General features: G+C 43.1%; 2 protein-coding genes across 3 annotated transcripts; both read right to left on the bottom strand.

The window, feature by feature from the left end:
* Positions 1-28900: 28900 nt before the first annotated feature.
* LOC129329215 (uncharacterized) lies at positions 28901-36361 on the bottom strand. Of its 2 annotated transcripts, none has more exons than XM_054978671.1 (4): positions 36218-36361; positions 33514-33735; positions 31780-31819; positions 28901-29333 (listed from the first exon to the last, which is right to left on the bottom strand). In XM_054978671.1, the coding sequence occupies exons 1-4, from the start codon at positions 36324-36326 to the stop codon at positions 29222-29224; spliced, it is 483 nt and encodes a 160-aa protein (XP_054834646.1). In that variant the 5' UTR covers positions 36327-36361; the 3' UTR covers positions 28901-29221. The 2 variants fall into 2 exon arrangements, with proteins under 2 accessions (XP_054834646.1, XP_054834647.1); XM_054978672.1 differs by lacking the exon at positions 28901-29333 and adding an exon at positions 30671-30819.
* Positions 36362-38589: 2228 nt separating this feature from the next.
* On the bottom strand, positions 38590-46550 carry MUC22 (mucin 22). Its single transcript, XM_054978214.1, has 4 exons — positions 46495-46550; positions 43064-43963; positions 40518-40609; positions 38590-39320 (listed from the first exon to the last, which is right to left on the bottom strand). Exons 2-4 carry the CDS (start codon positions 43719-43721, stop codon positions 39237-39239), a joined length of 834 nt encoding a protein of 277 aa, XP_054834189.1. The 5' UTR covers positions 43722-43963; positions 46495-46550; the 3' UTR covers positions 38590-39236.
* Between the last annotated feature and the right edge of the window lie 25539 nt (positions 46551-72089).

Genomic DNA, 72089 nt, shown 5'->3' on the forward strand with positions numbered 1-72089 from the left:
TTTGGAGAAGAGGAGGTTGAGGGGGGACATGATTGCTCTCTTTAAATATTTGAAAGACTGTCATTAGGAGGAGGGCAAGGAGCTGTTCCAGTTGGCAGCAGAGGGTAGGACCCGAAGCAATGGGCTTAAATTACATGCACAAAGGTACCGGCTGGATATTAGGAAAATCTTTTTCACGGTCAGACTACTCTGTGTCCATCTACAAGAGGCATTCAGAATGTTTCTAATCAGAACTCTTTAATGGCCTTGTTCATTTTCTCTTTTCCCCTCTGTCCGTCAGTAAAGCTAATAGGGTGTATTATAACAGAAAGGTACAGGAAGGTGTTTTTATACAGGGGATAGAACTGTATATAGTATGTATTATATGTTTGTCTGTTCCTGCTCTCACTACATTGGTTTCTACTTATGTAATGCCTTTTCCTGAATTGTTTAACATATCTCTAACATTTTATGTTTTATTTCAGATTGCTGTCATCCTATTACACTGCTTATTTGATGTCTCATCCTATTAATTGCATCAAATTACAATGTTCATTGTGTTAACCACCATGAGACTCAGAGAGAATGGTGGATGATAGAGAAAATAAAAAATAATAAATAATGTGATGTGGTATAAGAGCACTCGGACATTTCCCGTACTAGTATGTCATTGTTGCTCATTTCTATGTTGGCCATCCATTTATAGCAAAATCCCTGATCTCCTGATAATGGTTGAGATGGGCACAAAATTCTGCACACATACATACCTATTTTATATATCGTATGTAGTCTATATTTCAGAAGATGTTCCAGTAGAACCTTCCAAATTTCTCTTCCCAGTCTGAAAAGGCAATTTTTCACTACCTAAAAAGAAAATAGCAGCTGTGCACTAAAGATAATTCTCTTCTTACCTCTTGTAAGTAGGACTTACTTGTAAGTCTGAGACACAGGATGACAAAGGCTCCAATTAGCCAAGCCTGAATCACAGGTGGCCCTTGAGTCCTGAGGAAGACACTGTGTCCCATTGGAAGTCCTTTTAGTTTAATCATCTCTCAGGGATGGCAGGTGGTTTCTACCTTCTAGTCAATAGCTAGCAGCTCAATTTATAACAGAAAAAGTTGTTTAAATAGAAAGTTCAGGCTTCCAGACTGCAATAAATAAGGTCAGGTGGGACCTTACGGGCTCCGCTAGTCACCTGAACCTGTTGTGATTGGAAGCTGCAGGAACCCAAAGGGGAGGTGTTTCTGAGCACGAAAGATCTGGCCAGAGATCTATGTTGGTGGTGGAAAGTGCCATACAGTCGCAACCTACTTATAGCAACCCCATAGGGTTTTTGACAAGAGAGATAAACCAAGTGGTTTGCGATGTATTGTCGAAGGCTTTCACGGCCGGAGAACGATGGTTGTTGTGGGTTTTCCGGGCTGTATTGCCGTGGTCTTGGCATTGTAGTTCCTGACGTTTCCTGACGTTCCTGAGAGATCTCTGTCTTTTGGTGCTACACCTCTGAAGATGCCAGCCACAGCTGCTGGCGAAACGTCAGGAACTACAATGCCAAGACCACGGCAATACAGCCCGGAAAACCCACAACAAGTGGTTTGCAATTGCCTGCCTCTGTGTGGCAATCCAGAACTTCCTTGGTGGTCTCCCATCCAAGTACTAACCAGGAAGAACCCTGCTCAATGTCTGAGATATGATGATAATGAGATCAGGGTCTCCTGGCCCTGAATAAAAAGGAATTTTTTAAATATAAATTTTTGTGTATATTGCAGAAGGTTCAATGTTGCTATATGGTTTTACTGATAGATGGAACATTCCATGATTAACTACCAGAAAGCTAAATGTACTGTATCTGAAAAAAAAGGATTCAGATAATAAAGGTACTCATAGACTTAAACTAGCAGAGCATGTGGATTTAATGATATATTTACAATCTATACTAACAAGCAATTTCCCCATTTTTTCTTATCCCCTAACAGTTTAACATCTTTCTTTGAGTAATAAAAACTTCTACCCGGTATTGAAATAGGAACATTGTGAAACAAAAGTTAAATTTTTGTAAGATATTCATTTACTGATCATAGAAACGAGATAATCAGAGAGAGTAATTTTCCACATCACTACATTAAATTGTTTTTAAAGAAATCATAATGTTCTTTTGCTAAATTGTCTACAAATACCTGGATGACCATTCTGTCCGTTCCCCCTAAGAGTTTCTTAGCTCACATTGTTCTTTTTAAAGTTTAATGCCAGCAGTTGAGCTGTGTTCCCTGGGAAATCTGCTGGCCCCACCTGGAGGTTTGCAGGTGGCAAAGGTACCACCTCCTGCCCCAGGCATCATTAAGGCACGCTACGTGGCTGAGTCTGAGATACCCCAAAATAGGGACTCAGTACTGAATCTGCTGACATCACAAACCTTTCTTACAGCAGATACTTTAAATAAAATTTATGAAAACATAGATCATCTCTCCACACAAATCTCGTACAACAATCCAGTGAAAAATTGTGGGAAAGCACATAATATTATGATATATTCTTCCTCTGTCCCTGACCCTTGCAGTTAACTGGAACTGCTCATAAAAGAACATTTAGCATCTCTTCCACAAGAGGCCAAAAAAGTGCTGAACCACAAAGGGCAAGGGAAACCCAAAGTTGTACTCTCCAACCCCCTTAAAGGGAAATGATCTGGGTGATACTGACAAAAGTCTCGTCAATTCTTTTGAGGCCCCCGGGAAGAACAAACTGCTATTGTTAAGAGATTTGAACAACATGAGAATGCTTGATTAAAACTCAACAAAGGAATGTAACTAAACAATGACAAAAATAACAATAAGAGTGCAGATTTTGCCACAATACCAAAACTCCCAACCTATGAGGAAAACAGAAGAAAGAGAAACTCCCCCCTTTCACAAAGCCATGGGTGGGATTATTCCCTTCCTTGTAAAGAAACTCTCGTGATATTTCATGATCTGATTCTTCAGTTCCAATCCCTCTTGAACCCAAAATTCAAATATGCTCTGTAAAACTGAATGGCCATTTCCACACGGCTTACTTTGTTCCGGAAAACAGCGAAGTCTCACGTGAAATCTCGCGAGAAAACACAGTTATCGCGCAAGAAGATGCTGTTATTGCGCTAGAAGATGCGATAACAGCGTCTTCTTGCACAATTTCATGCGAGATTTCGCTGTTTTCCAGAACAAGGTAAGCCCTGTGGAAATAGCCAACGTTGCCTTCTCAGCCGGCCAAACTTAAAATGCCACTCAGAACCAATGACTATACCCCTGTAGTAATATAAAAATATGAAGCTGGAATGTAGTGGGCTGGAAGACCAAACGTTCCTTTCCAGAAGTTACTCCTTTAATGCCAGCACTTAATTCTTTCCTGATTAAATTTATTTTAAGGTTATTTTAATTAAGGTGGAGGTTATCCATCTGTAAAATTGTGGCATGGATGTGGCAGCTGAGGCTAGAGGAGACCTTTCTGTCTTGTCTTTGTGTGCATGCTTTGCAGACTTGTGCTTCCATCTTATGCGTGATGATGTCATTTCACAGTGATCCTATTGGGGCCCCAAACGGGCCTGATTCAGATTGTTTGGTTCCCAAATTAGCCTGCTGTCCCGAGAGTGGCATTGTCTCGCTGCCCCGGAAACACCCAGGAAGCCTGTTCCCCTGTCTTTCCCGGGGAAGCTGGGATCCTTAAATGGAAATGGAGTGTGATCCAAGCCTTTTCTTTAATATAGTAGATAGATAGTATGCAATATTTGGTAACAATCACAAAGCTTTTATATTTTTTAAACAAAATTTATAACTCCCCATTCTGCTGTCGTAAGAACTACCTAGGCCACTAACAAGTAAAATGCATTCATAATACAATCATATTTTAAAATAAACAATAACAACCACAGATCAAACCAGAGTGAAAAACATAGACAGACATCAAACTATAATTAAAACATTTAAACAATTAAAACTTTGGGCACAAAGGAGGGATCACTGAGGGAAAGTCAAATGAAACAGAAAAAGTCTTTACCTCCTGGTGAAAGATGGCAACAGAAGGGGACTGATGAATTTACCTGGGAAGAGAATTCCAGATTGAGAATATTGTCTCTCGGGTTGCCACCTGCATAATCTCAGGAAGCAGGGGCACTCAATGTAATGCATTTTGAAATGACTGCAGAGGTTGGGTACATTCCTAGACGAATAGGTGGCCTTTCAGGTATGTTGGTCCCATGTCAAACTTTGAAGGTCAATATCAACATGTTGTATTGTGCCCAGAAACAAAGTGGGAGGCAGTGTAGATGGGTCAAGTCTGGAATGAAATGGTCCCTACAACCCATTCCAATCAAGCGTTCTGCAGCAATCGAAGATTCCAAATACTTTTCAAGGAGAGTCGCACATAGAGCACATTGCAGCAATCTACAGTAATTTAGATGAAACCAGGGCATGCACCACAGTTTCTGACAAGGAAAGGCCACAGCTGGGTAGTCAGACAAAGTTGGTAAAAGGCTTAGCTACAGCTGCCACCTGCTTATGCAGCAGTAGGCCTTCAGATATTTTATCAACTTTTCTGTGAAACTGTAGTTAAGGTGGGTTACAATAATAATAAAAACGGAGTATCACCTGCAAATGAGTAACATCAACAGCTGCCTGTGGATGTGCATTCTCTTTTGTGATCACCACCTTGTAGAACAGCTTGCCTGAGAATGTCAGAAAGGACCCCCTACTTCTGGCATGTTGCAAACTATGTGGCAAGACTGTGTATAGTATCTATTATCTGTTTGCTGTATGTATTATCTTTCTCTCAATACATGGTTATCTTCTTGGGCAATTCCACCTTGTGGCATTGTCAATGTATCATGTTTAATGGTTATGCTAAGTTTTCAGATTTTTGTAATCCTATTCCTACTACTTTGCTTATCAGATGTCTGTTTATACTGACTGCACTGATTTACATTGTGTAATCTACTCTGAGTCTCAATGAGAACAGAGGAATATAAGTAACACAAATAAGTAAACAAACAACTCACAAACAATCCATAGTCATAACATTGTCAGAAAGGTTGTTCTGTAGAATAGGAGCAGCCACTAAAAATGCTCTGTATGTTGTATTGCTGGGCCTGATAAAAGAGAATAAGCAACAACAACAACATTTGATTTATATACTGCCCTTCAGGACTACTTAATGCCCACTCAGAGCGGTTTACAAAGTATGCCATTATTATCCCCACAACAAAACACCCTGTGAGGTGGGTGGGGCTGAGAGAGCTCCAGAGAACTGTGACTAGCCCAAGGTCACCCAGCTGGCTTCAAATAGAAGAGTGGGGAATCAAACCCGGCTCTCCAGATTAGAGTCCCGCGCTCTTAACCACTACACCAAACTGGCTCTCAACATGTGTTCCAAGAAGCAGAACTGATAATTGGGTTGATACTGGGAGAGGTATGTGGGCCACAGACCATGAAGGACTTTAAAAGTAACAACTAGTACCATAAATTGATTTTGAGGGCAAACCACAAGAGTTCTCAGAAGAAGCCTCTCCACTAACAAAACTCACAAATGACGAGAGATCAGTGATGATGAAGGAAGGCTCATTTTCTTCTTTGGCACTGAGGCAACCCCTTAGTGCCAAAGTCTGTGTTTTTTGTGCATCCACTCATGAAAAAAACAGGTGGGTAAGTCTAGCATCTTTTAAACAGAGCAAGGTGAGGTAAAACCTGTGCCCTCTCCTCCCATCTTGGAAGCATATTTCAACACTAAAATTCAGGCATGCTGGAAGGAAAATCATGACCTAAATGAAGAGGAGATAAGAGTGGAATCAGGGTTTAGTTCCCCTCAACCATGTGCTTATTTTTTGTTTTAAAAAAAATATTTCTATTCCCCACTGGACAATGACATCCTACCTTCCTGTGTCTGTTCTGTAGTGGATGCAGTGTATAGGTTTATTGCTCATAAAATACTCTGTGAAAGGAATCTGAGCATTTTTTCCCATGTGAACCAAGTGTTGTTCTGGTCAGGCCTGATTCAGATGTAGGTGCACATTTAAGAAACCCTGAGTGTTTAGTTATCTTTCCTGTATCAAAACATTTAACTCCTGGCAAGAGGTACACCACAGGTAACGTTCTAGGATTGTTCCTGGGTATTGTACACAAATATTACGATTATGGCGTCTCAGTTTCCATTTTAAGCCTTTATTATTGCAAAATAATTATTCAACATTCTTAAGATCAACACAATCAACAAAAATATCATACCATCCATTATAATTACATAGATCATTAAAGGACAGCAATTACACAAATCCAAAAAAGTATCTTACTCAAACATACGAAAGCCACAGGCAAGGAGCCCCTTCTAAGAGATTTCAAAACCATCTCCTTACAATAGGTACTCACATTCTTGGCAAATTAATTATCTTAAGACTTCATATACCAATCAAGGTTATCCATATTTGAAACATTTTCTTAAAACCGATAACAATACTTAATTCATTCTTGCTACTTCTTAACAAAGTCTTTGTAAAATTAGTGATTACAAGGTTCTCGTACATCTAAATATCTCTTAGCTCAATTCATCTATCCTTGAATAATATTGCCAGCTTCCAGGGCTTTTTTTCTGGGAAAAGAGGTGGTGCAACTCAGTGGATTGCCCTCAGAAAAAAATGGTCACATGGCTGGTGGCCCCGCCCCCTGATCTCCAGACAGAGGGGAGTTTAGATTGCCCTCCGTGCCGCTCAGCTTATACTTTGGTAAATTTTGTTGTTCTCTAAAGCACCATTGAACCTAAATATTGTATGTATATAGAAAAATTGCATAGCTGAGGGGTTGCTTTGAAGGAGGACTGTTTGAAAGCCATCTCCCCTCTTGTTTAGATATCACGGGAAGTGGGGGGGGTGGATTCCACTGTCACCCATACTTATGCAGACTGTTGTATCCTCTTCTAAATACCCCTTGATTTAATTTATTTAATATTGGTATTAAATCTGGACCTAGATGAGAGCCTGGTGCTTCAGGCCATGAAGGTCATTAAAAATGCTCCAGTCTGCATTTTACTCCTGCCTTGCATAGTTTCTGTGCTGGGTTGAAAACTGAAGGTGAAGGAAAGTGTGAGAGTCCTCACAGTATCCTTTCTTGCTGACTTTTGGCCTTAACGTCTTAACATAGAAAGCAGCTTATTTCTACATATCATTGCCTTCAGCCCCCAATAAAAATCCCTTCAGATCAATCAACCAACTTTCCAAACACTCAAGAATTCCATGCTGGAAGACTGCTGGATTTCCTGTGGCTTGGTCAATCAAAGAATAGGTGCCTGAGAGATTCCTTACAAGAAACACAATGCATATTCTAGATAAGAACAGTTAGCGGGAGGAAGTCAGACTGGTCTGTGTAGAACATTCATTACATTTAATAGGGAAATGAACATAAATAGGAATCTAGCAATCTTCCAGATCTTTATGGTAAAAGTAATGCAAGGGTGGAATGTCAGTTGACCCTACAATTTCTCCTGCTGCTGCTATGCTTGTAGACTTAGTCCCCCTAGACAAATGCATGCACAACAGTGTTCAAATGTTACTTTAAAAAAATTAAATGGCAAATGCTTTCCCCTAAGCACGTAGAAGAGGTTGACTCGATTGCTGATCCAACTGGTGTTTACTCGTCATTATCGGATGAATATGGGAAGATGGGTTTCTACTTCTGTTCAACTACACTCTTACAGGAGGGAGGTTGTTGGCACAGTAGTCCGCATTAGAACAGCAGGAGATTTCATAATATTTTGCATCAGCAAAAAGCACGCTCAAGTTACATCTTAAGAGGTCATACGTATCACGATAGCAAGTCAGTTGACGTTTCACATCAGTCTTATCTAGGATTGGGAAGGCAGAATCTTTGTGTTACTGTGAACATAAGTCCATGAAAGAGCCCCACCCCCACCCTCACGACAAATGGAGCATCTGTTGCAGGGGTCTTTGTCACCAAGTACTGGGCTACTGAGTGTTAAGGGAGAAAATGAAGGGCACTGGTGTGGGGGCTAAACTCACTTTCTCACTGCAGGCTACACTCTGTCTCTACTTGCTACACAATCCCATTCTGGGTTCTGCATCTTGGAGGCAGCTGGCTGTACAGGAACGGGAAATGCCGATACAGCTGTAAAACTCTCGGCTGAGGGGCTGAAGATAGAGGAGCCCTCCTCCCCTTTGCACTTGGCCACACTGAGCATGGCCTGCACAGTGGAAGAGAATAAAAATGCACCTGCACACACAGCCAGGAAGTTCTCCTTACCCATTCCAGTGATTTTCCGGGCCATGCAGCCTTTATTGTTGCCACTGACTTCGCATGTCTTTTTACATTTCTCCCCTGGCTTCTGGAGATAACAGTCAGAGCATATTATGGCATCGACTGCAAAAGACAGACATTTTGGTTCCAATGAATCCCCGCAAACATAGTCTCAGGCCAAATGATTGTGCTGTTCAGTGTACCAGAACAAGGCACTGTTGGGTTCGATAAGGACATACTCATCAGGCCTCATTTCTCTGAGATTGATACTGAGGTTTTTAGGACAGACCGAACTCTGCCTGGAAAGCAGCAAAATCAGTTCCTTAAATATTGAGTACAGGGAGCAAATTTAGCCCCCAAACCCATTGTGTCTCCACAGTGTAACCCTTTTCTTTCTTTCACAATTGAATATCTTTCATTCATTCTTAGGAGGAAACGGGGCTGGGGAGCTGTACTTGTGGATAAAGTTGCAATGTGAGTAAAACCTTCCAGTGTCCACTGACATGGACAACGGTATCCAACAACTACTGAGATGATCTGTTTGGAGGCTGCCTGTTTGTTGCCTGAATGGAGTACCAGTGGGTTGGGGAAGGAATACTTAGTGGTCCTAGATAACTGAGAATGACTTCTTTTAAAAGGCCGGAGCAGGGCCAGAAAATCAAGGAAGAAGGCAAACGTTTCAACTGTTACTGTGACCTTGCAGTAGCATAGTGGTTTAGTGGTTGAGCTGCAAATCAGAATTTTGCTGGTTTGAAATATCCCACTACTGCCATGGGCTCTACAGGTGGCCTTGGGTAAGCCATTCATCTCAGCCCAGACTTCCCAGGTGTGTTGTAGGGAGTACAACAACACAGACTTTGTTCAACACTCTGAGCAGTATGTAAGTTCAGTTTTTATTATTCAAGCGTACGATATAATACTGAGCCTCCTTTTTCAAGCTATTGGGTTCTGTCCCCAGACTTGGCAAAAACTGCTGGGCTTTGCTGTTTATAATCATTACTGTTTAATGGCACTACTTATTTCCTGGGATTTTTTGCCATTGATCAGTAAAGGTAATAGGACTGCATTATAACAGAATCATACAGGAAGGTGTTTTTATAAACGGCATAGAACTGTGTATAGTATGTACTGTATGATTGCTATTTGTCTGTTCCTGCTGTCACTGCATTGTTTTCTACTTATGTAAAATCTTTTCCTGCATTGCTAAACATGTAATCTCTAACATTTTATGCTTTATCTCAGATTGGTGTTGTCCTACTCCTATTACATGGTTAATTTGATGTCTTACCCTACTAATTGCATCAAAATACAACATACATTGGGTTATCTGACATGAGACTCAATGAGAAAGGTGGAATACAGGGAAAATAAAAAATAAAATAAATAATGTGATTTGCTATCAGAGCATTTCAACTTTTTCTGTACTAGTATATCATTGTTGCTCATTTCTATGTTAGCCATCCATTTATAGCAAAATCCCTGATCTGACAATGATTAAGGTGGGCAGAAAATTATGCACATATCCATACCTATTTTATGTATTGTACATAGTCTGTATTTCAGAAGATGTTCCAGTAGAACCATCCAAATCTCTCTTCCAAGTTTGAAAAGGCAATTTTTCACTTCCTAAGAAGAATACAGCAACTGTACACTAGAGACAATTCTCTTCTTACCTTTTGTAAGTGGGACTTACTTGTAAGTCTGAGGCACAGTATGACAAAGGCTCCAAGTAGCCAAGCCTGAATCACAGGTGGCCCTTGAGTCCTGAGGAAGACACTGTGCCCCATCAGGAGTCCTTTTGGTTTAATCGTCTCTCAGGGATGGCAGATGGTTTCCAAGATGGAAGCTTAGTAGTCTCAGACTAGTCTACCTTCTTGTCAACAGCTAGCAGTTCGAATTACAACAGAGCAAGTTGTTTAAATGGAAAGTTCTGGACTCCAGCAGTTATATAAGGTCAGGTGGGTGGGACCTTATGGGCTCCGCAAGTCACTTGAACCTGTTGTGATTGGAAGCTGCAGTTAGCCAAAGGGGAGGTGTTTCTGAGCACCAAAAATCTGGCCAGAGATTCCCTCTGCAGTGAAGTTCTCTGGTAACAAAGACCTCTTGCATAAGTTGTTTTTGCCATTCTAATTTTCTCAGTGCCATGATTCCTGCTTCCTGGCATGGTGTGCTTATGTTTAAGAAACCAACACATCACTTATGACTGGACGAGAATAAAGCCTGTGAGCATAAACCATGAAATCCGAACTTGCTGATTGAATATTGCCACTTCAAATGAATTATGAAAATGCCCTATAACCTCACCGGCTGGTGATCCCTGCTTATATATTGCTCCCAAAAGAATACAGAATAGAGCTCACCAAAAGAAGCGCTGAGTGTATACACTGTGAACACTGATAGACTAACCATGGCCAAATCCACACGTCTCAAGTTTTCCGCTCCCCCCCCCCGCCCATTATTGGCTTCTCAGAGGGCTGTTTACATACTCTTACCTCAATCCCGCCATTCTCTCACGTCTTTCGCGTTGCGGCTCAGTCGAATTTGTCATGCGTTCAAATGCTTCTCTTGCGCGGTTCTCACCGTGGATGTGGACAAATAGAAGCTTTTCACAAGGAGACCGCCCCCTTCAAACCACCCCACTTCCATGTTTGCAGCCTTTCTGGAACACCATCCCTCTTTGCCATGCAATTATCAAGCTTTTCCACTCTCTCCGCAGCATGCCTGCCTGCCCGACCTCCCCCCCCTTTTTTAAAGGGGACTTTCCCAGCATTGTTGCACAATCCTGGCCATAAATCTTAATTGGGGTGCTCCAAAATCCCCGCGGAGGCATCAAGGGGTGGCGTCATTTCCATTTCCGTGTCATTTTTAGGATGCCGAACAGTCGGAAATATCAGTGGCTGTTAAAATTAATTTTTTTAAAACTGTTGAGATTACCGTTATAGCGGAAATCCGTCATTCTAACATTACATTCAAGCGTCAAATAATTAGTTTGCCCGTTTGGAGAGTTTGGATCACCCCCACCTTAAATATCAGTTCAAATTAGTCCGCCAGAATAATGGTCCAATGGATTTCAAAGAAGAAGGCATAGAATAACATTAACCAATCACAGGCATCATAGGGGTGTGGCCTCGCCATAGCAATTTAGCAAAAAAACGCTATAGCGGAAATGTGATGAAAAAATGAAAAAAAATGAACGTGATGTCGTCATCGGCGACATCGGATCTAAACTCACCCCGTATTGCTTGATTCTACCAGGGATGTGGACAAAGTATGGTGCGAGGCAATGGCAGTAAGAGAAGGGATGTGAACACAGACTGGGACATTGTGGGATAGAATCCAGCGCGATTAATGCACACGAAAAGCGGAAGGTAGGGAAGTGTGGATTCGGCCCATCATATTACCTTCAACTCTTTGAATAAACCCACCACTTCACAAACCCTATTCTATACTAAACTGCATCAGGATCTGGTTAGATAAAAGCACATTACAATCCAGACAAATCATGCCCTTTCTTTAATATTGTAACTGTTTTCACACTGCTTACCAGCCACAGAACATTGCACCAAGCTCCCAGAATGACAGCATTTTCCTGGCATGATTTCGTGCGAGAACTACTATTCTCGCGTGAAATTACACCAGGAAGATGATGTCGTTCTGGGAGCTTGGCCAGTAAGCAGTGTGAAAACGGCCAATATTTGGCAGCACTTGCAAAACTTCAGATCTGCCTTTCTCCAAATCCCAAATGAAGGTGGGTTATAAAGATAAGTAACATACATTTAACTGCCCATAAAAAGTAACAAACATATGAAAATAAAAATGGAAAGCCCTCATTCAGATTTGTAGTACTTGTAGAATCTCAACAAAATAGAATCCTTCCCAGCTACATCAGGAAACATAGCATAGATGCAGCCACGGAAAATGTCTAGCAGTAGCAGTGACCATCCTAACTCTGCTACAAGTGGGAATAAACAACAGGCATTGATCAAAGGAACAGAACTGCCACATGGGTTGATACTGAGAGAGGCAGACCTGCAGGTATCTGGGTCACCAGTCATGAAGAGCTCTAATGGTAACAAACAACCAGTATCATGAACTGAACTTGGAAACAAGATCAACAACCAGTACAGAGATCCCAAAATAGGCGTAATATATGCCAAGCTGCTGGCCCATGCTAATAAAGGGAGAGTTGTGTTTTGCAACTCTCCCTTTATTTGCAATTTAAAGTTCCAAATTGTCTATAAGGGCAGCCCTATGTAGAATGTTTATAGGTGTCTTGCTGTCACTGTAATTTCTCAAGACTACAGGCAAGGCAGTGAGGTACAGAGAAAGTCAGCCAACATGTGCTTGGAATGGACTTCTGCTGAGAGAAACGTCAACTGATTTCCCTGCTAAACAGATTCATCCAGATTGTTTTTTCCTCCTTCTGTGTAATTTTTGCCAATCATCACAAAATGACAGCGACTTTGAGATGGCTTTTGGATTCTACAGAAGCATGGGTGTTGTTTGCATGACTAGGGCTGGATCCATGGTTGCCGGCGCCCAGGGCAACCAAAGTCTGGCCACTCGTGCACGTGACGTCATCACACAGGGCGGTGCGTGCCACCCTGTGGAGCTGGTGGCAGCAGCGCGAGTGGCTGGGAGGCCGCCCGCGCCATTCGCCTGCCCCACAGGACAGGGGACAGCCGCCCCCTGTCCTGCAGGGCAGGCAAATGGCGCGGGCGGCCTCCCAGCCACCCATGCTGCCTTTCACCTGCCCTGCTGGACAGGGGGCGCTCTAACTGTCAGGAAGTTCTTCCTTTTTTTTTTTTTTTAAATAAATTTTTTTATTGGATTAGACATATAGAATTTATTACAATCATTCCCTTAAATTTTCCAATTCTAACCCCCTCCCTTTCCCCCCCTTTTGTTGACTTCCAACAGTTTTCCAACCCCTTGTCTATTCTCCCTCTACTCATTTCAAACTTATTGTACTTATTATAATATACTTTCAAACTCTTCTAAGCTTATCTATAGTAACATAGTGCTATCTCTATTTTCTTCCCAAATGGGTAAAAATATGACAATCTTAACTTATCTTTTTCAATAATAATAATAATAATCATTTTGGTATTCTGTACTCTATCTTACTCTTTCTAAGTACTTCAAAATGGGGCCAACAATTTGTCCCTCTTTATGCATAACTTCAAATACTTCTATAAACATTGCATACATTTATTATAAATCAATCAATTTGACTTATACTCTATATGATACTCTTTACTTTCTTTTACATGTCTTGTCCTTTTTGATTAACTAATTTCTCCATTATAAAACTATCCAACAAACAATTCATGTACACATTCAGCAAAAGTCTATCAATTAGACCTATATTATGTATGCTAATGTATATTTATTCTCCATTGTACAGTTATCTGCTGACATTAAAAAAAAATTAATTAAATTCTATCCTTATAATCCTTATGATAGTAACACTATTGATACCCAACTATTCATACTAATCAAATAAAATAATTGCTTAGAAATTTTTCACTTTACTCTCTCCCCCCGGTATAGTCACTCCCCTCTACTTTTGTTATATTTCAGTAATTATCAAACTGCCACAGTCCTCCCACCTCCCATTTTTTCACCAAGTATTGTTTCAGCCTCTCCCAGTCCGTGTTAAACTGTCCCGGGTCAAGGTCTCTCAATTTTCTTGTCATTTTATCCATCTCCGCCATGTACAGCAATTTGTAAATCCAGTCCTCAATAGTTGGCACTTCTTGTACTTTCCATTTCTGCGCATATAAGAGTCTAGCTGCTGCTGTCATGTAGAATAACAATGTCCTGTGTTGTGCTGGAATATCTTCCATTCCCAAGTTCAGTAGCAGGAGTTCTGGGTTCTTATTAACTTGAAATTGTAAAATCTCACTCATTACTCTTATTATTTCCCCCCAGTACTGCCTAGCTACCTCACAAGTCCACCACATGTGATACAGAGATCCCTCATGCTTTTTACATTTCCAGCATTTATTAGATGTATTCAAGTTCCCTAGCGCAATTTTCTTTGGTGTCAGATACCAACGATAAATCATTTTGTAAAGATTCTCTTTGATACTGGTGCATGTCGTAATCTTCAATGTATTTTTCCACAAATATTCCCACGCCTCCATTGTTATTTCTTTATTAAAATTTATAGCCCACTTCACCATTTGCACTTTAACTACTTCATCTTCCATATACCATTTTAACAGTACTTTGTATATCTTAGAGATTTCCTTTTTTTCTTCTTGTAGAATTGCTTTCTCTAAATCTGAGTTCTCCATTCTTATCCCTCCCTTCACACAGTCCGAGTAATAAAGATCTCTAACTTGTCTATATTGAAACCAGTCATAATTTGGAGACAACTCTTGTTGCGTCCTTATTCTTATTTTAGAAAGTTCTATTCGCGTTATCTCCTTGTACGTTAAGCACTGTTGTTCATTATCAACCGTTCTCGGATCTATTACTTCATATGGAACCACCCAGGAGGGGATTCCTTCTTGCAGGTAGTCTTTGTACTTCTTCCAAGTTGAGAAGAGGCTTCTCCGAATGTAATGGTGCAAAAACATAGAATCTGCTTTTACTTTATCGTACCATAAGTATGCATGCCATCCAAATAATTTTTTATATCCCTCTAATGCCAGCAGTTTGCGATTTTTCAGCTTCATCCAATCTTTCAACCATACCAAACAAATTGCATCGTAATAAAGTCTCAGATTGGGCAATTGCATTCCACCTCTTTCCTTTGCATCCTGTAATACTTTCATTTTCACTCGAGGCTTCCTGCCTGCCCACACAAACTCCGATATTTTCCTCTGCCATTTGTCAAACTGCTTAGAGTCCCTAATGATTGGTATTGCCTGTAACAGAAACATCACTCTTGGCAACACATTCATCTTAACTACTGCAATTCTTCCCAACCATGACAAGTTCAATCTATTCCATTTAATCAAATCCTGCTCTATTTGAGTCCATAATTTCTCATAATTATTCTTGAATAGATCTATATTTTTTGCAGTCAGTTCAACTCCCAGATATTTCACCTTATTTATTACTTCACAGTCTATTAGTTCCATCAATTGCTGCTGTTTTAACTTGGTCATATTTTTGCATAATATCTTTGATTTCTTTTTGTTTACATAAAAACCTGCCAAGTCTCCAAATTCTTTAATTTTTTCTATTACCTTAGGCATGTTTTCAATTGGATCTTCCACAATTAACATTATATCATCTGCAAATGCTCTGACCTTGTAGGAAAAGTCTTTTATCTTTATTCCACGGATTGCATTGTCTTCTCGAATCTGTATCATTAAAATTTCCAAAACCAAAATAAACAACAGTGGAGACAACGGGCAACCTTGTCTAGTACCTTTGCCAATAATCAGTTTTTTAGTCAACTCGTCATTCACCACAATTGCTGCACTCTGGTCTCTGTAAATTTCTTTCACTGCTCTTATGAATCTTTCTCCCATTTGTAGCTGTTCCATAGTGGCAAACATAAAGTCCCAGTTCAAATTGTCAAATGCTTTTTCAGCATCTACAAAGAAGAAACCAACCTCCTTATCACAACGCCTATCGTAGTATTCAATAGCATTTATAACTGTCCTTAGATTGTCTCTAATTTGTCTGTTTGGTAAAAAACCTGCTTGTTCTTCCCCAATAACTTCGGATAGCCATCCCTTTAGTCTCTCTGCCAAGACCTTCGCAAAGATCTTGTAGTCATTGTTAAGTAAGGAGATAGGTCTATAGTTTTTAACATTAGTCAAGTCCTGTCCTTTAGGGATCAATGATATATTAGCTTCACTCCAGGTATCTGGAATTCTTTGATCTCTCAGAACACCATTGATCACTTCTTTTAATAGTGATGCCAGCTCATTGACCATTACCTTGTAAAATTTAGCTGTAAGTCCGTCAGGTCCCGGGCCGGCGCCTTCCCCAAATTTGTTGACTGTATTGCTTTCCTTATCTCTTCCTCTGTTACTTCACTGTTCAATTTAGCTCTCCAATCGTCAGAGATTACTGGAAGCTTTATTTTCCCCAAATATGTCGCTATTGAATCTTTATTCACTTCTTTTTTGTCATACAATTTAGCATAAAATTTATAGAAAGCTCTACTTATAGCAGTCTGTTCCAGATGCACTTTATTGTCCTCACATATTTTATTAATTGTCTTTTTCTCCTTTCTCTTCTTCAATTGCCATGCCAAGTATTTCCCAGGTTTATTTGCACCTTCAAACGACTTTTGATTCATTCTTTTAAGATTCCATTCCAATTCTTTATTATTCATTGCCGTCAACTGCTCTTGAAGGATTTTAATATCTTGATAGATTTTCTTTTTCCCTGGTCTTTTCTTTAATTGTATTTCTTTTGCAGGAAGTTCTTCCTAATGTTTACCCGAAAACTCTTTTGATTTAATTTCAACCTGTAGGTTCTGGTCTGACCTTCTGGGGAAACAGAAAGCAACTCTGCACCATCCTCGATATGACAGCCTTTCAAGTACTTGAAGATGGTTATCATATCACCTCTCAATCATCTCTTCTCCAGTCTAAACATACCAAGCTCAATGTTTCCTGATAGGACTTGGTATCCAGACTCCTCACCATTTTTGTTGCCCTCCTCTGGACCCGTTCCAGCTTGTCTATATCTTTCTTAAATTGTCATGCCCCAAACTGAACACAGAGCTGAGAAGAGCGATATCATCCCTTCTTGTGATCTGGACACTATGCTTCTGTTGATGCAGCCCAAAATTGCATTTGCCTTTTTAGCTACCACATCACACTGCTGACTCATATTAAGGTGTGGTCTACTAAGACCTCTAGATCCATTTTGCACATACTACTGTCAAGACAAGTCTCCCTCATCCTATAATTATGCATTTGATTTTTCTTACCTAAATGCAGAACTTTACATTTTCTCTGTTGAAATTCATTTTTTTTAGCCCAGTTTTCCAGCCTGTCAAGAGTCTCTCTACACAAGACATCTTACAAGGGGACACTCAAGTGACTTACTTTCTGTGTGGTCTTATATTCAGATGTACTCTGTCTCCCTAGCAGTGCATGTGAATCCACAGTGGGAGAACAAGTGTAAGGTCTTTCACTTGAGCATCCCTGTGTAAGATGTCTTGTATAGCGAGACAGTGGTGTCAGTGTTTCGTTTCCCTCTCCATGTGTTTAGTTTTGGTAAAAACCAACCAACCAACCAACCCTTTCCATCATCCATGGGACAGTGATGGTATACTTTTCGGCATCTGCTCTGAAGAGGATGGTTTGAATTTCCTGTTAAACCAGCCCACTTTCTCTCTTTGCCTGCAATTTTACATGGAGGAAACTCAGTTTAAGAGTTATGGTAAAGGAAGATCTCATCTCGATTGAATGGTGTGGTGTGGGGGGAGTGACAACCAGAATTGTGTTCATGTCACTGGAAAGGACACAATATATTGGTGGTGGAAAGTGCCATCTAGTCACCACCACATCTAGCGACCCCATAGGTTTTTGGCAAGAGGCAAAAAAGTGGTTTGTAGTTGCCTGTGTGGCAACCCTGAACTTCCTTGGTGGTCTCCCATCCAAGAACTAACCAGGACGAATCCTGTTCAGTTTCCATGATGTGATGAGACTGGGGTCTCTTGGGCCTGAATAAAAACGATTTTTTAAACATTAAGTTGTGCATATATTGTGGAAGGTTCAGAGTTGCTGTATAGTTTTATTGATGGATGAAACATTCCCTGATTAACTACCAGAAACATAAATCTACGGAATATAAAAATAAATGATTCAAATAATAAATGTACTAATGTACTTAAGCTAGTAGAACACATGGATTTAATGATATATTTACAGCCCATACTAACAAGCAATTTCCCTATTTTTTATTATCCTCAAACAGTCTAACGTCTTTGTTCGAGTAAGAAAACCTTCCACCCGGTATTGAAATAGGAACACTGTGAAACAAAAGTTTAATTTTTGTTAGATATTTATTGATACTGTAAAAGGGATAACCAGAGAGATTAATTTTCCACAGCACTTGATTAAAATTGTTTTTCAAGAACTCATGTTGTTCTTTTGTTAAATTGTCTGCAAATATCTGGTTGGTCATTCCGTACATTCATCCTCAGAGTTTCATATCTCACGTTGTTCTTTTCAAAGTTCAATGCTAGCACATGAGCCATTTTCTCCAGGAAATCTCCAGGCCCACCTGGAGGTTGGCAACCATACCTTTGAGTCTGGATTGCGCATCTAACTCTTTTGATAGTGAAGAAATTGAGTTTGATAACAAAGGACGCTCGTAGCTGTGCTCTGCTCAGTGGCTGCCAATTTTAACTTCTAGAGGCTTTAAATCTTTCTTTTCTCCCCCCTTTCTCTCTCCCTACTTTCTGCTGAGTTTCCTTAACTTTATGTTCTGTAGCTCTTAGCATTTCTATGTAGGTATGAGGACTTAGCTTCTTCATTAGCTGTCTGTTTTAAAATCTGTATTTTGCTTTGCCTTATTTTGCTTTATTTTTAGTCTTGTTTTGTTTTTAATTTGTTTTTAGTTTTACCTCTACCATGCACTGATTTTAAACTTGTTTTAAGGTAAGGACAGGTGTGGAAGCCTATTTGTTTCCCAGTAGGAGGGGCAGTAATTTTAAAAGCATTGATTTTAATAACATATTTTAAGAATTAAATACTTAATCAGATATCACATGTAAAGCTGTATAGGGGTTGTGGAACTATTGCACATAGCAGATGTCAACATAACCAAGACAATAATAATAATAATAATATTCGATTTATATAACGCTCTTCAGGCCAACTTAAAACCCACTCAGAGCGGTTTACAAAGTATGTTGTTTGTATCCCCACAACAATCACCCCGTGAGGTGGGTGGGGCTGAGAGAGCTCCAGAGAGCTGTGACTGACCCAAGGTCACCCAGCTGGCTTCAAAGGGAGGAATAGGGGGAATCAAACTTGGTTTTCCAGATTAGAGGCCTGTTGCCCTTAACCACTACACCAAACTGGCCCAACTGACAAGGGCTTACCAGTAGTTAGATACAGCAACAGGGATTTGAGACACGTAAGCTCTAAAAGCCAATTAGGTAGAATTCTCTTATACTACAATTTTTGTACAATCTAAAGACTCCTGTCCCTCCCCATCAAAGAAGAGCCTATTTCTCACCTGTAAGCATAATTGCTTGCTCCTCCCTCTCCTAGGCAAAGCTGGGCAGAAGACCCTCTTAGACTCTATCACAATTCTAAAAATAGTTTTGAGCCTTTACAAGTTACCCCAAAACGGGGATTCAATACTGAATGTGCTGGCATCACAAACCTTTCTTATTGTAGACATTTTTAAAAGATTTATGAAAATATAGATCATCTCTCCACCCAAATCTCAAACAACAATACAGTGAAAATTTGGGGGAAAGCACATAATATATGAAAGATCCTCTATCCCTGACCCTTGCAGAGTTGTGCTGGGCATCCATCATTTTAGAGGAAGAACAATTAACTGGAGTAATAAATGGCTCATAAAGGAGCATTATTAGAAGGCTCAGCAATTTTAAAAAGTGATGATTTTAATAATGTAGTTTTAAAATTAAGTACTTAATCAGATATTCCATAACATAACCAAGACAAGGGCTTACCCGTGGCTGGATAGAGCAACTGGGATTTGAGACACGTAAGCTCTAAAAGCCAGTTAGGTAGAACTCACTTTATACCACAATTTTTGTATGATCTAGTAAAGACTCCCTTCCCTCCGCATCAAAGAAGAGCTTAATATGAACCATAAGTGTAATTGCCCCTTTGAGGAGCTTACATCTCCCTCTCCTAAGCAAAGCAGGGCAGAAGTGATAACCGAAAGTGTATTTCACCTTGTACATTGGAAACAAACCGCCAATCATTGCAGAGACCTCTGAAGAAGCCTCCCCACTAGCAAAACTCATACACAACTGTGACAGACCAGTGATGATGAAGGACGGATCATTTTCTTCTATGAGGAGAACCCATATCTTTCAATATCTGAAATCTGATCACATGTTTAAAGAAAAAAGAAGGAAAAGAAGGTCCTTGTGTGCCCAGTGTGTAAAAAACAGGTGGGTGAGTCTATTTTTTTTAAATGGAGCATCTGGATGAGGTGAGGTAAAATCTGTGCCCTCTCCGCCCATGTTGGAATCATTTCAATACTAAAATCCTGGCAAGCCAAAATGAAATGATGTCATACCTCCCTGTGTCTGTTCTGTAGCGGATGTAGTGTATAGGTTTATTGACCATAAAAATATTGAGTGGAAGGGATCTGAGCATTTTATTCTGTGTAAACTGAGTGTTGTTCTGGATGACTCTGGTCACACCTGATTCAGATATAGGCGTGCACTTAAGAAACCCTGAGCGTCTAGTTAGATTTCCTATATCAAATCATTTAACTCCTGGCAAGAGCTAGGTATACCACAGATAACATTCTAGGTTTGTTACCAGGTGTTGTACACAAATAATACAATTCTGGAGTCTCTGCTACCATTTTAGACCTTTATTATTACAAAATAATTATTCAGCATTCTTAAGGTCATTACAATCAACAAAAAAATCATACCATCCATTATAACTACATAGATCATTAAGGACAGCAATTACATGAATCCAAAATGGTATCTTACCCAAAGATACGAAGGTCATAGGCAAGGAGCCCCTTCTAAGAGGAAACTCTCCATCAGTTTAACAGGACATATTTATAGGGTTTCAATACAATCTCCTTACAATAGGTGTTTGTCATGCTTCAGAGGGACTCACATTCTTGGTGAATTTATTATCTTATGACTTCATACCTGGTACCCCTAGACAAATGCATGCACGACAATTTTCAAAAGTTACTTTGAAAAAAATTAAACAGCAAATGCTTTCTCCTAAGCACGTAGAAAAGGTTGACTCAATTTCAGATCCAACTGGTATTTAGACTTGTCATTATCTGATAAATATGGGAAGATAAGTTTGTACTTCTGTTCAACTACGCTGTCAAAGAAGGTTGTTGGCACAGTAGTCCTCATTAGAACAGCAGCAGAATTCATAACGACTTCCGTCAGCTGGAAGCCAGGTCTTGTTACATTTATACAAGTCACCAACATAATAGCAAGTCAGTTGATTTTTCAACACAGTCCCATCTAGGATTGGAAAGAAAAGGCAGAATCTTTGTGTTACTTTGTACATAAATCCGTGAAAGAGCCTCCCTCACGATGAATGGAGTATCTGTTATAGGGGTCTTTGCCAGCAAGTGTCACGGAAGAAAATGAAGGGTACTGGGGTGGGGGCTAAACTCATTTTCTTACTGGACAACCACAGAGTCTGCAGCCTACACACTGTCGCTGCCTGCTACCCACTCCCATTCTATGTCCTGCAACTTGGAGGAAGCTGGCTGTACAGGACGGAGTAGGAAATGCTGCAACAGCCATAACATTCTTTCCTGAAGGGCTGAAGTTAGAGGAGCCCTCCTCCCCTTTTCACCGCGACACCTGAGCATGGCCTCTACAGTGGAAGAGTATAAAAATACACATGCAAACACAGCCAGGAAATTCTCCTTACCTGCTGCAGTGATTTTCCGGGCCATGCAGCCTGTATCCTTGCCAGTGACTTTGCATGTCTCTTTACATTCCTCCCCTTGCATCTGGAGATGACAGTTGGAGCATACTATGGCATCTACTGCAAAAGGCAGACATTTTTATTCCAATGAATCCCTGCAAACATAGCCACTAGCCAAATGATTGTGCTGCTCAGTGTACCAGAAGTCACTGTTGGGTTCAATAAGGACATACTCATCAGGCCTCATTTCCCTGAGATCTGTGCTGAACTCTTTAGGACAAACTGAACTCTGCCTGGAAAGCAGCAAAACCAGTTCCTTGAATACCAGGTACAGGGAGCACGTTTAACCCCCAAAACCAGTGTGTCTCCACAGTGTAACCCTTTTCTTTCTCTCACAATTGAATATCTGCCATTCATTCTTAGGAGGAAACGGGGATGGGGAGCTGTACTTGTGGATAAAGTTGCAAAGTGAGTAAAACCTTCCAGTGTCCCCCCTGACATGGACAATGGCAGGGCTTTTTTTCTGGGAAAAGAGGTGGTGGAACTCAGTGATGGAACTCAGGACTGCACAATGATGTCACTTTGGGTCAGCTGGAACAAGGGGGGAGTTTTTTAAAGTTTAAATTGCCCTTGGTGAAAATGGTCACATGGCTGGTGGCCCCGCCCCTGATCTCCAGACAGAGGGGAGTTTAGATTGCCCTCCACGCTGCTGCGTGGAGGGCAATCTAATATCCCCTTTGTCTGGAGATCAGGGGATGGGGCCACCGGCCATGTGACCATTTTCAAGAGGTGACAGAACTCCGTTCTACTGTGTTCCTGAAAAAAAGCCCTGGACAATGGTATCTAAAAACTACTGAGCCAATCTGTTTGGAGGCTGCCTGTTAGTTGCCTGAATGAACAGGAGTACCTGTGGGTTGGGGAAGGAATACTTAATGGTTCTAGGTGACTGAACATGACTTCTTAAAAATGGCCACCGCAGGACCAGAAAATCAAGGAAGAAGGCAAATGTTTCAACTATTACTGTTACCTTGCTGTAGCATAGTGGTTTAGTAGTTGGGCTGCAAATCAGAACTCTGATGGTTTGAATCCCACTACTGCCATGAGCTGTGCAGGTGGCTTTGGGTAAGCCATTCATCTCAGCCCAGACTTCCCAGGCGTGTTGTGGGGAATATAATAACACAGACTTTGTTCACCACTCTGAGCAGCAGTGCTTTTTTCTAAAAAAATGTTTAGGGGTACTCTCAGTTTGACTCAAGAAAATCACCATTTTATAGTTCAAATTGGAAAAAAATTAATGCAGTCAATGGACAAAATTAACAAGAACATGCATTACCTCATATTACACAGCTCAGTGTGCCACTCAATGAGGTTATAGGTCAAATTTTCATCAGTAAAACACCACACTACTTCACAGATTAAACACTCACTTCCACCTGAGACTCAGGAAACACCGTGAAAGGAAATTACGTCAGAAGACTGTCAGTGATGAGAATTATGGGTATCAATATTGCCAACCAAGCCCCTCTATAGTGACACATGCGCACAACCAAAGAGTTTTGGTATAGACAAACTTTTTGCACTCTTTGCGCAAAACATACACAAATACACAAATTGGTCGCTGGCATTGGGGGTAGCAACAAGACTGACCAATCACCATGCTAGATTCCAACTACCAGAGCTCCAAGTGGCTTAGAGAAGACTTGTTTGTATTTGTCTGCACTCTAACGATCACCAATTATGCCAGCGATCTCGGTGGCGTGTTCAGTGCTCAAAGACGTTCCATTTTTTGTAAGACGAACAGCGCTCCTAGTGAGTTTAAATATAACTAAACATCTTTGTTGCCAACATACGCTACATAAAACTTAACAAATCACATAAATATCCATAATACGTTTGGAGTTGGTTTAGCGGGAGTTCCAACATTTTAAAATTTTTACTTTCTCCCGTTAGATTCACAAAATGTTTAGGGGTATGCGTACCCCTGCGTACCCCCAGAAAAAAAGCACTGCTGAGAAGTATATAAGTTCAGGTTTTATTATTCAAGTGTACAGCGTAATACTGTGCCTCCTGTTTCAAGCTGCTGGGCTCTGTCCCCAGACTTGGCAAAAACTGGTGGACTCTGCTGTTTATAATCATTACTGTTTAATGGCGCTGCTTATTTCCCCTCTCTCTTTTTTGCCATTCCTCAGTAAAGGTAATAGGGCTGTTTTATAACAGAATCGCACAGGAAGGTGTTTTTATAAAGGGCACGGGACTGGAGATAGTATGTATTATATTTTCGCTATATGTATGGTCCCACTCTCACTGCATTGTTTTCTACTTATGTAAAATCTTTTCCTGCGTTGTTAAATATATAATCTCTAACATTTTATACTTTATTTCGGATTGCTGTTGTCCTACTCCTATTAACATGGTTTAATTGATGTCTCATCCTATTGATAGCATCAATTTACAACATACATTGGGTTGTCTGACATGAGACTCAATGAGAAAGGTGGACTATAGGGAAAATAAAAAATAAAATAAATAATGTGATTTGCTATAAGAGCACTTGAACTTTTCCTGTACTAGTATATCATTGTTGCTCATTTCTATGATGGCCCTCCATTTATAGCAAAATCCCTGATCTCCTGGTAGGGGATGAGACGGGTACAAAATTCTGCACTCAGCCATACTTATTTTATGTATTGAGAAGATGTTGCAGTCGAAGCTTCCAAATTTCTCTCCCCTGTTTAAAAAGGCAATTTTTGCACTTCCTAAGAAGAAAACAGCCGCTGTGCACTAGAGACAATTCTCTTCTTACCTCTTGTAATTGGGACTTACTTGTAAGTCTGAGGCAAAGGATGACAAAGGCTCCAAGTAGCCAAGCCTGAATCACAGGTGGCCCTTGAGTCCTGTGGAAGACACTGTGCCCCATTGGGAGTCCTTTTGGTTTAATCGTCTCTCAGGATGGCAGGTGGAAGCTCAGCAGTCTCAGACTAATCATCTACTTTCTAGTCAATAGCTAGCAGCTCGAATTACAATGGAGCAAGTTGTTTAAATGGAAAGTTCAGGACTCAGGCAGCAGTTATATAAGGTCAGGTGGGTGGGACCTTATGGGCTCTGCAAGTCACTTGAACCTGTTGTGATTGGAAGCTGCAGTTAGCCAAGGGGAGGTGCTTCTGAGCACCAAAGACCTCACCAGAGATTCCCTCGGCAGTAAGACTTCTCTGGTGACAAAGACCTCTTGCATAATTTGTCTTTGCCTTCATAATTTGTCCCAATGCCGTGATCCATGGTTCCTGTCGTAATGTGCTTATGTTCAAGAGATCAACACATCTCTTAGGACTGGATGAGAATAAAGCCTGTGAGCATAAACCATGAGATCAGAACTTGCTGTTTGAATATTGACATTTCAAATGAAATATTAAAATGCCCTGAAACATCACTGACAGGTGACCTCTGTTTACATATTGATCCCAAGGGCATACACAGCAAAACAGAGTTCACCAGAAGAATAAGTGAGTATGCACTGTGAACAATGATAGATCTATTGTATTACCTTCAACTCTTTGAAGAAACTCACCACTTCACAAACTCTATTATCCGCTAACCTGACTAGGGATTTGGTTAGATAATACCATGTTGCAATCCAAACAAATCATACTGAGTGCAACAGATCGAATAGTTGGCAGCAACTGAAATTTTTTAGCTCTTCTCTACATTTCTCCAAATCAAGATTGAAGGGGAGTTATAACCTCTAATACAGAAAAGGCAAGCCGTATTGCCGACAACTTACTTTTTATTCTGGTGCACATGCAGTGAGTCATTGTCAATATGGTGACAGAGAAGCAGTGGCCATGGCGGTGGCAGGGAGGCCTAATGCGGTCCTCCAGAGGCCATGCAGTGACAGAGAAGGCTGCTGCTCTGTGGCGGCCCTGTGGAGGATCTGCAGTGGCCACCGAGGTGCAAGAAGGCCTGGCACGCTGGCACAGCCCTCTGGAAGGTCAGCCACAGCGCTTCACCCCTCCCAAACACATTGTTTACACAATAGGCTGGGTTGCTAGTTATAGTATAAGAAACATACATGGGACCGTTCATAAAAAGTAACAAACATATGGAAATAAAAAAATAGGCAGCAGTTTTGAAAGCCCTGATTCAGACTTGTAGTACTTGTAGAATCTCAACAAAATAGAATCCTTCCCAGCTCCATCAGGAAACAACATAGATGCAGCCATGGAAAATGTCTAGCTGTAGCGGTGACCATCCTAACTCTGCTACAAGTAGGAATAAACAACTGGTGTTGATCAAAGGAACAGAACTACCACATGGGTTGATACCGAGAGAGGCAGACCTGCAGGTATCTGGGTCACCAGTCATGAAGAGCTCAAATGGTAACAAACAACCAGTATCATGCATTGAACTTGGAAACAAGATCATCAACCGGTCAAGAGATCCCAAAATAGGCGTAATATATGCCAAGCAGCGGGCCCATGCTAATAAAGGGACAGCTGTGTTTTGCATCAATTAGCAGCCCTATGTAGAGTGTATCTGGGTGTCTTGCTGTCACTGTCATTTCTCCAGACTGTAGGAAAGGCAGTGGGGTACAGAGTAAATCAGCCAAGATGTGCCTGGAATGGACATCTGCTAAAAGAAACATCAATGGATCTCCCTGTTATACAGATTCATCCAGACTGGGTTTTCCTCCGTCTGCGCATAGCATTTATAGTTTTGGCCAAGCATCACAAAATGACAGTGGCTTAGAGATGATTTTGATTCTACCTAAGCAATGTTTGCATGACCTATGGTGTTATCTGGAACTGTATCTGCTAGGCTGGGGCAATGTGCTGCAGGAGGGAATAGCCAATTGGCACACACTCTGCACGGTAGGAACAGAAATTCTCTCTCCCACTCAAAAGTAAGCACAACATCCAGGTAAGACGTGAGAGACCAGTAATGACAAAGGAAGGCTCATTTCCTCTACATGAGATACAGCCTTTGGCAGAGGATCTCTCAGTGTCCGAAAATGAATTGGAATTGGAAACTAGAAATGCCATTCCCTCAGTGGTGGCGGGGGATCCCCCACTCTCTGCCCCCACTTCCAGTCACCTGGCTGGCCAGGGGGAAAGTTGGGGGAACAGCCTTCCCGGGCATGCTTCCAGGGTGGTGCAACTATGTCACTTCTGGGAATGACGTCATTGCTCTAACCCCAAGAGCACTTCCATGCTTCTCAGCAGGCTGATCGCACCTGGGAAGTGACATTATCACACATGCAGTTTGCGCATGCGTAAAAAGCATCTGGGAAGTGATGAAAAGGTAAGCATGGGTCCCCCCACTCCCACCCTCTGCCCCCCCCTACTTACGTTGCTGGAAGGGGCAAAAAGTCGGAGAACAGGCCTTCTGGGCACTCTTGGGACGGTGCGTTGTCAATCCCAGGAGCAACATCATCATGGAGCCCTGGTAGCATTCCTGTGCTTTGCCCTGCCTGGGCTTGCACAATGACATTACTTCCCTCTCTTCACACCAGGTTGATTTGGGCCCCAAAGGGCTTGTTTGGGTTCCAAATTGGCCTGGTGCGAAGCACGCATGCAGTCCCAGGCCTGCGCAATGATGTCATTTACATGAAGTGTAAAAAGAATTATGAGTTTATTTATTTTTATTTATTTAAAATATTTATATGCCACCTTTCTACCTATATCGGTCCCATGGCTGTGAAAATCAAGATATTAAAACATATGATATGAAGCATTAAAACAGCATTTAAAATTTAAATATATAAATATTTAACAATATAATAAAAACATGTACATATAGACGAACACACACAACCAAAAAGGTCAATAAGAGTTTTTTGAGGGTACACCAAATAAAACACAAAACTCTTCGGCCACTGGCAGAAGACAATGACAGAGGGAGATAGACAAATCTCTTAGGGGTGGGAGTTCTAAAATTTTGGTGCCATAACCAAGAAGGCCATTTCTTTCTGGAGAGAACTGGCATCACTTCTGGCTCTTTCCCAGAAGTGATGTCATGCTGTTGGCCTGACAGCATTTTTTTTGTTCATTTTTCTCCTGCTGCCACTCCAAGCGGTGGCAGGAGGAGAGGGATGTCACTGGGTTGCCATAGTAAAACATACCAAGTGAAAAAGAGAGAGAGAGAGACTTCACCTGGAGGCAGAAGATCATAGCATGAGGGAATAGATGAATCGGCCTGAGGAGAGAGGTTTATGCTATTACTGATGAGGCCCTCTCCTGGGTTGCCACCTGCTCAAATCTTAGATGATAGGAGCACCTGAAGTAGGGTCTGTAAAGATGATTATAGTGGTCAGATAGGTTCAGAGGTGGTCACTTAAGTATGTTGGTCCCAAACCATATAAGTCTTTAAAGATTAGCACCAGCATCTTGAATTGTACATAGAAACAAACTGAGAGCCAGTGTAGATGGGTCAAGACTAGAGTGCTATGGTCCTTACAACACAGGTTGCCAACTCTGAATTGGGGAATTACTGAATATTTGGGGGGTGAAGCCTGGGGATCATACGGTTTGGGAAGGGGTAGGGTATAATGCCATAGAGTTCAGCCTCTCAAACAGCCATTTTCTCCAAGGGAACTGATCTCAGTAGTCTGGAGATCAGTTGTAATTCCAGGAGATCTCCAGGCCCCACCTGGAGGTTGGCAACCTTACCCACAACCCACCCCGGTCAACATCCTGGCAGCAGCATTCTGTATTCCGTCTCCATTGAAGTTTCTGAACAAATCACAAGTGCAGCCCTATGTAGAGCACAGTAATCGAATGTAGATGTAACTAATGCATGCATCTTTGTGTGTGATAATTCATCCTGGGATGAAATGGAGGGCTGACTTTCAACTTTTTAAAGTTTGTTTCTTGAATGTCTAAGGAAATCAGAGGTTGTTAATTTAGAACCAATGATCTTGTAAGGCGCCTGTTGTTTCCTGGCCTGCTAGGTGGCTTGGTTTAAAATCAACTTGCATCAAGTTCTGTGTTTTGCTTGTCTAAAAATGCAGGACTCCAGCAATCGAGAAAGATATCCTATTGTCGTGGCTGTGTGCATTGGAAAAACCCTGGCTGAAATCTCACGTCTGTGAAATCAGAAGATGGTCATGAGCAGGACACTGGTTCTCATTTTCACAGCTGCAGTAGAGTGGTAATCTAGACTTGCTTTACATTCCAGGAAACTGTAGGTCATTTTTCACAAACTCACGTTGTGTAGGAAATAACTAACTGAGGAGTGGGGTTGGATAATTGGGGTTATACATCACTTGGGGTAACAAAATGCTTTGAAACTGCCATGAGACACTGGGATGCAAATTGCCTGAAAATCACTACCTCCTCCCTGTCCAATAAACTTTTATCCTAGCTCTGATTAAATCACTAATCAAACTCTCATTGATTAAAACAAAGTTCGTAGATGTCCCTTACTCTACAAAAGAAGCAGCACCCAGCAACTGTTGCAACAACGACCAGAACAACAATTGCTGTCACTGCTTGTGAGATCACAATGATTTTCCATATTCGTTCCTCCGGATTTATGCCTACAAAGGAAAGAAAGCAAACGATTGCATTAGAAAGGCACGGTCAGAAGGTGTAGTCTTACCTTCACTCAGGGTAAGACTACACCTCAGGGACCTGGAACTGGAGACCTAGAGACCCTCACTCCTGTCCCTGAAAGCTGAAATCCAGCCACTCAGGACCTCTAGGAGTATCCAAGGGCTCTGGTTAAAGATTTGTGAAGCCCCTCGACTTTCTGAATTCGTTATGAAAGTAACACTGGACACAGGCAGGTAAAATATATTATTGGAGTTTATTAAAGAAAGAACACAGGAGCATATGCAAAGCAGGACTCGCTCCTCAAAGCCATTTAGGCAAGGCACAAAAACAAATAATACTTGCTGTTCTAAATATCATTGAAATAACTAAAATTACTGCAAGCTGACTAGCAAAATATTCTCTGACTTAGTTCCAAGGTTGGTTGATCTTACCAAAGGCTTAGCAAAGAGTCCATCCATGCCAGCCAACTCTAGGCAACCTGGTAGAGTGGCATGGAGCTAAGAAGCTCTCTCACACATTATAGATGGGCAACAATGGCTGAAAGGTAAAGGTTCTGATTTTGCCTAGGGACACTGAGGCTTCTTGAGATCTGGGAGAGTCAGCCCACCAGGCTGGGAACCGCTTAATTGGAATTACGGCATGTGAAAATGTAGGGAGTGCTGATCAGGAGATGAGTTCAGCTACCAGGCTCTAGTAGATTTTAAGATTTCGTGACATTTCAGTCTGCCTCACCTGCCTTCTCCTACCCTTTGTGCTCATCTCTCTTTTACCAGCTATTTATTCTAGGTCTGTTCACACATTAGCATGAATGCACATACATTCTGCATGTAAATGTGCACATCTGTTTGTAAGAAAGAGCCAATGTACATCTGCTTTACAAATGAAACGGGGGACCAATACCTGTATAAACCTGCAGTTTCAACCACATATTCAGCTGTATGTGCACTGAATGTAATGAAAGAATTAGTGTACACATAAAGAACAATCAAGTGTATGCTATACACAGATTGTATGTAGCCCCGTTCACGCCTGTATGTGTGTACATCTGTTTGTAAGAAAGAGCCATAGTGGCAGTAGCAGAAGGCTACTGTAATCTTGAGGAGGTAGGGTGGTGTGCAGCATTTTTCTCCATTTCACTCCCCTCATCATGTGGCTTCTCACTGACCAGGACTGAACATTCTCTTTCTGCCTTATCTTGCTCTCTCTGCCCTTGTTTTTCTGTGTTAAACTGGGTTCTCTCTGCTTGGGAGTAGCACGGACAGCATCCTTATCCATATTGGATGCTCGCCACTTCCGATTAGTCTGAAATGTTTCACTCTTGCCAAGATCAGTATGCTGAATCCCTGTAGTTAAAGGTATAAAAGCGTAGGGATTCGAACTTCAGCCCAGGCTGGTAGTGCAAAGCCACACTGAGCAGTTTGACCAAGTGGGCAGGCCCCATCAGCTGTCTTTCTTCAGGGTTCCTGACAGCTGAAGGGAAGAGACATTAGCATATTTTTCTCTTGCATTAACTCTTCTGTTGATGTGATTTTCTTCTGTAGACCACTCTAGATTATTTAAATACATCTATTTTCCTTCAAAAAGTGAGTTCATTATTTTCCATGTTACGTATCACATTTTCTGTTGTGGAAAATGTGGACTAGTCTGCCTGGAGAGGTAGGCTTTCCACAAACTATGCAATACTGTATTATTCAGGAGGTCTTTTCTCTCTGGAAATAGGTCTGTCCTGTAAGAAACATCAAACAGATGTCTTGGTAAAGGCACAGGGCCTGTAGACCATACTACTGGGTACTGTTCTGTTTGTGCCAATTTGTTCCTACTGAGAGTTTATGTGAGTTTTGTTCATGTCAAATTATTTATGTATTGTCGAAGGCTTTCACGGCCGGAGAATGATGGTTGTGGGTTTTCTGGGCTGCATTGCCGTGGTCTTGGCATTGTAGTTCCTGACGTTTCGCCAGCAGCTGTGGCTGGCATCTTCAGAGGTGTAGCACCAAAAGACAGAGATCAAAAGACAGAGGCGACACTGAGAGATCTCTGTCTTTTGAAGATGCCAGCCACAGCTGCTGGCGAAACGTCAGGAACTACAATGCCAAGACCACAGCAATGCAGCCCGGAAAACCCACAACAACCACCAAATTATTTATGTTTTGTTTCTGCAGTAGTTCATATCTCTATTTGGTTCTATAGACCCTATTACATTGCTTATTGAAATGTCCTTGGAATTGACTGTACTAACTCACTGCCTTGAGTCTCAGTGAAAAAGGTGGACTATAAATAATGCAAATAAATACATAAATAAATATGCTTGTTTTCAAAATTCTGCAATCCATACTGTATTGTATTGTTTGTTGAATGTACCAGCCATTGATCCTATTGACTTATACTGTGTAACATGTATTCACTTTACAAATAAAACCAGGGAGCAATTACCTGGGTAAATGTGTGGTTTCACTCACACATTCAGCTGTACCTGTGTGGAATGTAACATGAGAATTAATGAGCATAAAAAGAAAAATACACTCTACACAGACTGTACACGTGTTCACTGGAACAAACTGACTTTGCTTTTCCTAACCAAACTGCTTGTGGCACATCCTATACATAAACGGCATTACGTTGTCCTGAAGGGTGGTATATAAATCGAATGTTGTTGTTGTTGTTTCAAACTTAGTATGTGAAAAAAATACTTTCCACAACGAACCTCAGAGCATCTTCCACAGAAACCCCAATAACACATTCTAGATCAGACTGATGTGGACATTGGTTAGACATGCGAGGTCTCACTTTCACCTTGTATGACCTGAGTGCACAGCAGACCACTCGAAAAATTCCACAACCCTTTACATACAACCCCAGGGAAGCCCGATCTTGTCAGATCTTGTCAGATCTCAGAAGTTAAGCAGGGTCCACTTTGGTAAGTAATTGGATGGGAGACCTCCAAAGAAGACCAGGTTGCAGAGTCAGGCAATGGCAAACCACCTCTGTTAGTCTCTTGCATAGAAAACCCCACCAGGGGTCACCATAAGTCAGGTATTACTTAATGGCACCTGTCCTCCTCCTCACATCCAGTATCAGGCAAATGTGCATTGATAAGCAATGGGGGCGGCACAATTGGCTGACCTTGCTCCCCTATATGTGTCACCCACATATATTGTCTACAAGGTTCCTTTGGCGCATAATGCATGGAAAGAAAAGAAACAGTTCTTTCTAGGGAATTTGTCATCTGTTACTGACCTCCTCACTGGGGAAAATTTGATAAAATTTCCAAGGAATACCCTTAGAACACAGCCACTAATATAGATACATAACATCTTGTAAACACTGGATCATAAAAGCTTGAAATTTCCTATTTGTGTATTAAAATCCTCCCTTTCCCCAGATAAAATACATTCTACCACCAAAATTAAAGCACTGATATTTGCTCTCCCTTTACCAAAAACTAAAATGAACTCTTATAAACTGGCCAAAATTAACAGACTCTGGAAAGTGACCTTCACATTTAAAATTTTTAAATGTAGATATCTATAATGTAAGTATGTATCTCCCTATGTGTCTCATCAAAATTGTTAGAACACGCCCTTTACCTGATGTAGTGTTAGCCAATCTTCACCTGCCTGCAAAAAGAACCGAGCAGGTGAACATCCCAGTGGAGTGAGTTTCTGGTGGGAAGCCATGTTGGTCTGTTGTAGAAGAGCAAGATTTGAGTCCAGTAGCACCTTGAAGACCAACAAGATCTCCAAGCTTTTGAGACTTAAGTTCCCTTCATCAGATTCCTGATGGAGGGAGCTTGACTCTTGAAAGCTTATACCCTGGAAATATTATTGTTCTTTAAGGTGCTACTGAACTCGACTCTTACTCATCACCTATTTCCTCATGGCTACTGAAGAGGATGATTTCCTCATGGCTAATGAAACAGGCCTACTCCTTCTGGATGATAACATGGCTTCCTCAACCCAAGACAGAGCCTGCAGCAAGGCCTCATTGGCACGTCTTAAAGGCTGGGAGAGTCCCTGCTAGTTCAAAACAGTGCATCAGGGTTCAATGATGGTGCCAGCAGGTGCAGTCGTCCTCCCCTCCCCGCTTGTTGATTCTACACAAACTAAGTCACCTGAGCAGGGCTTTAGTTATTTAAAACTTGAAACAAACAGGGAAGAGGTGAGTTACCAGCTATTGCATCCTCTCTTGTAAGTATTGATGTGTCGGTGGACAGTGAAGGTGTAGTGCTGCTGACAGACACGCTGACTGGCTGTGCAGTTGTGCTGCTGGAAGGGCTCTTGGTAGAACTGGCGTTTGTTGGTGCAAGATTGGTATTGGCTGCCTGTGATGGACTATCACTGATATCTTCTGGAGGAACTGGAGTACTGGCGGAGATTGTAGTACCGGTGACTGATAATAAGAAAGGAAATAGATCCAGAGGAGTTAGCTGTGTTAGTCTGTAGTAGCAAAATCAAAAAGAGTCCAGTAGCACCTTTAAGACTAACCAACTTTATTGTAGCATAAGCTTTTGAGAATCACAGTTCTCTTCGTCAGATGCATCTGACGAAGAGAACTGTGATTCTCGAAAGCTTATGCTACAATAAAGTTGGTTAGTCTTAAAGGTGCTACTGGACTCTTTTTGATTAAGAAAGGAAATGATCACTTTTTGATGAAGAGTAATTGAACCATGTTAGTAGACTAACAGGAGGGTTGTATTGTCGAAGGCTTTAACAGGAGGGTTACCACATTTAAAAAATATTCCTGTGCCTTCAACTGCAGTGTGACACAGTGTAACAGGACTTACTCCCAAGTAACTGAGTACAATTACAGACACAATGATGGGGAAAAGCTTCACCTGCTAAATTTTCTTACAGCAAGCAGCTGTTTAAAGTCTCAGGAGCTGAACCAGTATGAAAGGTGGCAGCAATTCTAGCTACCCATTTTCTTTCAAGGTGTAACAGGAAAGTCAATCTGACAATATAAAAAGAACTTTTTTGTCTTGTTTCACCTGGTTCTGGAAGTAGTCCTGGCATCAAAAATAGGTACAGAGGCTCAGGACTGGTTCAGCTTGTTGGCAGAGTACCTAAGCAGCAGTTAAGATGCTGAACTGGAGAAACAAAAGCTTTATTTATGAAACTGGATAAAGGGAAAGAGATCTTGCAAGCACTGAGAGTGAGCATGTGCAGAGTTGTATACAAAATGCCTAAGAATAGCATTCTGCAAACAGACAATGAAAAGCCTCTTTAGAAAGTAGGTATTCCTCCTACAGTCCTATCCAGCTAGAGCTTGCTGCCCCCTGCAGGATCTTTATCTCTTGAGCTTCGTACATAAAACATTGCTTACTCCAACACAGCTCATGCATTAATCTTCTTTCTTAAACATTTGTTCTTCCATCTTCATTCAATTGAAGAAACATTTTTTGAAAGTGACAATTTCAAACCAACTCTTTTCAATAGGAAAATTCCCAAAGATGTCTGACTATACTGACATCTAGTGGATACTATTGGTAGAGCTTCTTTGCTTCAAGCTCATTTCCAGAGGGCTGGCTTGTTTGTCGAGCACAGTCAGAGCTTTTCAAATTCTCGGCTTTCTTAAACAGTGTCAATTTCCAATATTTAAAGAACTTTTGCTTAAGAAGACAGACCCATGGGCGTGAAAGCTGCATGATATATGTGTTATTTGTGCACTCGGAATTGCTGCTGATTGTGTTATCCCCACATGGGCATACATGTACATGAATGTTTTTGAAGTTTGTGCAGTCCCTCCTCCCCTCAAATGCAGCCATATTATGAGACATTTTTAGCTTTGTGACAAGACGTCATGGGTTGTGTGGCACTAGAAGATCAGGATTTGGAGCCAGAATTAATGCACATTTGGTATCTGGATGGCTGTTCTACATGGGCATGTATGAATCTTGATGTCACAGCTAATGAGTTCATTCAAGTAGCATCAATCAGAGAATATGTATTCATCACAGAAGATTTCTAGCAGGGCATAAGCTGAATGTATTTCTTCTCATTGGTTCTCTTTGTAATTATCTGCTGTTCAGTGCTCCTTCTGGTTACTTATAACAATACATGTGTTTTAATCGGTGCATCAAAGCTGCCTGACTTTTATTTCAGACCATGGCTGCTTCAGTTTACAGAGTGAAAAAAATTATATTTTTAAAACCATATAGTTAATTGTTGATGGCAACTAGTTTTGAGAAATATAAGTCATTGGAATATTGAAATAATGTCATATAAATTGGCAAGTACAGGCGTAGGCTAGGCTCAGCCCAGTGCCATCCCCCCCCCCCCCCGAGGAATTGAGGAATCTATTCGGGAATGTGGGAAGCTTTTCATGATGTGGAAGGAAACATCCTCTCACCTCCTAACATTTGCAGATCAAAGTGTGGGAAGAGTAGCCTTTTTAATGGCACAGGAGCAAAGAGTGGAAAACGGGTAGGCAACCTTTTCTTCCCTAGTATATTCATAGAGAAAGTGTTGAGTTCCTGTTTATTATAAAACCCTCAAAGGAGTCTTGCCAGAATAAAAGGTGTCTTCCTAACATGTATGCTAGAAATGGGGGAAATAAAAGGACCCAGTTTTATCATACTTTCCAAAAAGCTCAGGGCAGCAGACATTGCGTTCCCCCTTTTATCCCCATAACAGTGCCGAAAGCAACTGGCCCAGCACCATCCCATGAGCATCATAGCTGAGTGGGAATTTGCACCCAGGCCTCACTTTGTCATGGTCCAACCACTTGCCACTGCATCGTACTGCCTCAAAATGTATGAGTATTTCTGGGGAAGTAGATAAGGGAAAGAGGAGGAGGGAAGTCTTTCACCCTTGAGCTCTGGTTAAAATCAAGGTTCTGCTCCCTGATCGATTAAGTTTCTCAAATGGCCTACCTGCTAGGAAGATAGAAAACAGCAGGAAGAGCAGATAATTAATTCCTGATGACAGAATCCATAGAAGTTTCATCTTGCCATCTTTCATGGAACAAGGAAGCTGCTCCATCTGTCCACCTGGGTCCGAATTCAGTGGCTGGAAGAGCTACAGACCTCTACAGTGCCTGTTTGTGACGGCCTTACCTACATACTTTTACTCTTGGCGTTCCTAAAGGTGTGGCTCCTCCTCAATGAAAAATAAATGTCCAGATTCCGTCACATCATCTCCTTGCTGGAGAAGAGTGTCTGCATGAACAGATCTGTTAACAGGAACTGGTTTCAGCTGTGAATGGCTGAGTGGCAGCAAGACATGTGCCTGTGGCTCTGTTTAGATTGATATGATCTGTAGGAAATACCACTTTGCAACTCTGGTGCCAAGAATGGTTTAAGAGGTGAAAATATGCCTGGGGCCACATTCATTGCCAATATCCCATGAAAAGGAAAGCACAATGCATTTTTTTCTTGTGAATCCTCACACCCCCTTCTTTTGTGCATGCTGTGCTGCTCAAACACAACAGCTAGGGTTGCCAGGTCTTACCCTCCCGATGTTTTTGCACACTGCGGAGGGTGGGGAACATGATGATGTCAGTTCCAAGAAATGATGTCATCATGCAGGGGCCAGGAGCGCACCCGTGCTCATGGGAGCACTCCCGGGGCTGTGCGATGATGTCACTTTCAGGAAGGGGGTGGAAGTATGCCTGGGAGGCCTATTCCCTTGCCTTCCTCCCCCACTGGTCAGGTGTTGGCGGGGGATGAAGGGTGGAAGTGGGGGAATCCCTCACCGCCACTGGGGGACCTGGGATTCCTACCCACAGTAGTACATTGTGTATGAAGTGAAGGACTTGTATGCTGTCCTTTATTCCTTGTCTCAGGTTACAGAGGGGGCTTACAATCGGAAGAAAAACTATACTGCTCTTTCTAATGCTATCCCTTTGATGTGTACATTGCTACTCTCAGAGAACTTCCTTCCTTCTTTCTTTTTCATCTCCCTCACGTGCACACACACTCTCTCTCCAACTTGCCACCAGCAAGACATGGTTTATTCCCTATGATCCTTTATGATCCAGGAATATAGACTATTATGAGGGATCTTTTTCTTATGTCCATTCTCCAGCAGATGGTATGTGGAAGACCCTTTTACTGTGATATAAACCTCAACATGCTATCAATGGACCTTAAGGCATCTCTGAAAAAGCAGGATGGCTGGTCTTGAGGGCAGCCTCTGGAAGCATGTCTCTGGGTTTAACCTCAGGTTTCTTTTTGTCCCACACTTTAACACATGTATATCTCTGGCTTATATCTCAGCCTAAATATTTGGTAGGGGAGAAGCAAGAGCTCACATCTTCTTTAAATGAAATGGCACTAGAGGTTGAGTAAAGTTCAAAAGAAAACAGCAGGTTTATTAAACAGGCAGGGTTGGTAAATAAGTAGGCAAGGAAAGAAAAGCTGAGGTAACTTTTGATTGTAAAACAGAATACTTCACAAGCATTAGGCACAATAATCTTCTTAAAGCTTAGTTTCAGTAGTTACAGATCTTAAAAGTGAGAGGTTGGTAGTTTCAGACTACCAGGTTACCAGGTTACTTTAACAAGGTTCCTTCATAGATTTCACTTTACAACTTAGGTGTTCTGACTTCAATACAGCACTCTTTCCCCTTTACACCAGACCTAGGGTCCTCCTCAGATCCAAAACCTCCTTTTTAGACATTGGGCAAGAACTATTCTTCTCCAAAAGACCTAACCCTGATCACTTTGCTGAAGGGGAGTCTCCTTTCACTACCCACTTCCTCTGTCAACAACACACACACCGTTCTAACTTGTCTGTGTAAATCAGTGCTGGATTTCACACTTAAGAACTTTAACTAAAGTCTTCTTTAAACCTAAAGCTGTCCCTGTTAGGGCAAACTTTTCCTTTTCCCTCACACAGAGGATTATTAGTCTGACCCTCTTTGTCAGACTCCAGACTTAAACTCCTCCAACAATTCTTTCAGCACCAATTGTTACCTTCTCACTAGTCAATCACAGAGAGGGAGGAGCAGCCTGTCAATCATTCTCCCTTCAGACAGTACGTTAACCCTTTCCCTTCTACTCTCTGGGTGCTGTGCTTAGTAAACCTTTCATTTAAAAGCCCATTCCATCACAACTGCCAGGACAGAGAATTCTGTGGGAGTAAGAGCTAAGGAGTGCATGTACAGAAGGAGATGTTAAAGTCTACCGTCTGGTTTCTACAACATCAGCCTGTTATTGCTAATGCTCCCAGTTTAGCAGGAAATAATAATAGTCATTACTACTAGGCCATGCCGATGGAACCAGACATTGATTAGATAGCACACATAATAAAATATTGTTTATTAACAACATCCACAATGAATTAGAAAAAATAAATCCAGGACACATTGTACATTCCATAGCTCAAGTGTGTGAATTTGGAACAATGAGGATAAGGCATTCATTTAGGTTTGCAGCTTATCCTATTATTAAAAGTCAATGCAAGTAACATTTTCCATCTAATTTTATGGTTCAGACACAGCGATATTCAAGGACATTCAGAGAATTCATGGTTGGTTCAGCAAGTGAAGTTCAAGGCTGAGTATGGAACTGAACCTGAAGTCCCTCTGGTTCTTTGCATTTCAATTGACCATATTCTTATCCACATTTTTTTATTACTGGGTGTGGGCTTAGTTCACAGACTGGCTTGCTGGAAGAAAAACGACAAGCAGACGGTCCCAAAAGAAACTGAATTTGTTTCAAAGACACTTGTTTAGATCCAATATTTTAGGATCCCTCTCTTTTCCCCAGAAAATACTTTACATGCTTGGTAAGAAGCCCGGGTTCCACAACAAAGGAGCTATGAAGTGTCATCAGGGCTAAATCCATGGCAGTGACTCCAAAGAAGGTCGTTGCTAAATCCAAAGATTGTTACGCATGATTAGCTTATTGCTAGAAGACTGAGAAGATGTTTTCCTTCAGTAATTGTAATCTCAGAAATTGTGTTGGCTGTGGTGGTCCCGGTAAACAGGACAGGAGGTACTGGTGAAATTCTCTGGCCTTAGGACATAGCACAACTACAGCAAAGACAATGGAAAATCAAGATCACATGAACTGGAGGTAACAGAGAAAACATCTTATGTATGCTACTTAAGTATTAGAACCAAGCACTCTTCCATAGGTACAGTCAGTGTTTCTCTGAGATGTATGTTGTGATTCATTCTGCACACACACACCACACTATAATCTGGTAGTTCCAAACCCTCTTGGCAATGAGCAAAAAGCCTAACAGTGCAATCCTAAGAAGAGTTATTCCTGTCTAAGCCCATTGATTTCAATGGGCATAGACGGGAGTAACTCTGCTTAGGATTGCACTGTAAGAGTCTTGCCATGGTCATTTTTCCTTGCTACAACTCACCCCTGCTCAGGAGACAACCCTGTGCAGAATGAATTCTTCTCAAGTCAGCAAACATTTCCTCCTTATTATATAGTGTTTGAGACAGTTCTAAGCAGCTCTAAGATTTTAGAAATCTTTACAACAACCTTGAAGGACTGCAATTTATATTCCCATATTACTGATGAGGAGTGGGTGAGGTTGTGAAACAATGGCTTATCTAAATCTGCCTAGTGAATTTGCGGCAGAAGTAAGATTCAAATGAGAGACATCCCAGCTCACTTTTCTGGCCCCTCAACTACTACAGTTTGTGGATCTGGGTCTTGTTTCAACCAGGTGTGAAAGTAAGCTAGCATGAGCTGGGCCCTTTTCACATTACTTACCTGCTCCCAGGATGTTGCGAAACATCGCACAAAAAACGCGGAAGATAGTGTCTTCTCACGAGACTTTTGCGCAACATCGTGCAAAACTCTCGCAAGAAGACGCTATCTTCTGCGTTTTTTGCACGATGTTTCGCAATGTTCTGGGAGCAGGTAAGTAGTGTGAAAAGGGCCCTGGTATGGAGTAAAGGTAAGAAAGTACCTGAAGGGGTACTTCCCATCTTCTACCTCAAACTTCCTGGTGGAGATAATACAGGTTAAAAACAAGTTATTTTCACTCCTGATTTCAACCATAGCAGGTTACAGGTTACAGCTTTCCTCTATGCAGAAGTTTCATTCTGTAACTTCTCTAGGCCTGTTTTCTCATGTCATTCCAACCTTGGGGCTACCTGTGCTCAGACAACCACAAACAATCTCTTCAAACCCATTCACTCACTCACACACTTTCTCACGTTGCCTTTCTGGCACTTGATGGCGACTTTCGTGAGCCATTGCCTTACCAAGCAAACAAGGAGCAGAGAAACCGCCGCCACAGCCATGCTGATGAGAAGAATAGCCCAGACAGGGAATCCCTTTGCCTCTTCAGGAGGTTCTGCAGTTTGGGGGCAAAACAAATGGGAAAAGGTATGTCAATTATAAACTGAAACAGTTTTATGAAAACACATCTGTTCCCATCCTTGGGGTATACAGTAGGCATCAGCAATTGAAGTCTCCAAAATCAAACAAGGGCCATTTCCACACAGCTTACTTTGTTCCGGAAAACAGCAAAATCTCGCGCGAAATCTCACGAGAAGACACTGTTATCATGTCTTCTTGTGTGATAACAGCGTCTTCTCATGAGATCTCATGTGATAACAGCGTCTTCTCGCTAGATTTTGCTGTTTTCCGGAACAAGGTAAGCTGTGTGGAAACTGCCATGATCTCTTTAGGAGTACCACCTCCCTCCCTCCCACCTAGCTGCCAAACCAGAGGTAAGAGAAGTTTGCAGAGGACCTGATAGAACTATAGCAATAGGACTTGCTAGTTGCCCATTGTTTGCATTGGAAGTGGGATGTTTGGCCCTCATCCTGCATCTCCTCCTCATATGGGCCCTCCTGTAAAACTAGAGGCTGGCCAGAGGTCACTGCACTGTTAAGGGGATAGGGGTGTCTTCCTGCCCGACATTTTATGCATTTGTGGACCCTTCATATTTCCAGTTTTCTCATCTTTGGTCTGAGATGAAGTATATATACGTTTTGCCAGCTTTGGAAAATTTGAAATATAACATACTGTTACAAAGCTCTACTTAGCTCATAAAGGACCTGCAATGTTGCCAACATATGAAATAACTTTGTGATGAACCTTAAGTGCGATGCCAAGGGTTTGTCTTTGTTCTAGGCAAGTAAAAGTTCGGACAGGCTTAATTGTCGATACTGGTTGTCAAAACCAGCAAAGATAAAACGGAGCCAAACAATGACAAAATGCAATGAAGCCAAGCTTCAGAGAAGGAGGATAAACATGGGGAGCCTGTAGTTTAAAAGATGACCGCAGAGCCCAAATGCATAGATTTTGCCTTGAAACCATTTCATAGTTGCAAGGGATAGTTCATCCTCTGCCTCTGTGTCTGTCTCTCTTTCATAAATGCTTAAAGCTAAGACAATACAGGTCTTTACTCAAGCACAAGTCAAATATAAAAGACACTTGCAGAAATGGAACCATGTTTGTTCGTTTGTTTCTTTCAGGATTCTTAAATGAGTTTTGGGAGAGAAGGAAACAGTACCATTCAGGAGAAGGAGGTGTATTGGTAAGAGGAGATGAAAGTACTGATTTATTAGAAAGGGTATAGGACCTCAGTGACTACCAGTTTACTGGATACAGGACTACAGATGGGCACGAACTGAAATACGAACCAAAATTAAGCACGAACCAGGCTGGTTCGTGGTTCGCGAACCACTGTTTGTCAGACCCCATTTCTGATTAACCGCCACAAACTTTTAGGCTGGTTCATTTTTTGGTTCGTTACTTCAGACAGCCTGGTGCCAATCAATCAGTTTCCTAGGCAACAGGGGATGGACTTCCTGCAGACCTTCTGCTGACCCGGAAGCAAACTTCTGCTGGCCCAGAAGTAATGATTTTCTGACCCGGATGTGACGTTTTCACGAACCAAACGAACTGGTTCACGAACCAGGGCAGGTTCGTGAAAGTTTGTGGTTCATGGTTTATCAAATTTCACGAACCACATGGTTTGGGGTTTTTCTGGTTCATGCCCATCTCTATACAGGACTCTGTGACATCTGAATCTTGCAGCTGTTTAAGTTAATTCTGAAGGCAGGATTTGGAACATAGACTGGAGTTCAATAACACAAGATAAAAATCAGTCTAATGTGTCTGATCATGGGGTTTAGGCAGAGTTAATAGTATCCCAAGGACTTGTTCACACTAAATATTTTGATCAATGGACAAGCATGCCTGGTGATACATTTTAAAGTGATTACTACTAATATACCTAGCCAATAACAATCCATGGAATTATGAATTCCAGAGCTGTAGCCAGATTAGTCTGTTGCAACAAAAATTTGGAATTTTGTTCCTTCATAAAGATTTCATCAACTAAAGCTAGGAAAATCTATGCTGGAATAAAAATTTGTTTAAGATGCTACAATTTTTGTGATTATGAGGCATCTGAAAAGTTTCCAAAAGGCACAGCTTACTGGTTAGGTGAATAGTGTCATTACAGCAGACTCAAACATAAATAATCTGAGCTCATTTGTCCCAATTTTGGACTTCAGGAGATGGCCTAAGTCAAAAGAAAAACAACTTGACAGTATATCATGAAAAAAACATTCTCCACAGGCTGTGTCATATCAGGATTCCCATGGGAGGACTTCCATATTAGAATGAGCTCCAATGAAAAAGAAACATCCCTGCACATAGGGAAATAACATGTCAAAGAGAAGACCGGGATGAAGCCTGATCTCTGCAATACTAGCTTTGTGCAAATAATGCTCTTGCTATTACTACATGAAGATCTTAGGTGATGTCTTATAATACCGGTAAGTAAACCCACCTTTGCTGGGTGTTGAATCAGTGGTAATGGTAGAACCAGCGGTGGTAGAGGCATCAGGAGAACTGGAGGCCGCTGCAGAAGTACTTGACTGAGAAACAGTAGGAGTGGTGGACCCTGATACAGTCATGGATCCAGCGGTGGTAGAGGCATCAGGAGAACTGGAGGCCGCTGCAGAAGTACTTGACTGAGAAACAGTAGGAGTGGTGGACCCTGATACAGTCATGGATCCAGCGGTGGTAGAGGCATCAGGAGAACTGGAGGCCGCTGCAGAAGTACTTGACTGAGAAACAGTAGGAGTGGTGGACCCTGATACAGTCATGGATCCAGCGGTGGTAGAGGCATCAGAAGAACTGGAGGCTGCTGCAGAAGTACTTGACTGAGAAACAGTAGGAGTGGTGGACCCTGATACAGTCATGGATCCAGCGGTGGTAGAGGCATCAGGAGAACTGGAGGCCGCTGCAGAAGTACTTGACTGAGAAACAGTAGGAGTGGTGGACCCTGATACAGTCATGGATCCAGCGGTGGTAGAGGCATCAGGAGAACTGGAGGCCGCTGCAGAAGTACTTGACTGAGAAACAGTAGGAGTGGTGGACCCTGATACAGTCGTGGATCCAGCTGTGGTAGAGGCATCAGGAGAATTGGACCCTGATACAGTCATGGATCTAGCTGTGGTAGAGGCATCAGGAGAACTGGAGGCTGCTGCAGGAGTATTTGATGAAAGCACAGTAAGGGTACTGGACCTTGATGCAGCGGTGGAGCCAGTGGGTAGAGATGTTCTGCTAATGTCTGATACAGAAGAAGTGATGGTTTTGGTTGTTTCCACAGTTGGAGTTTGGGTGGTGGGTATGTTGGAAACTGATGCAGTACTTTCTGATGTCGTAGCAGATTGGGTGCTGAAGCCTAACAAAATAACGGAACATATAAAATATCATGAAACTATGTTAAAATGTTTTAAAAGTCTAACTGTCTTTACCTCTGAACCCACCAGAGTGCATTATGACATCAAACTGGGAGGAGGAGCAAACATCCTTGAAGATAGGGATAGAATTCAACAAGATGTGAACACACAGGAAAAGTGAGCAGATTTGAATAAGATGTGATTTAATATGGATAAGTTCCAGGTTCTCCATGTCGGTAACAAAAATGCAATGCATGCATACTGGGTGAGGGATGCACTTCTGGGTAGCAGTGTGTGAGAGCAAGATGTTGGGATGTGGGTGGATGAATATCTAAATATGAGCAGGAGGTGTGATGCACCAGCAAAAAAGGCAAATGCAGTCTTGGGGTGTATTAACAAAGGAATAACATCCAAATCACAGGATGTCATACTGTGTTGGCCGGCGGCCCCACTTGGAGTATTGTGTGCAGTTCTGGAGGCCTCATTTCAGAAAGGATGTAGACAAATTGGAACAGGTGATAGCATCTGGGCAAAGTGATTAAGCAGGTGATAGCAGAACAGCTGCAGGTTTTCCTGAAGGCAAGCCTTTCTGCTAGTCTCCTGTGAGGGGGGGTAGTGCAGTCCCCACCCTTATTTTTCCACCAGCTTGACCACGGCCGCTCTTTCATTTCCCACCCCATAGAATTTTTGGTTGGGACTGGGAAATATGATCCCCCGTCTAGAGTTGTTATATTACTGAATTATATGTTTATTTACAATTTTAATGAGCCCATTCATGGGGAAAGCGGATTATAGATCCAAGAAAACGTCGTGATGCGATGTTCCCCTGTGGGTCAGTAATGACTTGGTGCTTGCACAGGGGACTGACTACCTTTACCTTTATCTGCATGACAGCCTTTTCCCCTGCCCCAGTCCGCAAAGCTGCCATTCCCCCTCCTGCCACCAGGGGGCTTTTTAAAATTGTAATTAAATATCGCTTTGTTGTAACATTCTAACAGAGTATTTTCCAGGTTATTTGAATTCCCAGCTTTCATTATTTTTTTAAAAAAGGAGTCTCTATCCTCTTTTGGTTGTAGAGATACAAATAGAAAGGCATATATCTGGAAGAAAAGGAGCTAGAGACTTAATTTTTGAAAAAATGAATACTAGGAATTTAGAGAACTTGTTGCAATATTGTTATAACATAATAATGACATAACAATATTCATCTGCTGATTAAAAATATGAAATATCCCAAAGGCATGGGTGGAGGGGGAATGGCCTCTCTTGGGGGACTGGGCCAGGGAAAATGTGGGGAAAGTTGCCATACTGGAGCCCCCACTACTCTTGCGCTGTGTTGGCAGCTGCAGCAGCAACAGGAAAGCCACACAAACATGTCCTAGGGATCCCGTTCCCCTGGTTTGAGGCGGAGGATCCCCTACTTTCACCCTCCGCCCCCTGCCTCCACTTACCTGGCCGGCAGGGGAGGAAGGCACGGGAACAGGCCTCCAGGCATGCTCCTGGGGAAGAGCGATGACATCACTCCCGGGAGTGACGCCACCCCGAGACCACTCCTGTGCTTTGCAGAGGGCCGATTTTGGCCCCCAACGGGCCTGTTTTGGCTCTATTTGTTTGGCTCTATATGTTTGCAGCGGGAAGACAGAGGGAGCACTGGTTGTATCTCTGGCAAACATGGCTGCTCTTACTTACTATCATTCTCACAAATTGCCCACTAAGGCCAAATTGTTAAGTTAATATTGTTAAGTACAAGTTATAAACCTGTTTCTGCACAGAGCCAGTTCAGATCACTTGCGAAATTGCATAGAATGTGGAATGGTTCTGCATGAAGAAAAAAAAAGCCTCCATACGGAACGCTAGAATGCCATGACATTAATTCTTTCAGCGTAATCTTCCCCTGGATAGCTGGCTTTGCACCTGACAGGAATTTTTTTTGTAAGGGGGAAGCATTGTCATGTGAGTCCCTCTCACCACTGCTTCTGAAGCTGTTTGCCTCAGAATTAAAAATTAGAATCTAACTGAGAACTGGGCCTGTATCTTAGGAGAAGAAGGCATTTTGTCTGAGAAAACTCATATTACAAGACATATTTTCTCAGATAAATGAAGTGAATAAATAATAACAACAACATAGATGAAACTTTAGTGTTGCCTTATACTTGGTCAAAGCACTGGTCCACCTAATTAACTATTGGTATCTCTGACTGGTAGAGTCTCAGGCAGATAAAGGTCTTTCTTAGCGCCAGCTATCTGAAATCCTTTAACAGGAGATGCCAGAACTTGGGACTTAAGTCTGTCTGCACAAAGTAGGTGCTCAGTTAGTTTGCTGCAACTTCTCCACACAGTGATGCAGGTAAGGGGGGGATCAGCAGGTCGGAGGAGGATTAAGCATGCCCTTTCATTTGATTTTCCCTTGCAAAGCCCTCCCCCATTTGCCTTATAGAAACACTGTATTCTCCGTTATAATCTCCATCCTCATATCCAGCAATTGAAACCTAGAAATATGTTGCCATAGCAACATTAAAAAAACCTTTCTTACCTATCAAGTTGAGACACAAAGGCAAAATAATCCATAAAGCATACTTGGGCGGTCTTCGTTGGCTGTCCATTGCAGCGATGGAAGACTTCAGTGAAGTGCAGTGCTCTGGAAACACTGTTCCTACTGACACAACTTGTCACAAAATGGGTCTCATTCCCAAACTGCCACTTTATAAAGGTGGGTAAGATCAAATGTATGCCACTTTTGGTTCAGCAGGTGTGGCTCTCCTTATTCATGTTATTTTGATATGTCTGTCAGCGGGTAGGGCTGAACATGAGTGATCGGAAGAATGCACGTGATTAATCTTCCTCTGTAGGTTTCATGACGCAAGCAGCAAGATACTCCTTTTTGACAAAAGAAATAGAAGAGTTTATGTGGTTCTTTCAATCCTTTGAGATCCAGTATGAGATGTTCAGTTTCAAATATAAGATTAATGAGTATGGAATAACAAATCAAATATCTCAAAAACTCTTGATACTGGCTCCATACCAGAATGACACATTCAACAGAAAGAGAATACCTTTCCTATGAGGAAAGGTTGAAGAATCGGGCACTTTTCAGTTTAGAAAAGAGATGATTAAGAGGGAACATGAAAGAGGTTTATAAAATTATGCATAGGGTAGAAAGAGTAGGCAAAGAGAACTTTTTCTCCCTCACCCCAAATACTAGAAATCGAGTACATCCAATGAAGCTGATGGGCAGTAGATAATCAGGACAGACAAAACGGAATACTTCTTTATGCAGTGAATGATTAGGCTATGGAATTCACTGCCAGAAGATGTAGTGATGGCCACAAGTAAAGACAGCTGGCACGATGATGTCACTTCCAGGAAGTGATATTGTGCAAGGGGGGAAGGCACACATGCTTCACAGTGGGCTGATTTGGGCCAGCTGTGAAGCATGGGGGCACTCTTGGAGTGGCATGATGACATCACGCTGGCCCCAGGGGCACACCCAAGGAGGCCTGTTCTGTAACTTCCCCCTCCCAGCCAGGTAAGTGGTGTGGAGGGGAAGGCGGGAGTGGGTAATCCTCCATCCTCACCGAGGGAATGGGATCCCTAGACTAGATGGGCCATTCATCTGATTCAGCAGGCCTCTTATGTTCTTATGAGAGAAACTGGTTATTATCGAAAAGGAAAACTGATTAGATGGATTAGATTAGATGGATGCTACTGGACAGGGACAATAGACTATAGAGCACCCTACTGAGTTCATCCGCCCCCTTCCCTAGGTACTTCTCCCAAATTTGGGAGAAATCACAACTAAAAAGCTCCAGTTTGTGCAGAGGAGAATCACATGCTCTTAAAGGGATGAAACAGCAAGCAGAAACTGATACTTGGGCTCATAGACAGACTACTAGGATCACGTCTCACCAGTTTCAAAGAGTTACACTAACTGCCATTTTGCTTCTGGGTCCAATACTAAGGGCAAACCAAATGATTTGAGACCAAGGTTTAGATTTGGTAGATTGGTGGATCCATCCCCCTCCCATTGTCCTTATTGATAGTAAGCTTAAATTATTTTTGACACTTGGTTTTATTGTCTTCTGCTGATCATGGCCTGGATCCAGCCATGCATCTAAGAAAAGATCCCTTGTTTTTTAAGAAAGGGGGGCAAAACTTGCTGCCTCCTCCCTCTCACTACAGCCCACTTCGCCCCCTGAAATTTTATTACAGGGAAATTAGCAAAAGAACACCACCCCTTCTTAAGAAAAATTAGATGTGATCAAATCCACACCTAGGCCAGTCTTTTTACAGTTCAATCTCTTGTAGAGTTACCCAAATTAATTTAAATGGTATTTGACTAGAGTGGCTCCACATAGAATTGTCTTTTAACTATTTTATTGCTGCTGATTCTTCTGCCTTCTTAAAGTTAATGTAAGCCAACACTAGGACTATGCATCAAGTTTCTGTTCTTGCAGGGGCCTGTTTTAGACTCCAGGTTTATGTACTGCTATTGTATCTGTGAGTAAATTAAATATGATAATTAATGCAATTACTTATGGAATTCAGAGCAACTTTCAGATAAGGGAGGGAGGGAGGAGGGTTTCTTATGTGATAACTTAATCCTATAACATAATTCAGTTAGCGGGTTTCCGACGACTCGCATGGATTTCACAGTGCAGGCGTGCTATTGTACGTCCCTAGTGGAGATGAGAGGTGAGACCTCCCTGCCCCCCCCATCTCGATCAGGGTGTTGTGGAGGGGGCAATGCCTAGCCCGGCTGCCCTGCCATCTCACCTCCCGATGGGGCAGAGCAGAGACAGAAATGCCTGGCCTGCCTACCCTGCTCTTTCTAGAGCCCGTTGTATTGTTTCCCTACAACAGGCTTTGTTACTAGTTCATATATATACAAAGAATACCACCACCACCACAAGCCTTCCACAGGACAATGAATAGGCAATCTACTTAAACCAGAAAGCAGGAAACGCTGACAAAAATCCAGAGATGAAGTCACAGCAAATTTAAAGTTGACATCTAAGAAATATATTGAAGTTTTTCTTCCTTGTAACTGAAATACTGTCTTGCTCGTCCACTTTTTTGCCTTAATGATATCCTAGCGAGACATTTTTTCTGACTGTAATGTGATTTGTACAGGCTCATCCTGATCTTCTACCAGATCAGCAGGAATAGCAGCACCTGGGGAGGATATGGTAAAGCGGATGTTTGGGGGGTAAAGCATTTGACACTACATTGAAACTAGATCAAACCAAGTCAAAGAGCCCAATAGCAGAGAGGAGCGAAACAATGGGCCGCATTAAACATGAGGTTGGAAGATTCATAAATAAATCTGCCACAGATTTTTTTTCAAGATTAATAAAAGCAGTGGGGTGACCCAAGTTGTATTGAAACCAGGTCACAGGTGGTGGTGAATCCTTTCCTCCCATGTCATTTTCTTGATTTAAATTATACTCCCACCTTTAGTGGAGGTGCCACTTACCCCTGAGGAGAAACATACTGGTACTTGAATGCAGGGCTTCTCAGTGGTTCTGAAAGGCCCAAGCCATTTCCAAATTTTCAGACCCCCTAACCATAATAAAGACTTAAAAGATGTATAAAAAGTTAAAACTTATTACGAGTAATGTGAAGATACACATCCTTTTATTTGTTCTATTACTCAGCGCTCCATAGATTCAATCTGTTTCCTCTTCTAATATATAAGAGCCTCCAGTCTGTGTTAGACTTCCTTAGTTTCTCTAATAAGCAACCTCAATGTGTAGCGTTTTCTCAATTAGTTAATTAATTAAAACATTTATATTTATCTTTCCTCTTGGCTCAAGGAACCTTATGGGTAATAATTAAAACATACAACATTAAAACCAAATAAATAAAAATAATTCAAAAATCTCATTCCACCTAAAAAGCCCCAGCAAACAAATAAGCCTTGAGGTACCTCCTGAAGATATCTAACAGGGGGTCTTCCCTCACTTTTTCATGGAACCTATCCCACAGAGCAGGCCATGAAATAAAAGCTCTGATTAGGGCTGCCAGGTCCTCCAGTGGTAACAAAAACAGGGAGGGTCCTGACAATTTCTAATGGTTACAGAATTCAAGACCACCTAACGAAATAAAGCTACTCCAAGTCAATTTCATACAAAGTATTAATCATACATTAATTGTTATTAATTGCCATTCATTCACAATCATTATACAGTCTCCCTCACCAGACCTATAAAGTGCTTAGTGCATATCACAGATATTATTATAGGTAATGACCATTCCACTTCATACTATTTTTTGTTTTGTCCAGTAGTTCAATTATTTGTATAATGGTCCAAATGGTCACAAGTCCATTATAGGTCCAATAGCACAAAGATAGAAACATGCATCTGACGGGATGACCGGTTGAAGGTCCCATTTCTGGATTCCCTTTTTCAAAGATGGAAGATGTAGACTGTTCCGACATTACTTAAAAAAATTATAGACCCTGTGCAAAACACAAACAGTTTATACACTACACATACACAATGCACAATAACCCTTAATGCACAAAATCCTATAGTCACTTACTTCCATTTAAATCACCATTATCCCAACATCAGGTGCTGTTTCAAGTGAAGGCTGCATAACAACATAGCTCCCATTAACCACTATATAATCAATCACAGCTGGCAATAGTATACTAGAACTAAGTCTTAAAGGAATATACTGCCGGAATGCATACCACTACAGGAAACATGAAAAGTCAGTGGCAATATTCAAACCCTTAGGTGATACAGTGTTCAATTTATAAATCCAGAAGGTCTCCCTCCTGAGTAAATCTATATTTATAGCATCTGGGAAACGTTCTTTTGATACATGTAGAACCGTGTATTTAAGATCCAACTTCCTATACCCAGCATCTAAGTAGTGGCTTACCATTGGGGCTTCTGTAACCTTATTTTTTAAGCAAGAGAGATGTTCTAAAATACGCAATTTTATGGCCCTATTTGTTTTCCCCACGTACAACATTGAACATGGGCACTGAATCAGGTAAACCACATTAGGGGTATTGCAATTAATGAAACTGTCAACAAGTGCAAGTCCTGCCATTCAACCCTGCGGTTTCATGTCAAGTAAACACAATCTGCATTTACCGCAGGAGAATTGTCCAACAGGTAAGGTGTTCAGAGATACTTTTGGACTCTCAATAAATTCGGAATGTATCAACATGTTCTTAATATTTTTTGTTCTGTGAAAAGCTACAATTAGTGGACTGTCACAGCCAGGTATGCCCTCCAACTGGTTCCAGTACCTTAGAATTACCTTTTTAATTGCTGGGGCAAGAGGTGTGTAATCCAGGGCACACACCAATCTAGGTTGTGCATTTTTTTGTACAGTGCTTAATAGTTGTTCCCTGGGATATAATTCTGCCGTTTGCCATGCCCTATCTACAACATGTGCTGGGTAGCTTCTTTCAATCAATTCCTCTCCCAAAAGCCTGCCCTGAGTTTTAAAATCAGTCTGCCTAGTGGAGTTTCTCTTTAACTGCAGAAACTGGCCAAAGGGAATGTTGTTTCTAATATGCGGTGGGTGGAAGGACTGGTAGTGTAAGTACCAGTTCCTATCTGTACCCTTTTTAAAGGGCCACACCGACAAGGGCTCATTTTGCTCACGAAAGATGACGAGATCCAAAAAATTAATTTCATGTCTACTAATTTGCCAGCTGAACCTAATATTAGGGTGGACGTGGTCTATCCACTGGCAAAATTCCTTTGCTGTATTGATGTCATCATAAATAATTACCAAATCATCAATATAGCGATAGAATTTAAGTATATGTTGAAAAAAAGGATTGGTCCTGGAGTTACAGAAGGTGTCCTGTTCCAGTCTGTCCATGAATAAATTGGCTATAAAGGGTGCAACAGTGCAGCCCATAGCCACTCCTCTAACCTGCATACAGAACTTCCCATTGAATCTGAAGTAATTCTTTTCAAGAATAATTTCCAGTACAGACACTAGAAAATGGGTAGGGGGATTCTTTTCAGGTCGTAATTCTAAAGTTTCTACCACTACACCACGTGCCTCTTCATGTGGTATATCGGTGTACAATGAGGAAACATCCATGGTAATTAGGGCAGCCTCGTGCGGGGGAAGGGGGCAAAAACCTTCTATTCTGTTGATAATATCCTTAGTAACCTGGATATATGTAGGCATGAGCTTCACAAAAGGGCAGAGGAAATTATCAATATATTTAGAAAGTGGTTCCAACAATGAGTTCTTCCCAGACACTATAGGGCGACCCGGTGGTGGTGAGCCTTGCTTGTGAATTTTAGGTATGCCTAAAACAAAAGCAAGCGGTAGGGTTCCAGAACCAACCGAACATCAACCAGAGGCAACCAGCCTCAGAACCCAAAACAACACTACACGGTGTCCATATACATCCACTTTTTGTTTCAATAAAGCCTGTATGTACAATGAATCAATATATATACAATAAATCACAATATATCCAATAAATATATATCAAAGTCCCATTAATCGTCCATTTGTTCAATAACAATACAGTATCCACTCCTCATAAGCAATCCTTGAGCAAATATCGATGTTTCCGTTCAGAATTTGAATGGTGGCTGGATAATCCCCCGAGGGTTGGCCGGGAGATTGGTGGTTGGCCAGGAGATTGGCAACGAGCCTGCCAGCTTATTCCTCTACTCGTTTCGGAATTCCTTCTTCACAGCCAATTACCAACAGTGCCAAAATCAATGCTGAAAATACAAACGTATTACATAGCCACTTTCCCACATACATAATGTATTGCAAGGCCAATGTGTAAAAAATACATACCCACATATCATAACCATAATAGGATGCCACAAATCTTTCAACCGTTGACTGCAAATGATCTCAATGTAGGTGCTCGCTAGTGGAAGATAGCTTGTTTAAATGCTGTACTATCCAATTAACGCTAGATCTTTTCATTTCACCTTAAAGGAACACTACCCAATTGATATCGCTGTTAAGACCATATGGAACTAAGCTATTCATTCGGTAAATCCAACGGGCTTCTGCCCTCAACAATTCTGTCTTATTACAGTGTTTAGATTTCATTGTCTCTACCAGTGAGTTTATATACAATAATAATACTGAACAGTGCATACAATCCTTTCTTTGACCAAATTGTAATATTAAAAAGATTTATTGATGACCTTTTTCTCGTGGTGAAGGGGGCTGACATGGTGGATAATTTTGTTAATTGGCTGAATGGAGTGGAGCCCAATATCCAGTTCACCATGCATGGCAATGCAAGTAGCATCCCATTTTTGGATGTTATTGTATATAAACTCACTGAGGATCGGTTGGGGGTCATGCCCTACCGTAAACCCACGGACAGAGCGGCTTATTTGTCTTATAGTTCGTTTCATAGAACACAATTGAAGTGTGCCATTCCCTATGGTCAATTTTTACGCCTCAAGCGTAATTCATCTCAGGAGGAAGAGTTCAGGAGGGAAGCTAAAAGTTTGAGCAGTGCTTTCATTACCCGAGGTTATCCAAGTAGGGTGGTTAGACAGGCTTTAATTAGAGCCAATGGAGTTACTCGGGAATCGCTTTTGCAAACTCAGCAAGAAAGGGTGGTCGAAGGATCTAGGATTACATGGGCTTTGGATTATTCACAACACTCTAGAGGTATAACTAATGTGATCAAAAAGAACTGGCACCTCATAAAAGAAATACCAGGGTGTGAGACCCCCTTTAAAGATAGGTTATAGGCGTACGAGTAATTTGAGAGACATTCTTGTCCACTCCGACTACGGAGGTAATGAAACTCGAAGCGATCTGCCTATAGGACATTTTGCGTGCGGTCATTGTAACGTGTGCGAATTGTGCGTACCTGTGTCAGCGTTCACGCACCCAACTACCAAACGACCACTTTATTCCAATATGTATTCCACTTGCTCTTCTGTTAATGTGATTTACATCATTAAGTGCACTTGTGACTTAATCTACATAGGGAGCACCACTCGACCGATCCGCACACGGATACAAGAGCATTTGTCCAGAATTCGGACAAGGAATATGTCAGCTCCACTGGTCGAGCATTTTTGTTCTTGCCATGCTGGTGAGAGGGAATTGGTATACTCAGTGGTAGAGACAATGAAATCTAAACACTGTAATAAGACAGAATTGTTGAGGGCAGAAGCCCGTTGGATTTACCGAATGAATAGCTTAGTTCCGTATGGTCTTAACAGCGATATCAATTGGGTAGTGTTCCTTTAAGGTGAAATGAAAAGATCTAGCGTTAATTGGATAGTACAGCATTTAAACAAGCTATCTTCCACTAGCGAGCACCTACATTGAGATCATTTGCAGTCAACGGTTGAAAGATTTGTGGCATCCTATTATGGTTATGATATGTGGGTATGTATTTTTTACACATTGGTCTTGCAATACATTATGTATGTGGGAAAGTGGCTATGTAATACGTTTGTATTTTCAGCATTGATTTTGGCACTGTTGGTAATTGGCTGTGAAGAAGGAATTCCGAAACGAGTAGAGGAATAAGCTGGCAGGCTCGTTGCCAATCTCCTGGCCAACCACCAATCTCCCGGCCAACCCTCGGGGGATTATCCAGCCACCATTCAAATTCTGAACGGAAACATCGATATTTGCTCAAGGATTGCTTATGAGGAGTGGATACTGTATTGTTATTGAACAAATGGACGATTAATGGGACTTTGATATATATTTATTGGATATATTGTGATTTATTGTATATATATTGATTCATTGTAAATACAGGCTTTATTGAAACAAAAAGTGGATGTATATGGACACCATGTAGTGTTGTTTTGGGTTCTGAGGCTGGTTGCCTCTGGTTGATGTTCTGTGAATTTTAGGTAACAAATACAACACCAGTATTCTGGGGTGTGTATATATCAGAGCCTTGTGAATCTGATCAGTAATATACCCCAACACAAGACCCTCATCTGCCATTGTCTTAATAAGGGAGGCTATATGCCCAGTAGTGTCCTCCTGAAGAGTATAGCTATTTGTATCCGCTAGTTATCTTAAAGCTTCTCTCTTATAATCGACCACATCCTGAGCCACTATTGCCCCCCCCTTATCAGCCTCTTTAAAGATGATAGTAGGGTCTCTAGCAAGTGATTGTAAAGTTGTCTTTTCCTGAAGGGTCAAGTTATGCCAACCACATATTTTTTGCTAGTGCCAGTTTTTTAATCTCTTTTTCCAGGACACACTCAAAAGCAGTTATACTAGGACAATTAACATGTGGGACAAAAGTGGAGCGAGCCTGTACAGGGGGTGCAACATTATTAGAGGTAGAATCCCCAAAATACTTCCTTAGTTTCAGCTGTCTTATTAATTTAAAGATATCAGTGCGAGTTTGAAAACCATTGTACCGGGGCGTTGGAACAAACCCAAGTCCTTTATTTAAAGTCCTCAACTCCACATCTGTAAATGTCTTAGGATATAAATTTACAACTAGGTTCATTTTCCCCTCCGTCCTTGACCTCTCCGAAAAAAATTATTGCTGTTGGCAATATTACATTGTCCTGTAGAGCGTGTGTTAAGTTGTCGGCTAGACCCGCCCCTATTCTCCTCCTCAAGGGAGGATTCCTCAGTAGTCTCTAATTCAGAGGATGAATCAATCTGGTTTGAACCTGGGTTTTTCCCCTTCCTGCTAAAGGACTTAGATTTCCAGTAATAAATCCTACCAAGGGAATAGTCTTTACAATCCCGATGATACTTTTTAATTTTTGTTTCCCTTATTTTGTTTTCAAAGTCCTTAAGCTGTGCCTCAATCTCATCCAGACGCTTTTGGTATGCCTCAATGGTGATATTATCCTGCAAGGACACTTCCATCGGATCCATCGGATCTATTTCCAAAGTCATCCTAGTTGATTCCTTTCTGGCTGTGTCTCTAATTAGGATCCCCCTCCCACCCTCTGACCCCTGTCACCACTCACTTGGACGGCAGGGGGACAGATCTCCCGGGGCACGCTCCTAGTGTGGCAATGTCACTCCTAGGAGTAAGATCATCACACAGGCCCTGGGAGCTCTCCCACCCAAATTGGTCTGGTGTGAAGTGAGGGAGTGCTTTTGGGGCCTGCGCAATGATGTCACTCCTGGAAGTGATATCATCATGCCAGGAACCTGCCCCAGAAGACCTGTTGCTGTGCCTTTTCTCCCCCCAGCCAGGTGAGTGGTGGCAGCAGGAGGAGGCTGGGAGTGAGGGAGACCTCCAACCCTACTATTCCATCTTCATACTGAACTTTTAGCAGCAAAAATAGGAGGAGACAGCAGGTGAATAGATGGGGAAAGAGAAAGCCTTCTGTCCTGCCCTTTCTTTCCCTATTTGCTCTCCTGGCCTGTCATGACTTTTTATTGTCAGCTCTGGCTTGCAGCTGGGATGGGGGCTGCCAGATGTTGGGATCCAGCTCCCTGCTCTGGATGGGACACCACTGGCAACTTTGACAGTGGTAAAGAGTCTGGGTGTGCTCCTGGATGTCTCCCTATCGATGGAGGCCCAGGTCACAGCGGTTGCCAAGTCTGCATTTTTCCATTTTCGTCAGATCAGGCAACTTGCCCCCTCCCTGACGCCCCAGGACCTGGCTACAGTGATCCATGCAACGGTCACCTCCAGGCTAGATTACTGTAACTCACTCTACTCTGGGCTACCCCTGGGCCTGATCCGGAAACTACAACTGGTCCAGAATGCGGCGGTGCGGGTCCTGACTGGTATACCTTACCAGTCACACATCACACCTGTCCTGCACCAGCTGCACTGGCTTCCGGTTGAATTCCGAATCAGATTCAAAGTGTTGGTTCTTACCTTTAAAGCCCTGAGCGGGTTGGGACTGGCATATCTTCGGGACCGCCTCTCCCTGTACGTTCCCCAGAGATTGCTTCGATCAGCAAATAAATATTTACTTGTGGTCCCCAGCCCTAAGGAAGCCCGCCTCGCTTCAACCAGGGACAGGGCCTTTTCAGTCCTGGCTCCAGCCTGGTGGAACGCTCTGTCAATGGAAACTCAGGCCCAGCGGGACATATTATCGTTCCACCGGGCCTGTAAGACAGAGCTGTTCCACCAGGCGTTCGGTGATTGAAGGGGGCGGTGCCATGTCGGCCTCCCACCTTTGGGGTGGGGGAGGGTTCTCCCCACCACTGCACTTTGTTAATTTGTTTTATTGTTTGTATATTGATTTTAGTTCTTGTTTTTATCGATTTTAACTGTTCACTGCCCAGAGCCTCTGGGGATGGGTGGTATATAAATTGAAATATAAATAAATAAATAAAATAAATGCCTAGAAATTTGGGAGTGGTGAATGACATGGGCACGAACAGCATTACAAATGAAATAACCCCACGAACCTGTTCTGGGTTCATCTGTTCGCAAACAAGCCGTTCATGAGGCCCCATTCTACACGAACAAGTGGTCGTTGCAAGCCTTGTTTGTTGCTTTTGTCAGCCATTCATCAAGCCAGACAGTCTGGCCCCTTTCAATCAATTCCCCTGGCAACAGAGGCAGAGACTGAACTCTGTCTGAACTCCTTCTGGCTTTCCTTCTGGCTTTAACCCTTCAAAGTACTTCCTGCAGAGGGTCCCGTTGTTGCCACTGTGAAGAGAAAATGACAACAAGGGGGAGACCCATGCATCATGCCTTTCCTGGGGTGCAATCTCTCTGAAACTTGGGGGGTCTTTGGAGGACAGTGAGGACTATGTCCCCTGCAAATTTGGTGGGTATTGAATATTGGGAAGGTTAGTTTGTGAGGTGTTTAAAGGGCCCTGCCCCTTGCACGTGGCAGGATAGGGCCCTTTAAACTATCAGCTGGCAGGCATCAGGGGGGAATCCCCCCCATGCCACCTGCCAGCTGATAGTTTAAAGGGATCTTTAAAGGGCCACGAACAATGAACAACAAATATGTTTGTGAACAGGATCATGTTCATTACTTGTTTAGGGTTTTTTTTCCGTTCGTGCCCATGTCTAGTGGTGATTTGAGAAGGGTAGAATTTAGGGAGGGAGCTCAGGGTACAGGTTACATCCTAGATGGCATATTCTGGCACATCTACATCAAAGAATTCTAAGAATTCCCTTTCTACTGAACTCTATGGTTCCTCTAGAAGACTGGTCTCTGTTGTCTGGAAATATCTTGTAATTCCAGAAGGACTCCAGGCTGCACCTGGAGGCTGGCAATTCTACTTGTTGGTTGTTGGGGGTTTTCCGGGCTGTATTGCCGTGGTCTTGGCATTGTAGTTCCTGACGTTTCGCCAGCAGCTGTGGCTGGCATCTTCAGATGTGTAGCACCAAAAGACAGAGATCTCTCAGTGTCACAGTGTGGAAAAGATGTAGGTCATTTGTATCTACTCAGGAGGGGTGGGGTTGAGCTGAGTCATTCTGTAAGAGTTTCCCAGGGTGTGGAATGCTAATGGCGGGAGGCTTCACTGTAACCTGAGGAGGTTCTTTTGCATATGGATTGGTGCTTGATGTGCTAATCTTCTCTGCAGGGCTATTGTCGGGTGTGAAGTGTTTTGTTGGCCTGGTGTTTTTCAGAACTGGAGCCCATGCTCTGTTCATTCTTAAGGTTTCTTCTTTCCTGTTGAAGTTTTGCTTATGCTTGTGAATTTCAATGGCTTCCCTGTGCAGTCTGACAAAGTAGTTGGAAGTGTTGTCCAGTATTTTGGTGTCCTGGAATAAGATACTGTGCCCTGTTTGAGTTAGGCTATGTTCAGCCACTGCTGATTTTTCAGGCTGTCCAAGTCTGCAGTGTCTTTCATGTTCTTTTATTCTTGTCTGGATGCTACGCTTTGTGGTCCCGATGTAAACTTGTCCACAGCTGCAGGGTATACGGTATACTCCTGCAGAGGTGAGGGGGTCTCTGCTGTCTTTTGCTGATCGTAGCATCTGTTGTATTTTTCGGGTGGGTCTGAATACTGCTTGAAGGTTATGCTTTTCCATAAGCTTTCCCATCTGATCAGTAATTCCTTTGATATATGGCAAAAACACTTTTCCTGTAGGTGACTGTTTTTCCTTGGTTGTTTGATTCATCCTGGGTTTGATTGCTCTTCGGATTTCATTTCTGGAGTAGCCATTTGCCTGAAGTGCGTGGTTTAGATGATTAATTTCCTCATTGAGAAAGCGCGGCTCACATATCCGTCTTGCACGATCCACTAATGTTTTCATTATGCCTCTTTTCTGTCGGGGGTGGTGATTGGAGTTTTTGTGTAAGTACCGATCAGTGTGAGTTGGTTTCCTGTAGACCTTGTGACCTAACTGAAAGTTTGCTTTGCGGATGACCAAGGTATCCAGGAATGAGAGTTTTCCCTCACTTTCTTTCTCCATTGTGAATTGTATGTTCAGGTGGATGTTGTTGAGATGATTCAAAAACTCCCTCAATTCTTCCTCCCCATGGCTCCAAATGATGAATGTATCATCCACAAACCGGAACCATACACTGGGTTTGTGGGGTGCTGTAAAAAATACAACAGATGCTACGATCAGCAAAAGACAGCAGAGACCCCCTCACCTCTGCAGGAGTATACCGTATACCCTGCAGCTGTGGACAAGTTTACATCGGGACCACAAAGCGTAGCATCCAGATGTCCTGCTTCCAGAGGTTGCCGAGTCTTAAGAGTGCTGCTGACAGGTAACGAGGTCCAGCTGGCAAGGCGAGGAATGTGCAAAGTCCGTAAATCAAGGGAGTAGTCGAGGACAGGCCGGGTCGGAGGTCAGAGAGACAGTTCCAAGGAGCAAACACAGGCAGTATAGGAGCAGCTTAGAGAACTTGTTGAAGCCACGCTGAAGGGAGCCCTCCCTCTGGCTTTTATAATCTAAGGGCATTCGGTCAGCTCGCACAGCTGCTTCAAGTCTCCTCCTCTGAAGCCCCTCCTTCCTCTGAGAAGGCTGGCCTGTTCAGAGCCCGGAGGCGTGCAGATTGACGTCGGGTCTGTAAGTCTCTTCTGTCCCTGCTACGCCGACGTTGCTCTCGGTAGTCTGGAGATGTTGGAGGGGATAAGGAAGCTGGCTGCATCTGGGCCGGTGGCTCTAGGTGGGGAAGGGGAACTTCTGGCTGGGATTCAGCCTCTGACTGTTCAGCTGTGGTCGGCTGCTGGGAGACAGGCTGCTCCTCCCCAGGAGGAGCAAGGCTGTCAGCAAGCGTCAGCTGTTCCAGTTCCTCCTCCTCAGAGGACTCGTCAAGCTCAGGCTGTACTATGACACCATCCCCTCCCCCAGGGCCCCCCACACTGGATGGGGCCGGTTTCCGTGGATAGGCCCGGTGGAAGCGGCGCACCAAGTCGGGGGCATGAAGATTCTCCGCAGGTTCCCAAGAGCGGTCCTCGGGTCCGTACCCCTTCCAGTCCACCAGATACTGGAGTTGGCCACGTCGTCGTCTGGAGTCCAATATTTGCGCTACTTCATATTCCTCCTGGGCCTCTATCATGACAGGTAGTGGTGGCGCCTCTGGATCTCGGAGAGGATGTGGGGGGGCAACGGGAACAAGGAGGGACCGATGAAACACAGGATGAATACGGAGCATAGAGGGTAGCTGTAACCGGTAGGCCACGGGGTTGATTTGGGCAGTAACTAGGAATGGGCCAATAAAGCGGGCATCCAACTTTCGGGAGGGCCTCTGACTGCGGAGGTGTCGAGTTGAGAGCCACACCTTGTCCCCAACCTTGAGAGTCTCTCCTGGCTGACGCCTACGATCAGCAGCCTCTTTGTATGCCTCTTTGGCCTGGTGTAGTTGGTCCTGCAGGACCTTATGCAGTGCCTGCAATTCCTCCACAAAGTCATTGACAGCTGGTACTGGTGCAGTGGGCATGACCGGCGGGAAAAACCGGGGATGGAACCCATAATTGGCCATGAACGGGGTCTGACGGATTGAGGTATGCACTGAGTTGTTGTATGCAAACTCCGCCAGGGGGAGCAGTGGGGCCCAGTCATCCTGCTGGTGGTTTACATAGCACCTGAGATACTGTTCCAGTGTGGCATTGGTGCGTTCCGTCTGGCCATCAGATTGGGGGTGATAAGCGGAAGATAAGTGTACTTGGGTGCCCAGTAGGGTGTGTAGGGTGCGCCAGAAGCGGGAGGTGAACTGGGTCCCCCGATCAGAGATCAGGTGTTCTGGCAATCCGTGGAGGCGGAAAACATGGTGTAAGTGCAGCCGGGCAGTTTCGCGGGCAGTTGGGAGTCCGGAACAAGGAACAAAGTGAGCCATCTTAGTCAGGAGGTCCACCACCACTAGGATGCTTGTGTTCCCTGCAGAAGTAGGGAGGTCCGTGACGAAGTCCATGGACACAGCTTTCCAGGGGCCATTAGGAGTGGGCAGGGGGAGCAATAGTCCTGTAGGCCTGCCAGGGGGATCTTTGGCTCGCCTGCAGGTGCTGCAGGAGGCTACGTACTGGGCTACATCGGTCTGTACATGGGGCCACCAAAACTCCCGGGTCAGCAGATGTGCTGTCTTATACCGACCGAAGTGTCCAGCGGGTTTGGTGTCATGCGCTAGTTGCAGGACTTCGGTCCGTAGTGGCCCCGGTGGCACATAGACCCGGTCTTGGTGGGTGAGCATCCCCGCCTGCTCTCGGTAACCCCTGGGGGGATTCTGCGTAGGATCACGAAGACACTGGAGCATCTTCATGGCGAAGGGGTCACGTAGCTGTTGTTCCTGGATCCGTTCCTGGAGCGAGGCAGTAGGGGGCACGGCAGCAAACACTTCCGGCGGTAGAACTGTGGATAGAAGCGGCTCCTTAAGGGACGGGGAAGCGAACTCAGGTTTTCGAGAGAGGGCATCTGCCCGCTTGTTCTGGGAGCTGGGAATGTAGGTAATGGTAAAGTTAAAGCGGGAGAAAAACAGGGACCATCGAATCTACCTCTGGTTCAATCTACGAGCAGTCTGTAGATACTCAAGATTCCGGTGGTCTGTGCGAACTTGCACGGGGTGCCGGGCACCCTCTAGGTGGTGCCGCCAGACCTCAAACGCTGATTTAATCGCCAGGAGCTCCCTCTCCCAGATGGTGTAGTTTTTTTCGGCTGCGTTGAGTTGCCGGGAGTAGTAGGCGCAGGGTCGTAGGGGGCCCGCGGCAGTGTCTTGCTGGGATAACACAGCGCCAAGTGCGACACTGGAGGCATCAGTCTCGACCACAAAGGGTATGCTTGGGTCTGGGTAACGTAGGAGCGGTTCCGTTGCAAACCGGGTTTTTAGCTGCTGGAAGGCCTGTTGCGCTTCTACTGTCCAGCGGAAGGGTTCTCGGGGCCGTAGCAACTTGGTGAGGGGCACTGTTAGGAGGGCAAAGTTTGGGATGAATTGCCGATAGTAGTTGGCGAAGCCAAGGAACCTCTGAATGTCTTTCCGATTTCGAGGTGCCTGCCAAGACAGCACCGCCTCCACCTTTTGGGGGTCCATCCTTATGCCCTGTGGGGTGATGAGATGCCCTAGAAATTCTACAGTGTCTAAGTCAAATGCACACTTCTCCAACTTAGCATACAGGCCATGTTGCCTCAGGCGTTGGAGGACAGCCCGAATATGTTTGGTGTGTTCAGCGGGGTCCTGGGAGAAGATCAGGATATCATCAAGGTAAATTATCACAAAGTGATCCAGCAAGTCCCGGAAGACATCATTCATGAAGCGCTGGAACACAGCTGGGGCATTACAGAGGCCAAAGGGCATGACTAAGTACTCATACTGGCCATACCGGGTACCAAACGCAGTCTTCCACTCATCTCCAGGGCGTATACGCACCAAATTGTAGGCGCCTCGCAGATCGAGCTTGGTGTACCTTTGGGCCCCCCGTAATCGGTCCAGTAGTTCTGGGATCAGTGGCAGTGGGTAGCGGTCCCTTATGGTGATGCGATTGAGGGCCCGGTAATCATTACATAGGCGCAACTCTCCGGATTTCTTTTTTACAAACAAGACAGGGGCTGAGGTAGGGGAAGTGGATGGACGGATGAATCCTCTTTGCAAATTCTTGGCCAAAAACTCTTGTAGGGCTCCTCGCTCAGGTTCTGATAGGGAATACAACCGCCCAGTGGGCAAGGGGGCATCAGGAATAAGGTGGATGGCGCAATCATATGGCCGGTGTGGGGGCAACCGGTCGGCGCCTTTCTCTTGGAAGACATCCTGGAACTCTGCATATTTGGCTGGGAGTGCAGACAGATCTGAACTGGTGCTCCCTCCCAGGAGCACAGAGGGCGCCTCATGGGGACATGGGGTCTGGAAGCGCAGGTTCTGCTTGCTCCACTCAATCAAGGGGTCATGCTTCTTCAACCAGGACATCCCCAGCACTACCGGGAAGCGAGGCATGGCAGCGATGTCAAAGCTGAGCTGCTCCTGATGGTTCCCTATGTGCAGACCTAGAAGGTGGGTTTCCTGAGTAACTGGACCCGAGCGTAGAGGCCGACCATCGATGGCTTCCACTAAAACTGGCGTCTTTTTGGTGCGTGTCGGCACTTGGTGTTGCCTGACAAATTGGGCATCCATATAGGACTGGGCAGCTCCAGAATCCACCATGGCGTACACCAACAACCAGCGCCCCTCTGGTAGCTGCAGCTTCACGGGGATCAGAAGATGCTGGGGCCCAATGTCAGGAGGCTTTTGGTGTTCTATGGGGGGTCCAGAATGATAGGGGTGGCCTCCCCTTAAACCCTGGGGTGTAATGCTGACAGCCGAGGCTTCCACTTCCCTGGGCTCTGGGGTCAGGCTTCGGGACAAGTAGGAGCAGGGGTTGGATCCCACAGCAGGTGGTTGGCTTTCGGAGTGGCAACGTACTTCCTTGCGGCCCTGCCGTCGACTCTCCAGGCGACCGTCGATACGCAGGCAGAGTAAGATCAGGGCTGGGAGATTTGGAGGGCGCTCAACTCGGGCCACTTCATCTAGCACCTCCTCAGACAAGCCCTCCAGGTACTGGTCCATGAGTGCGGCCTCATTCCAGCCCAGGTCCTGTGCCAATAGCTGGAAGTCAGTGGTATAGTCCCTCAGAGTACCTGGCCCCTGCCGCAGCCGCCGAATGTGGCGGTTGGCCCGCTCTGCCTTCAGAGGGTCTGCAAAGATAGCCTTCAAGTGTGCCACAAAATCAGCAAAACTACTCAGCAGTGGTGAATTCATGAGCAGTAAAGGTGTCACCCATTTGGCAGCGTTCCCCTTTAAGAGGCTTAATACAAAACCGACCTTGGTCTTGTCATCAGGAAAATCTTGAGCCCGCAGCTCCATGTAGAGCTGACACTGTGCCAGGAATACAGGGAACTCTTCAACATTCCCTGCAAACTTCTCTGGAGGCTGCACTGGGCATTTCCGGGGAGGTGCAGGACCTGGCCTCAGGGTTACCTGCTGCTGCAACAAGGCTATGGTCTGGGTTAATTGCTGCACCTGTGTCTGCAGCCACTGGGTCTGGGCAGCAAGGTCAGTAGCAACAGCAGTGCCTTCCTCCATTGTGCTGGAGAATTTTGAGGGTGGCTTCAAACTGTCCTGCTTCCAGAGGTTGCCGAGTCTTAAGAGTGCTGCTGACAGGTAACGAGGTCCAGCTGGCAAGGCGAGGAATGTGCAAAGTCCGTAAATCAAGGGAGTAGTCGAGGACAGGCCGGGTCGGAGGTCAGAGAGACAGTTCCAAGGAGCAAACACAGGCAGTATAGGAGCAGCTTAGAGAACTCGTTGAAGCCACGCTGAAGGGAGCCCTCCCTCTGGCTTTTATAATCTAAGGGCATTCGGTCAGCTCGCACAGCTGCTTCAAGTCTCCTCCTCTGAAGCCCCTCCTTCCTCTGAGAAGGCTGGCCTGTTCAGAGCCCGGAGGCGTGCAGATTGACGTCGGGTCTGTAAGTCTCTTCTGTCCCTGCTACGCCGACGTTGCTCTCGGTAGTCTGGAGATGTTGGAGGGGATAAGGAAGCTGGCTGCATCTGGGCCAGTGGCTCTAGGTGGGGAAGGGGAACTTCTGGCTGGGATTCAGCCTCTGACTGTTCAGCTGTGGTCGGCTGCTGGGAGACAGGTTGCTCCTCCCCAGGAGGAGCAAGGCTGTCAGCAAGCGTCAGCTGTTCCAGTTCCTCCTCCTCAGAGGACTCGTCAAGCTCAGGCTGTACTATGACACCAGACAAGAATAAAAGAACATGAAAGACACTGCAGACTTGGACAGCCTGAAAAATCAGCAGTGGCTGAACATAGCCTAACTCAAACAGGGCACAGTATCTTATTCCAGGACACCAAAATACTGGACAACACTTCCAACTACTTTGTCAGACTGCACAGGGAAGCCATTGAAATTCACAAGCATAAGAAAAACTTCAACAGGAAAGAAGAAACCTTAAGAATGAACAGAGCATGGGCTCCAGTTCTGAAAAACACCAGGCCAACAAAACACTCCACACCCGACAATAGCCCTGCAGAGAAGATTAGCACATCAAGCACCAATCCATATGCAAAAGAACCTCCTCAGGTTACAGTGAAGCCTCCCGCCATTAGCATTCCACACCCTGGGAAACTCTTACAGAATGACTCAGCTCAACCCCACCCCTCCTGAGTAGATACAAATGACCTACATCTTTTCCACACTGTGACACTGAGAGATCTCTGTCTTTTGGTGCTACACCTCTGAAGATGCCAGCCACAGCTGCTGGCGAAACGTCAGGAACTACAATGCCAAGACCACGGCAATACAGCCCGGAAAACCCCCAACAACCATCGTTCTCCGGCCGTGAAAGCCTTCGACAATACATCAATTCTACTTGTTGTTGCTGCCAGTTTGTTCCTGAGGAGGAAGTGCAGCCAGCTAGTGACTACAGCATATACAGAACTGCCAAGTCAAGGCCAAACCAGTGAGCATCCCCTTTGGAAGATGGTGCTGCTTCACTTCTTTTTCACCTCCTCTGTGCAGCCTCTGTATGGGAGGTCTTATCCACTCCCTGCTCTTCTTCTTTGCTCTCACCACAGCTCATGCCAGGAGAGAGGACACTAGCACATTGGTACTGGTGTATCACCTCATTCCAGGTCTGGATGGGCTGTCCATCTCTTGAAGCCGGTGGAAATTACCAAGGAACACATTATCCAAAGAATTAGTGCTGCTGCCTTTTTTCCTGGTAAGGTCCATCTGCTTTTGACAGAAATGTCAGAGGCAGAAAACCATCTGGGGAAGATTTTCCCAGCATGCAGATGTGGGAGTGGGGAAAGGCTTAACTACTGAATTTCCTCCACCCATCTAGTTAGTTAAAGGCATGGTGGGTGTGTGCATCTGAAATCCTTGGAATAAGACATTCAAGCTTGGCTCTTTATTGCCACCTGCTGCTCACATGGCAAGCAATTTATGATTTCTGCAACAGCTTTTCCTTGACTGTAATGCTTACTTAGGCAGCCACTCAAGTAAACTTCAGTTTTGTCAGGTTTAGTTTTGTCCCACCTGTGTTCCCTTAAAGAAGGGTCTTGGATCGAAAAGGACAAACAGACTCAAGTGGAACGCTCTAGATTTTGTTTTAGTGCTGATTCACACTGGATGTAATTTCTTCTGCTTTCCATTTTCTTTCTTGGGGTGTCTCACAGATCTCTGTTTTTGGCCCTCTGTTTTTCTCTATATCCCCTCTTCCTGAGTGACCTCATCAGATCCCATGAATTTCAGTACTACATATACACTGATGACATCCAGTTCTTTCTCTCTCTACCTCTGAACTTTCCTCCTCCATCTGGTCCCACTTTTCAAATTGCCTGTGGCTTGGGTGTTTTGTTGTCACCTCAAACTCAGAAGGTCTGAACCCCATCTTCTCATCTTGACTCCTAAGCTTTCTTGCTCTTATACAGTCATCATATGTATTAATAACAGTGCCATCTTGTTGTTGTAATCTCAGAGAATATTACACTGTAAAACATTACACATAAGGAAGCAACACTTTAAAACCTTTTTTTATTTTTCAAGATTTTAATGAGGGAAAAGCCAATGGAAACATCAAACAATTACAACTCACATGGGGGGGGGGAATAATCGGACAATCTTTGAAACTGTCTAGTGTAGTTCCCTGTTCAGCCATAAAAAGCAAATCTCTGTGCCACAGGAGATAATTATTATGGTTATGGATCCCACTGTCTCTATCTTGCTACTTCAAAAAGTTTGAACCAGTTAAGGGCATGAAGAATAGAAAACTGCCTGCTGGTTGAGTTGTGTCCCCAGTTGTGTAGGGTCTGGTTGAGTGAAGGGGCATAGTATGTGCTTTCTGACTGGAGATGCTCCAAATGTGTTTAACCATGTGTTCAAATCTCGGACATGAGGCCAATCACCCTCCCTGTTCTGTTAGTGCTGAACAACTGTGAACAACTGCAGAACAGGTTTGCATCAGGTTTTTGCTTAACGGCACATGTGTAAAGATGTTGCCAATTGGCAACCATTAGCATCACCAGGGGCTACTTAGACGAATACCAAAGGGTAGGATGTCATCACAATACAGCAATTATTGATGACTGGTTTATATGATTTGTGGACGATTTAATTATCTATGTAAGTTTACAGTTTACAGTTTACAGTAAGTTTACAGTTGCTTGATGAGTGGAACAGTTATGCAGTAAGGACAGGGGGCAGGGGCGGGCAGAAAATTGGCCTGTGTGAGAAAGCACAAACACAAAAATCTAATTGGGTTGCACTGCATGGTTGGGAATACAGTGAAGCAACCTGCCAAAAAGCCATAAACAGATCAACAAACAGTTGAACTGGTCATTGAAAATTCAGCTCCCATTTGTGACCAGTGAACAAGACATGAACTGAATTGGTGAGCATCCCTTTTGAGCCACAAAATCCTGGGTCACAGCTTATCTCAGCCACAAACACATACAGCAGCATTTTGTCAGCCTTAGCCCTCACCCCCTTTCTGTAGAATAAGGGAAATAATACTGATCTACCTTGCAGGACTGCTACAAGGATTATAAAAAAAATTACACAATTCCCTGACAGAACCTAGAATTCATTACAGTACAAAGTGTTACTGCTGAGTGAATCTGTGCACAATATCCCCTCCCTTAGGTATCCAAGAAACCACTATGGGGATTCGTTTCCTATTTTTCTGTGCAATCACTGCTTTTAATGAAATAATAGTCTGAATTTTTTTACATACATTCATAGAAACACTGCAGAACTGGGCTATAATGCCGTAGTGCAAATGTACAGATCAATAAATATTACATGAATAAAACATGAGTAAAGAAAACAGAATAAAATTTCAAGCTTCCAGTGTGGAGAACAAAAGGTGGACCAAATTTCCTCATTGTAACATCTGGATTCTTGGTATGGAAATGCTGGCTATAGGAGTACAGAAAAAATATTTCATTCCAAACTGAAAAATTTGAGCATTTTCAAATGATTCTTTTTAAAAAGCTTTGATGGAATGATCACAACTATGAAACGAAATTTCGGCTCTAGAATTCTCTCCTTACTTTAGCCCTCTCTATCCCATTAAAGAAAGCCAGCTTGGTGTGGTGGTTAAGAGCAGCAGGACTCTAAACTGGAGAGCAAGGTTTGATTCCCCACTCCTCCACTGAAGACTGAACCCTAGAGGGTAGATGGATTATAAACTTGCATGGCTCATTGGGGTGGTTCAGTTTGTATTGTTTGCTTCTCAGCCTCATGGAAATGTCTTCTAAATGAAGTTACACACTTCTAAGCCCATTGACTTTAATGGACTTAGAAGGGTGTAACTCTGCTTAGAACTGAATGTTACTCAAGGACCAACTGAACCAGGCATTCCTGAGCCATAACAGTGGCTGATCTATTGGGTTTAGAACCATAGTCTTTTTGGTACAATCTAGGATGGTCTTACATGTTTCTCAGTGCTGCCACCTAGGGAAAGTTGTAGCAGTTAGTTCTCACAACTTTGGCCTGTGATGAGGTTGCTGGGTCCCCTTACCCTCCTGGTGGGAGGGAGAACCTGGCACTTATCTGGGCATGATCTCTTCTCCTGCATACACTCACGGAGGGCGCAATGACATCACTTCCTTAAGTGACATCATTGCACCTGACAGTGGGCATGCTCCCAGGCATCACAGAGGTAGCTGTTATATGCACAAGAGCCCATCCAGAGGGGAGGAAAACTTTGCGACCCTGGCAATAGCTCAACATATGACAATTCAATACTGAAGGCAAAGTCTTAACATAAAGAAAACCAACAAAGAAAATATCCTAAATGTTATTATAAGAAGGCATAATTGCTTTTTTTGTGATTGATCTTGTTCCTTTCCTGGGTTTGGTCCTGGAACATACGGTTGTCATTCTTCCGTGCATGGCTGGAATCCGGGAAGGACTGGGACATATGGTTACTGTTGTTCCCTGTGTGGCTGGAATCTGGCAAGTTATGGGGCATCCATGTGCCATCATTTCCTTCCAAGTTGAAATTCCTGAGCATAAAGTGACTGTCGTAAACGCTGTAAGATGTAGGGCCAGATAGGGAAGACTTCAAAAAGTAGATGAGCTGCAAGAGACGGCAATGCAAGGAAGAAAAAGTGAGGCAGAGGGAAAACTGGATCTTGAAAATCTTGTAACTAAGATTGAGCCAAAACATCCCTTTATTTTGTGGTCTCATTTGCAGGCTGAAAAGTTGGAGTGTCTTTTCATTGAAGCTTGGTGGGGGGGATCATTTAATCTGGGTGATGTTTGGTCAAGGGCAGGAGAAAGGGATTATATCCCCCTGTTGTTTAGCCCACAGAAGAGTACTTTCTTTTCATTTCACACTGTGCTGTTGCCCAGCAACACTTCATGATGGTTTAACAGTGAAATCAGGGGAGAAGTTGGGGAAAATACTAGGGTTGCCTGCTCGTCTCTCTTCTCTCCCCAACTCTTAATTCTCCCCAGGCTCCAACCTCAAACCTCCAACTAGAGTTGGCCACCTGTAGAGCAAACAGCTCTAGATCAAGGGCTTAACTAAAGCAGTGAGTTGTAGAAAAGGAGCAAAGTATTCTATCAAAGGAAGTAGAGAGAAACAGGCAGGGGAATCAAGAGATCATAAGCATGAATGTTGTAAGCTAGAGATGGGCATATTTTCCTGTTGCTCAGTTCCAAGTATGCTTGTCGAACCAAACTATTCCTTCTCCCCTCTAAAAACTGGAAAACTATTTAGTTTTTTTTCTGAGATAAGTTCTAAAATTTGCATCCCATTGTGACCTCAGTGACATCATCAGAAGTATGACACAGTTCAAACCCCTCCCTCCAACAGTCCTGAAAGTCCGTTAACCCTGCCTCACCTCACTGTCCCCTTCCCTTTCCCACTGAAAGCCAAGCTACAAGTGACGCCTTACACAGGTTGGACGCTTGTCAGCTTCCCTCAAGTTTTGATGGGAAATGTAGGTGCCCTGGTTTTACAGCTTGGCTCTCCATTACAGCTGCAAGACCAGGATGCCTACATTTCCCATCAAAACTTGACGGAAGCTGACAAGTGTCCAACCTGTGTCAGGCGTCACTTGTAGCTTAGCTCTTAGACAGTGGTGGTGAGATCTCTCTGGAGGCTTCTTTGTGCCTCCGCCCTTCCTCCCTTGTTCCCTTCTTGGCAACATGCACACTGCAATGAACTGGGAAATGTAGGTTTTCCAGGGCAACTGAGGGTTAAGCTAGAGGCCTTCAGCGACACTTTCCTTCTGCCCCACCAACAGACAGGTGAATGAGGGAGGTGCTCTTCTCACATTTGGATTAAAAGTCAAGCATAAGAACAAATCTTGGGGTGGAACATTTACCTCAGGTTGAAGTCAAGCATTAAGAGCCACCAAAGTTCATATTCTAATTCTGGTAATGGGAACTTTGATGACCTCACTATTGAAATACCCAGTAACAGAAGTTTGAGAAGAAAGGAAGTCAGGAAAGGAAGAAGGATATGGTAAGGCAGGCATCAGAGAGAATTCTGTCTCCCTTATATTGAGTTGTATAGGAGGAAGGTGACAGGCCACTGAAACACTATGATTGGGAAACATGCTCTGCTAACTATCTCCATGTCATTGGAGCTCTCAGAAGCTTACTACACAATATATCCCTCACTTGTATCCCAGTATGCCCACCCTTCACCATCTCTTGATGGTAGTCTTTATTTCTTACCAAACCGCCGAGGAAAGTCAGGACAAGGAAACCAAGCACAGAGGCGAGGCTGAGGAGCATAACAGTTGAGTATTCGAATTTATTTTCTGCAGGGTTAAAGAAAATACAGAATAAATGCATCTTTGAAGGGGCTAATAGTTCTTCTCAGACTTGGGGCACTGATGAATATGAAGCTAGTTCTTATTTCAACGATCTGCTCACTGCTTAAGTCCAGGATAGGTGACAGAACTTCTTGGAAATCTTAGAGACAGAGCCCTGTTTTTTTAATAGTGATCAAATATCTAACTCCATGATTTACAGTGCAATCCTAAACAGCTTAGCAATCCTAAACACCCTTCTTAGCTCATTAACTTCAATGAATTTAGAAAAGTATAACTGTGTTTAGGATTGCACAGGTAGCAATGGTTCTGAACAGAAACATCTCGTTCCAAAAAAACCCAACATCTCATCAATAACGACAATTCCCATGACAAGCTCGTATTTGGAGACCTCTCTTGATCGTGACTTCTAATTTTTATTCTTTCCATGTGAGAATGATTTCCATTTCATTTGCTTCACCTGTCTTCAAACTCCAACCTGATTTGAGAAAGTTCAGTATGATGTGGCGGTTAAACTGTCATAGACATATGATTTTAATCACATATACTTTAGTTATACCCATATATTCTAATGAACTTTGTATAACTTTTAATGTTTGTTGGCAAAGTTGTGAAAAAGACGATCTTTCTTTTATCTTTTTTGGGAGAAGCAGTTTCTCTAAAAGAGAGATTTCTGTTTTCCGACGTTATCTGAAGTTAAAAGTTTATCTACAGTTTGAGAGATAAATCTCTGAACTAGAAGCTTCAATGAAGTATGAATAAATCAGTCCATTTCAAGTGGATTAGCTAACCAATCTCACAGGTAAGGAAAAATGGAATTTTCTCAGCTCCTTGGAGGAAAGCTGTGATTAGTGTGATATGGACATGAGAAATGAATAGGACGTAATGCTTTCCACGATAGGGTAGCACCTAAAATAAACCATTGATTCCTCCACTGATCAGGGCTGCCAGGCTTTGTCTGCATTGGTTTGATTCTGGAGCTATAATTATTGGCATAAGATGGGTTCTTAGATATTTATTGTCTGT

The sequence above is a fragment of the Eublepharis macularius genome, chromosome 4 (genome assembly GCF_028583425.1).
Source record: "Eublepharis macularius isolate TG4126 chromosome 4, MPM_Emac_v1.0, whole genome shotgun sequence".
NCBI classification, from domain to species: Eukaryota; Metazoa; Chordata; class Lepidosauria; order Squamata; family Eublepharidae; genus Eublepharis; species Eublepharis macularius.

Coding starts and splice junctions, on each gene's coding strand:
- LOC129329215 (XM_054978671.1), bottom strand. CDS start 36,326: ATGGAGCAGCTTCCTTGTTCCATGAAAGATGGCAAGATGAAACTTCTA. Junction 33,736..36,217: donor GTTTTCTATCTTCCTAGCAG/GTAGGCCATTTG, acceptor TCTTATTATCAG/TCACCGGTACTACAATCTCC. Junction 29,334..31,779: donor GAAACCACACATTTACCCAG/GTAATTGCTCCC, acceptor TTTCCTTTGTAG/GCATAAATCCGGAGGAACGA.
- MUC22 (XM_054978214.1), bottom strand. CDS start 43,721: ATGACTGTATCAGGGTCCAATTCTCCTGATGCCTCTACCACAGCTGGA. Junction 40,610..43,063: donor TGATTCAACACCCAGCAAAG/GTGGGTTTACTT, acceptor CCCAAACTGCAG/AACCTCCTGAAGAGGCAAAG. Junction 39,321..40,517: donor CTCTGCTCCTTGTTTGCTTG/GTAAGGCAATGG, acceptor TCTTTGCTGTAG/TTGTGCTATGTCCTAAGGCC.